Source organism: Micromys minutus, assembly GCF_963924665.1.
Source record: "Micromys minutus genome assembly, chromosome: 24".
Classification (NCBI taxonomy): Eukaryota; Metazoa; Chordata; class Mammalia; order Rodentia; family Muridae; genus Micromys; species Micromys minutus.
In genome coordinates this window covers 45676110-45746828 of record NC_137959.1, presented here as the reverse complement: position 1 = coordinate 45746828, position 70719 = coordinate 45676110, and the positions used below count along the sequence as shown (strand labels likewise).

The window sequence follows — 70719 nt, the reverse complement described above, 5'->3', positions numbered from 1 at the left end:
CAGAGGCCATTGGAGTGCTCCCATGGTAACAGTGTTGGCTGCCAAGCCTGGCAACCTATAGTCTATGCCTGGGACTCACATGGTAGAAAGGAAGAGCCATGTGACCTCCACACTTGTGGTATATGTGTATACATACACATCATACACACATACACACACACATACATACAGATAAAATGTCAGCCAATATAATTCCAGATTTTCACTAAGGTTCTTTATTTAAACAGGGTCTCATGTAGACCAGGCTATCCTTGAATGTCCTATAGAGCCAAGGATGACCTTGAACTTCTGATTCTCCCGCCTCTGCTTCCTGAGTGCTAATTTTGCGGGCTGTGCCATCATGCCAGGCTTGCGAGGTGCTGGTGGGATCAACCCAGACTGTGCATGTTAGGCAGGTGCTCTACCAACTGAGCCACACCCTCAGTTCTGCGCGGAGACGTGGCGGGATGGAGGGACTTCTTGCCATCTCTGTGAAAGAGCGTTAGTCAGACAGACCCACACCATGTCACAACTGGTTAAAGCTGTCCCTAGCCCTGTCCTGCTTTCTGGAGGCACCAAGTAGATCACTTTTGGTCATTGCAGAAGAAAGCTATGTTCCTCCTCAGATCCGGGAACTGTGCCCAACCCAAGGACACCGAGGGCCAGAGGGACGGGGAGGGGCCTCGAAGCATCTCATGGTAAGCATACTAAGCTAAGTTTAGTGCATTTGTACAATTTAAACTCTTTTATTAAAGAAAAATAGGGCTGGAGAGGTGGCTCAGTGGTTAAGGGCACTGACTTTTCTTCCAGAGGTCCTGAGTTCAAATCCCAGCAACCACATGGTGGCTCACAACCATCTGTAATGGGATCTGATGCCCTCTTCTGGTGTGTCTGCAGACTCTATACTCATATATAATAAATAAATAAATAAATAAATAAACCAATAAATAAATAAATCTTTTTAAAAAATAACAAATGCACTAGGGGACAGTGTCACTTCCTTTAATCTCAAAACTCTAGAGGCAGAGACAGATCTCCATGAGTTCCAAGGTATCATCGTCTAGTACCAAGTCAGCAAAGGCCACACAGCAAGACCCTGCGCAAACAGCCAAGAGAGCAGAACAAAACCACAGTAAATTCACACTACGTAAGGACATATCCTGATGCCCACGTGGGGGAAGTGTACGCTGTGGGGAGGGTAAGGGTGAGCTTAGGGCTGGCTCTTCAACTGTTCCCTCTTCACTAGAGAGAGGGACCTTATTTAATGGTCCTGTGAGCTCTCACATTCAAAGGAAATGGTTTGCTAATGGATGCCGGCTCCAAACAGGAGGCAGCAAAGAGGCATTAAGGGCCTGAAGGATGCAGTGCTTCATGCTGCTGCAGAGTTGGAAAGACAGTGGCCTCACCAGGTGAACCAAGTAACAGCACTCCGCCTCCATGGGTCAGGTACCAAGTAACAGCACTCCGCCTCCATGGGTCAGGTACCAAGTAACAGCACTCCGCCTCCATGGGTGGTACCAAGCACTCTGCTATGGAGTCACTTGTCTGTTTTAGTCAGCCTTACTCCTTAGTGAGATCCTCACAGCCCTTTGCTGGCTGCAGCCCTCCCAGTCTACCAGAAAGCGCTCTATTTTGAGGCAGATGCTACCTCCGCTCCTCCTCCAACCTCTGATCCTCTATTATTGATGTGTGCTTCCATTTTAAGAGGACAAGGGCTGTGCTGTTAGAGGAAAGGTCTAATGGCTGTTTCCTACAAGGTTTCCAACGGGGCAGCAGCGTGGGGCAGTGATGATGAGAGAATGCTGATGAGCTTACTGCAGTGACTTATGACAGAACTTGGAGGCAGTGGAAGAGGTAGGAGGGTCGCCATACATTTTAGACTAGACTAGCCTACGCAGTGAGATCTTGTCTCATGAGTAGGAAGAGGAGGAGGGGGAGGAGGGGGAGGAAGAGGAGGAAAAGGAAGAAGAGGAGGAGGCTGAGGAGAGGAGGTGGTAGTTGTGCTGGAGAGATGCCTCAGACATTAAGACCAAATACTGCTTTTGCAGAGGGCTGGGGTTCAGTTCCTAGCACCCACATAAGGCTGATCACAACTGCTTCTAACTCCACAGAACTCACACCCTCTTCTGGACTCCATGGGCAACTGCACTCACGTGTGAGAGTGTGAGAATGTATGTGTGTGTGTGAGTATGAGTGTGTGTGAGAATGTGTGTGTGTCAGTGTGTATGAGTGTGTGAGAGTGTGAGAATGTGTGTGTGAGTGTGTGTGTGTGTGAGTATGAGTATGAGTGTGTGTGAGAATGTGTGTGTCAGTGTGTATGAGTGTGTGAGAGTGTGAGAATGTGTGTGTGTGAGTATGAGTGTATGTGAGAATGTGTGTGTGTGTGTGAGTATGAGTGTATGTGAGAATGTGTGTGTGTGAGTATGAGTGTGTGTGAGAATGTGTGTGTGTGTGAGTATGAGTGTGTGTGAGAATGTGTGTGTGTCAGTGTGTATGAGTGTGTGAGAGTGTGAGAATGTGTGTGTGTGAGTATGAGTGTGTGTGAGAATGTGTGTGTGTGTGAGTATGAGTGTGTGTGAGAATGTGTGTGTGTGTCAGTGTGTATGAGTGTGTGAGAGTGTGAGAATGTGTGTGTGAGTGTGTGTGAGTATGAGTGTGTGTGAGAATGTGTGTGTGTCAGTGTGTATGAGTGTGTGAGAGTGTGAGAATGTGTGTGTGTGTGTGTGTGTGAATGTGCACATGAATGTGGCACTGCCTTCCCCACTCTGACCACTGGCCAGAGCCCACCCTCTCACCTACGCTTTTATCTCTTCCGGGCTGCTGACTGCAGCATGAGCTTTGAGTTATATGGAGAGCCAGAATCCTTCATTTTTGCCTCTGATATCCTAATACGAACACATTTTTCTCCTCAGATTATTTTCCTTACACAAATTCAAGCAGAGTATACCTATCTTTTTAGTTAATGTGTTTAGTTTTATGTGTCTCTGCATCTTGAGTGTATGTATGCCTGCCTGTCATCAAGTTCAGTGCCCCTGGAAGTCAGAAGAGGCCACCCACCTGGAACCGGAGAGTTGTAACTAACATGTGGGTGCTGGGAATCGAACCTGGGCCCTGTGGATGAGCATGTACCCAGTGATCTTAACTGCAGAGCCAACTCCTAAGCTCCTATTTTTGCTTTTCACTGGTGGAAGGTGATGGGACTGTCCCGAGCTCTGGATCACGCTAGGCAAGTGCCACACCTACAGCCACCTTCTCTGAGAAATATTTTCGTTTGACCTAATAAAAACCTCAGTTTCCTGTTAGACTATCAGTTTATTAAAGTAAACCAACAAGTCAAAGATCTATTTAACTCACGAGTGCATGGGCCAGCATATGGAAAGAGATGTGCTCTGAGATTCCTGGGGAAGTTTTGTACTGACTAAATCTTCAGTTGGAAAACATGATGCAGGCTGGAGAGATTCAGTGGTTAAGAGCAGTTGGCTGCTCTTCCAGAGGTCTTGAGTTTAATTCCCAGCAACCACATGGCGGCTCACTATTCAATGCCCTCTTCTGGTTTGCAGGCATACATGCAGAGAGAATGAGAGAGTGATCACGATGAAGTCTGCCTCACCCACTGAGTTCTGCTGCTTAGCAACAGGGAGCAGCAGCCTTACTTGGTCTCCCATCTCTGGCACTGGCTGCTGGGGAAGGGAAAAGGCCCCTTTTCTGTTGAACAACCTGTAGGTTCCAGTTATGATTGTGCCTGTGCCTGGATACAAGTAGAAAGCATCTGCATGGCGTGGTGGCACACGCAAGCCCCAAGGCTGGCCCAGGCTACAGTGTGAGTCTAGGTCAGCCAGAACAACTCCGTGAGACTCGGCCTCAAAATGAGAAATAGAAAAGGGATTGAGAGTTCTTGCCTAGCACGCACCAACCCAAGTCTGATCCCCCACAGCGTTATAGACTATGAGTGCTCACCTAAAATCCCAGCACCAAGGAGATGGAGGCAGGAGGATCGGAAATGTAATGTCATCTTCAGCTCAGGGAATCTGAGGCCCTGTCTCAAAAAATAAGCACACACACACACACACACACACACCAACAGTTGTGATTGTTCCTTGGGGCAGAAAGTAGGGAAAGCATCATTAATCTTGAGTGCCCCATTAAAGCAAAAGGACAGACAGACAGACAATCAGGAACTTTCCCTGAGAGGTAGAAAGGAAGTTAGTTTACTAATCAAGGGTGAAGATGAATGTCTTCTAAGCTTGTCACAAATGGGACCGTGGGCCAAGAATGATGGTTGCTTGTGGACTATATTTTTGGGACCCAGGTTCTAAATCTACGACAACTCAGCTATAACACCCCCTCTTGGCACCAGCTTTGGTTAAGGTTCAAGGGAAACCCACAGCCGCAGAGGCAGAGTAGTGAGTGTCCGTTAGCAATTCTTAAAAAGGATTCCTCTGCTCCCAGCCGCTCTGGAGGTCAACCTTCCGGGGGAACAGAGGAGTTGGGGTGTAGACACTGAGCTGTAGGCAGTAACAGGGCAGTGGGGTGCTTGTCTCATGGAAATTCGAGAACTCACCACCGCAAACGTGTAAGGAAGCAGTTTTCTCTAAGGAAGTGTCACAGGGAGCGTTAGCACACTCCAGGACGACCCCTGCCCACGAGTATCTGCCAACGAGCAGCAAACTCACTGCCATCATCATGGACTTGTTTCATTTTGCTTTGTTCTGACATTTTATATTTTATCTTATTGGTCTTTTGCTTATTTCTTTTGATTCTTATTTTTCTGTTTTGAGAAGATTTTGTTTCTTGTTTTTCTGTTTTTGTTTTTTTTTTTTTTTTGTGGAGGAGGAAACATGATCAAAATATGTTGTATTATGAAAAACAATTTTCAGTTAAAAATAATAAAGAAGAAAAAAAATGCAAGATAGTAGGAGCCTCGAGCTAAGCATCGGCGCCAGTACCGGCAGCATCAGTATCTTTAACATCAGCACCAGGATTATCAGCATCCGTCAGTGTCATCATCATCATCATCATCATCAGTACCGGCAGCATCAGTATCTTTAACATCAGCACCGGGATTATCAGCATCAGTACCGGCAGCAGCAACAACAACCTACATTATAGAAGACAGCAGTGAAACTTTATCTGGGCACATTCTCAAAGCAGGTGTTTCCAATGCAGCCAAATGAGGCTGCACATAGAATTGTGCGTTCTGATAAATTGCCATGGTAATCACACTGTTCTTCGTTTGACAGCTTATTATGTAGCAGTCAAAGTAATTGGGGAGATTTCTGTTTCTTTGTTATGTGGTTCTGGTTGGAGGGTAGCAGAGGTTTCATGTTTCAAGGCTTGGGAGGGAAGGAGGCAAAGGGAGAGGTAGAAATGGAGTGGGGGAGGAGAAAAGAAGGGGGGGACTAAGGGAGGGGAGGGCAGGAGGAGAGGAGGCTGGGCAGAAGACTGCAGAAGAGAGCCACGGGTGGTGATAAGAGACTGGAGGCCGTGGAGAGCAGAGGCTTAGGGTCTCTGGGAGCATCAGTCCCAGCTGGGGCTCCTCAGGTGAGAGGATGTGGAGTCTAATCAGAGCCTGAGTTTGGCAGGCTCCACACAGAACATCTGTGCTTCTCAGGCTGGGGGAATGAAGGTTGCTGGCAGTTCCCCTTCTGAGCCTCAAAAGCCCCTACTGGGTGCTGGGGAGCTGTACTTCAGTGTAGAGACAGCAGGCTGCTGTCGGATCTGGCTGTGGAATATCCAGGGCGTCCAGGTCATGCTGAAGCGGGGAGATTCAGAGTCTGACTTCCTCCATGCTTCAAGTTCAAAGCTTGATTTTTCCTGGAGAAATACGGGTAAGGTCATCAAGACGACCCAGAGCTACAGACACTGTCTGTCCTGAACTTCACTTTCCACACCGTGTTTCCACTGTGTCTGCTGTCGATGGTTGAGAAAGGGGCCAGCAAATCCTTTCTAAGCCATCATTGAGGACTTTAAAAATTCTTACTTTTTAAGATTCATTTATTTTATCATTTTATGTATATGAGTGCTTTGTCTGCAAGTATAGTACATATGTGTACTACATGCATGCCTGTTTGCGGTCAGGAGAGGATGTTGGATCCCCTGGGGTTGCAGTTACAGACAGGAGTGGGCTGCCTGCTGGGAATCTAGCCGTTAGGCCTCTGCAAGAGCAACAAGTGTTCTTAACCACTGAGTGAACTCCCCAGCCCCAAGGACATGCGTTAAGGATCTTTGCTTCATTCAGCTGCCTGGGTCAATTTGAGAGCCCTGTCACCTTTCTGGACCTCAGGCAGGAACTAGGAGACTCTGAGAATGCAATAGCTCGGTTGGGCCCAGCTGGGCTATCAGCCCTTCCTTTGGGTCTGTGCAATCAAGAAGGCTTGATGTTTGTGGCTACTATGTCCCAACTTGGCCCATCAGCTGCCAACTGCCACCAAGGTGATGAGGGACAAAGGGGGGATGGATATGGATGGTAGGACATTGTCCTGTAGATAGGATTGCTCTGCAAGGGTAGGGAGGAAGTCCATTTACACAGAGCAGAAAAGAAAGCCCTTGGCAGGGAAACAGAGTCCCAAGGACAGACTAAAATGCTGGGCCGAGCTCTCTTTGAACCAGAAAGCATTGGTTTGGATAGGAGGTCCCCCAACAGCTCACATGCTGAAGGCTTGGGCTGTCAGTGTTTAGAGGTAGAGTTCTGGGGGGTGAGTGCATCCCATGTGTTATCTACAGAAGGATTCATACACAGCTTGCTGAGTCACTGGGAAGTAATGAACACTTGGGAAGGTGGCTGGAGGTGGCTGATCACTGTGGGTGTGGCCTTGAACTTCTCTCTTGCTTCCTCTGCTAGTGGTCTACCACGAGGTGAAAAGCTTAGCTCTAACATGCACTCCCCACCATGATGGTATATCGTCACACACCCAGAAACAATGGAGCCAAGCATCCGTGGACTCAAACTTGTGAACCCGTGAGTTGAAGAAATCCTTCCCTCTTGGTTATTTTCTGTGTGTGTATGTGTGTGTGTGTGTGTGTTGACAGAGATGGCTCAGTTGTTAAGAGCACTGACTGCTCTGAGTTCAGTTCCTGCAACCACATGGTGGCTCACAACCATCTGTCATGTGATATGATGCCCTCTTCTGACATGCAGGTGTGCCTACAGATAGAGCACTCATATACATAAAATAAATGTTTAAAAACGGAGAGTACTGCCTGTTCTAGAGGCCCCAGGTTCTATTCCTGCACCCATGTGGTGGCTTACAAGGCTCCAGTTTCAGGGTCTCCGATGTCCACTTCTGAATTCTGCAGGCACCAGACATCCATGTGGTGCACAGATATCCATACAGAAAATGCCCATGCACATTAGACGTTTTTATATCTTAATAATATGTTTTCTGAGACAGGGTCTCTCTACGTAGTCCTGGATGTCCTCTCAAGTGCTGGGATTAAAGGTGTGTGCTAGTATGCCTCATTTAAACAATTATTTAAAATTAAAACATTTTGAATGAGTTCTGGGGAAGCAGCTTAGATGGTAGGGTGCTTGGCTAGCATGTGTGAGGCCATGGGATCAATTCTTAGCAATTCATAAGCTACATGAGGTGCGCATGCCTATGATCCTAGTACTTAGGAGACAGTAGGATTGCTCATCAGTTTGAGCCTTGACTCCACAGGGAGTTCCAAACCTGATCATGAACTGTTTGAAAAAAACAACAAAGAAATCCCCTCAAATAGTGAAAATCATACTTTTTGCTGTTGTTAACTTTGAAATAGGGTCTTGCTGGGTTTGCCAGGCTGGTTCAAGTTTACCAGCCTCTGCTTCCCAAGTGCTGAGAGAAATACAACTTAAGGATGGAAAATAGACACTAGTAAGGTTGGGAATGATTATTCTGATTTTTTTATATAAAATTTGATACCAAGCCTTAAAGTCTTCTCGAGAGTGCCTGCATGATTATCTCATACTGTAACCCACAGTCACAGCTTCTGCAGGGGCAGGTTGCCCTCCTGTTTGGGGTAATAGTCTGAATCAGAGGTAGATGGGATTTGTTCCTCCCTTGAATCTTCACATGGGGACTTATTTGGACATTAGAATGTAGAGAACAGTCTGATTTTTAGAAGGAAGTCTAGCTCACGAGACATGACCAGTGCAGCCAAATTTCTCTGTACCAACCTAGCCCCCTCTATCGAATGCTAAACAGCAGGGACAGCCCAGCTCACCTTCACAGGCCCATCAAAGTCATGTCGGTTGCTCTACAACATCCTGTAGTCATTGGTTCACTTTCTTTGTTCTTTTTCAGTGATGGAGCTCAGGGCCTTGCACACTTTAGGCAAGTGCTCTACCATGAGACTGCATCCTTAGTTTCTTCTCTTTTCCCATCCTTCCTTCCTTTCTTTTCTTCCAGGCAGGGTTTTATTTAGTATGGCCCTCAGGGTGGCTTAGAGCTCCCTATCCTCCTGCCTCTGCCCCCCCCCCCCCCCCCCCCCCGCTCTAGAGTATAGGCAGGCACCACGCATAACCCCATCCACTAACTTTTGCAATCAGGCAGCAAAAGCTGAAACACTCCAGCCCTGACCCTGATTTCTCAGGTAATGGTACATCACGTTTTTCACAGTATTCAGAGTCTATTTACCTAGTTTTTGAGACAAGGCCTTATGCGGCCTCAGAGGCCATGGAAGTGCTAGGATTACAGGTGTGCCTCCATTTCTAGTAACTAAATAGTTAGAAACTTCTTTCGATTGCTAAAATCATAGATCAACCCAGCAGCTTCAATAAACGGGACTGCAGTGAGGAGGTTCCTGAGGTTTGTTGAGGGGTAAGAAGGAGGAGCCTGGCATCCGTGGGAATCTCAGCAGCAGTTTCCACCATTTGTTTCCTGCAGAAAACAGCTCTGGACCATCCCATCAGACTAAGAAGTTAAGGTTCTCAGGATAGCCACCTAGGCTGTGAACCGCCCTTCAGCCTTAGCATCTTACGTTCAGATCTTTCAGCTAAGAAAGGGTCCAGGCATAGATGACACATGGGAATAGTTCAACTGAACTGCAGAAATCCAGAGTAATCTGCTTACTGGAAACATCCTGGCTTGGACCTGTGTTTCTTTTCTTTTCTTTTCTTTTCTTTCTTTTCTTTTCTCTCTCTCTCTCTCTCTCTTTCTTCTTTTTTTCATGTTTTCTTTCTTGAATGCCCTTCCTTTTAAATCTTTTTGCAGCTACTGCTTCAAGGCTTCTTTTTATAAAAGCAGTCTGTAGAGTAAGACTGCAACAGTAACAGCTCTGTACCATTGTACATTAGAGCAACAGTAACAACCCTGTAACATTGTACATTAGAGCAACAGAAACAGCCCTGTAACATTGTACATTAGAGCCACAGTAACAACCCTGTAACATTGTACATTAGAGCAACAGTAACAACCCTGTAACATTGTACATTAGAGCAACAGTAACAACCCTGTAACATTGTACATTAGAGCCACAGTAACAGCCCTGTAACACTGTACATTTGAGCCACAGTAACAGCCCTGTACCACTGTACATTAGAACAACAGTAACAACCCTGTAACATTGCACATTAGAGTAACAGTAACAACCCTGTACCACTGTACATTAGATAGAGACAACCCAAACATTTGCACCAGGTCCCCCTGGGTCTTATTTATTTATTTTTATAAAAGTTGGCCTGTAGATAATGAAGGGCAAGGGCAGGTGAGGCAGCTCATACCTGTTAATTTCAGCACTTGAGAAGCTGAAGGAGAATCAGGAGTTCAAGATCAGCTTGGGCCCCGGAATGAGTACTAGGCCTGCCTTGGTAAGGTGAGATTTGTCTCAAAAGGGGGGAAGGGGGAAAGGAGGGAAATGTATTCAAACAACAACAATAAAAAAACACGGAGGCCTGAGTACCCTGGCATTGTGAACAGGGAGGAAGGAATCGGGATACATATTTTGGCCCTGGTAGGTGTTGGCTGCTCACAGGCGCAGGTTGCACCTATAAGCTGAAGCCTGCTCCGGAGGCCCCCAGTAGCGAGTGGGCGAGCGAGCTGGGGGTTCACAGCAGCGCCCCAGGCGCGGGCGCAGGAGCGGGCGGGGGCCCGGCGGGAGCGCGGGGAGGTGCAGGCTTCAGGCTGGGGCGGCGCCTTCGCCTCCGGCTGCCGTAGGACCGCGGAGCCGCCGCTCTATCGGCGACATCTTGGTGGAGGACGCGCTAGGGGAAAACGCTGTAGCTGCTGCGCCACGATCTCTGCTGACCTCCGGAGAGAGAAGAGAGCACGCAGGAGGTAAGGCCGCTGCTCCCAGTGTCCCCGACTCCTCGCCCAGGACGGTGACTGGGGACCTGAGATCCCCGGTCCCGCCACCTTGAGTCCGGTAGTCTCCACCTCTACCGGGTGGAACAGACCCCAGGTGACCACCCACGAGTACCATTCGACCTTGCTAGGTCGCGTCGCCAGGAATCCCTCCTGGAACCCCGCCCCCGCTATTACCTGAAGTACAGGGCCTTCCCACCCCAGGGCTCCTCCCCCGCCAGGGCTCCGCCCCCTCTAGAGCTCCGCTCCCGCAAGGGCTCCGCCCTCTCCCAGAAACATCCGTCACAGACCCGCCCCCTCTCCGCCCCTCCTTGCCCCAGCCTCCGCCCTCAGGTCCGGGCGGGGCTCCGGGTTTGAACCGCGCGGCGGGCCGCGCCTCTGAGTCGGTCCGGGCCCATAGGCGGCAGCGCGGAGCAGGCAGTCGGCGGCGCGCGGCACCATGTCCCCGGGCAGCGGGGTGAAGAGCGAGTATATGAAGCGCTATCGGGAACCGCGCTGGGACGAATACGCGCCGTGCTACCGCGAGCTGCTGCGCTACCGCCTGGGCCGCCGGCTGCTGGAGCAGGCGCACGCGCCCTGGCTCTGGGACGCCTGGGGCCCGGACAGCCCCTCGGACAGCTCTGCTTCACCCAGTCCGGCGCCCAGGGGCGCGTTAGGGGAGCCCTCGGCGCCCTCCAGGCGGGAGGAGGAGCAGCCGGTGGGGGAGCGCGGCGCGGAGCTGCGGGACGCCGAGGAGCAGGACACAGTGCTACCAGGTACGGGCTCGGCGGGTCGCTCGGATGACCGAGCTGCGCGGTTCTCCGCTCTCTGGCTATGCGCTTCCTGTTTTGGTTTGGTTTGGTTGGGGTTGACAGAATCCGCTTGCTGAGCTAAGCCGGGAAGGTGCGGGCCGCATCTCCGCCTTCCCACCCCGGATTTCCCTAATTTGGTGACTCCTGGGGGAGCCCATTATGACCTCCAGGTGCCCCCTGGCTGGGGTCCTTGGTCGCAGGCAGTGGCCAGCTTCGTGAGCCCTCGATCCACCAGATGGCGGATCTGTTTGTTTCTGCGCATCTCTCTTGGCGAGAGACGCTTTTCATTCCAAAGATGACCGACTGAAGTTAAGAACACCCGAGCTGTCATAATGGGGTCATGGTTGTCTGTGTGAAGGCCTTGGCCTGGCCTCACAGTCTCTGAAGAATGGTGTGCGTGTATTTGTGAACGAACCCTCTTTGTACACTCTGGTCTAGCCGCACACCCTGGTTAGGCTGTCAGCCACTTTCCCGCCGTTGCCGAGTCGGGCTGTCAGCGGAGAGCCCTGGAGTTTGCCTGGACTCAGGGGCGTACTTCAGCACAACCGGAGATCACTGTGATTGCTAGCCACCTGGTTGAGATCTTCTGAGAGTCTGGTGATGAAAAGTTATTACCCAGTGACTGGTCTAGGAATACGTGTTTTCTCACTGGATCTTCAAACTCATACGATGGGGCCTTTGTTTTTAATATCAGTTTTGTAAACAAAGCCATGGGAGCTTGGGATCTGTGGTCAGAGCCTGAAAGGGTCGGATTGCTTTGCTCTTGGTTACCATGTTTGCCTGTTCTCGGTTCCCGGATGGCTGGGCTGTCGTTTTGTTATCTTGTTGCTTGTGACGACCATCCTGATGCTTCAGTGATGTGGTTAGAAATTAGAGTGGCAGAAGGCGGTGGGGGCGGGGAGCATGTCTCGCAGGTGTTACAGCACAAACTGAGCCCTTTATTTTATTGGGACGAATAAGCTGGCTTTTCCTTTTCCCACCGCGGTTTGAAGAGGGTTACCTGCTGTCTGTATGTGCTGTCTGAGAACCGTGGACAGCACTTTAGTGTGCTGCATGCCCGTGTTTGCCTAGTTAGGAGCACCCCGAGTTCATGATTATTTGGGTTTCCATGGAGATTCAGAGCCCTCCCCAAAGATTCGCAAAATCCCTGCTAAAATTTGAGGTGCGTAGGCAACAGGGAAAATAGATGTGTCCCGCTTTTTGCTGGCTCCTGCGCGCCGGTGTCAATGTGAAAAATGTTCCTGGCGGGTGCTTTATGATACTAGACTGGAGAACCACTGATTTGAATTACTCTAAAACACATTTGCCTTACTTTACTGTGAGGATTTTTTTTTTCTCAAGACAGAGTTTCCCTGTGTAGTCTTGGCCATTCTGGAACTCACTGTGTAGACCAGGCTGGCCCTGAACCCAGAGATCCTCCTTTGCCTCTGGAGTCCTGAGCTTAAAGGTGTTTGCCACCACTGCCCAGGTGCAAGGACTTTTACGTGAAGAATCTTGTCGCTCCGTGACGCTTTCCACGGTGCCCCCCGCAGCTGTTACTTGTCAGGTAACCTGCTTCCGGCTCCTCTGCTTTTTCCATTTTTCCTTTGGGGGTACTGAAGATTGAATTCAGGACCCTGGGTATGCTGGGCAAATGCTCTCCCACCACACCCATTCCCAGCTGGTTCTCTATCTTTTGTTTGGAGACAGGGTCTCACTAAGCACTCTTGAACTTTCTCCGTAGCTCAGGCTGGCCTCAAATGTATGGCCCTTCTTCTTCAGTCTCCTGAATGGGTAGCTGGCATTATAGGCCTGTGCTACCGAGTCCAGACACTTTTATTTGGATTCTTATTTCGGGATCAGGTCTTACTGTTTTGCCCAGGTTGGCCTCAAACTCCTGGGCTTGAGCCATCTGCCTGCTCCAGTTTCTTGAGGAGCTCAGCCCACAGCAAGCATTGGCTCACCGGTACACTTGGCTGGTATTTACTTCTATATAACTTTTTTGCTGTCCCCAACCCCAGCCCCCGTTTTTTACCTTGGCTCTTAACTTTATTTCTGCTCTCCTAATGCAGACATGCTCGTTTCCACCCAGTCTTCATAGCCTTCATATTCTGTGTGATATCGGGCCCATGGAAACTGGATGGGTGCTCACAGCTGGCCCACTTTGCTTCTCTGGGTCCTTTTTCTCTCTCTCACAATGTAGCCAAGTACAGTGGTTCGTCATCACACGCACCTTAACTCATCCCTCGGGGCCACTGACCTACTTCTGTCTGGCCTGCCTGCTGCCCTTGTGGCAGGCTTGACGTTGTTGCCCAGGGAGGGTCCTCGGTATTGCATCAGGCATGTCCAGCTTTTTGTCTCACAGGTGGGAGCAGCCACCATGTTCTGACTTACCCCCTTGTTGGTAGAGGTCATCTGTCGATCAGCCTAAGAAAGGATGAAAAGTTGAATTCTGAGGACAAACAATCCTCATAATTTTTGAGTTTGTGATGACAGCATTCCTCCATTGCCGTGAGTCCTGATCCTTGATCCGTACCTATAACTGCCCCAGGGGGACTGTTAGAATCTTTTGTCCATCCTGACTCTTAGGAATTGATATAGGTCACTTGCAGTCCCTGTACCAAACTCCTAATTTTTTTCCTTTTTAAAAAACTTTCTGTTTGGCTGTTTTGCTTGTATATCTCTCTATGTACCATGTTCATACAGTACTCCCAGAGACCAGAAGAGAGTCATATACCCTGGAACTGGAGGTTGTAAGACTCCATATGGTGCTTGGAACAGAACCTGGGTCCTCTGGAAGAGTAGCCTGTGTTTATAACTGATAGGCCATCTCTCCAGCCCCCCAAATATCTTTAATTCTGGGGAGTCTTCTTATTTTATTTTATTGATTTCTCTTTCTTGGGGTTGGGGGTGAGAGTTTTATGGAAACTTTCATTTATGGAAATAGAATTCAAGACTTTGTATATACTATGGAAGCAACTGACCCTCCAGTCTAGTCTTTTTTTAAAAAATTAAAGTTATTAAATAAAAGTATACATGTTTATAGTTTACCATGTGATGTGTGTGTATATAGTGTGTGATGCTGAAATCAAGTTAAGCATGGTGTGTCATCTCAAACACCTGGCAGCCCAGTGGGCCGAGGGCTTGTTCACATGTTCGAAGCCCTGGGTTCAATCCTCAGCACAAATGTGGTGCATGCTTGTAATTCCAGCAGTTAGGTTGAGTGAGGGTAGAGAGGCAGAAGTGAGTTACAGGTGGGCTGGATACAGGAGACCTTATTTCAAAAGGGGAAATGTATCTAGTTTATTGTCTGTGTACTTTCCCTATTTTGGAAACAGTTTTCTTAAGTAGCCCAAGCCCCACTCTGAATCCTCCACAGCTGGGATCACAGGAGGCACTACGACTGCTTGCAAAAAGTATCAGGTTCTTGCAGTGGGTACACTGTATCTTTTCTGGTAAGAGGTGTTATTAGAGGGTTTTGTTTCTCTTTGTGTGTTTAGGGTACTGTATCTCCTCCCCTTCCTTGTTTTGTTTCTTTCTGTTTATAATTTTGTATTGCTCTCCGGAAGCCGTTCCCCCCCCCCCAAATGAATGGGATCTGTTGGCTTCATTTTCTTATTTGAGAAATGGCTATGAAAAGTTCTTTGTTAGAGTCCCACCCTCCATGTTGGAGGTAGGAGTGCTATGTTTATAGGAACTCTGTACTTTTCTAGCTGTCTTGTGTTGGCGTATTTTTGGGGGGCTACTTTATTGGGTTCTATCATCTACCACCCTTTGGACCCTCATTCCATTCCAATCCCTTCCAATGCCCAAACAATAGGTAGGAGAGAAAGAAAGGGGAAAGGGGGTGTAGTCCTCTTTAAACTTCTTCCTGCTGATTAGGACATTCCTGCATCCTTGGACAAGTCCAGTCTTCATTGTCAGCCTATCTCCAGTGTTTCTTCTCATCTCTTTGCTCTTGACCACTTGACAACAGCAACTGGGAGCAGCGGCCACCCCAGGCTCTGAGGGGGCTCTCCCATTTATACCCTCCCGAGTCCCCAGAATTAAACTATCTGCAGCTGGGAAAATTACAGCTCCTTTAGCGCATGAGGCAAATCCTAATCGCCTGCTGTGAAGAAGTCCCTTATTCCACACCTGAGATTAAAGTAAAAACATAAAGAGGTCTACACCCCCCCCTTATAAAAGAAACCAAAACTCTCACTACAGTTTTGCTTTGAAAACTGGTGAAGACCACCTCCAGATTCATTTTTGTGATCCCGGGGAATCTCACCCAGCTTCTCAATGCCAGGCAACTGTGTCACTGCTGGTCTACAGCAGGTTAGATGCTGGGCTGCCGGCCTGTTAGCCTGTCTCCAGTCTCTTATTCCACAGTCGCACTTTTCAACGACATTTTACTTTTGGTAAAGGTTACATGTGCATTATTTTCAACAACCAATTGAGAAATGAGGAAAGCAGTCTTGCCCTACTTCCTACTCCTGCCTACTGCTTGTTCTTTCTACCCCTGGTCTCTGCATGCTTCCTTCATTCAGCGCACTGGGTTTTTTGAACATGTAAGCTTCTTGCAGGTCAAGCTTTCCTAATACCATGTAAAATCATTTCTTCTGCCTCACGGTTCACACTATCCTTTTCTTCTCTCCATTGAAACATGGCTTTTACTGTGGCCCAGACTGATTTCACACTATAGAAAATCTCCTGCCTCAGATTTCCGAGTACTAGGATTACAGATCTGCCCCACTGTATCCAGATTATTTTCTTTTTTTTATTGGCTGATAAGCCTCTTAGATCAAACGTCTAACATTTTAAAATTAAGAATTTTATTTTATTACCTGGTATAGTGGTGCAAGCCTTTCCTTCCAGCACCCAGGAGGCAAAAACAGGTGGAACTCTGAGTTTGAGGCCAGCCTGGTCTACAGAATGAGTTCCAGGATAGCCAGGGCTATGTAGTGAGACCCTGTCTGGGATATATACATACACATACACATACACATACATATACATATGTTGTATATGACTGCTTTGCCTGGGTAGACATGGTCCCAGGGGAAGCCAGAAGAGGGCATCAGATCTCCTGGAACTGGAGTTACAGACAGTTGTGAGTCACTCACTATGTGGCTGCTGGGAATGGAGCCTGGGTCCTTTGGAAGAACAGCCTCTCCTGTTGTTCTTCAGTGCTCCATTCACTTTAACCTGTGTAGCTGGCATTGCAGGTGTAAAATGCTGCATCCGTCCCCATGTCTTTTAATATGGCTAGTGAGATGGCTCAGGGGGGAAAGGTGATTGCTGCCAAGCCTGATAACTTGAGTTCGATTCCATGGTGGAAGGAATAAACCAACTTTTGCAAGTTTTGCTCTGATACCCACACATATACATGCACACACGCCCCCCACACACACACAATGGGAGGATGCATAGCCTGATGTCTATTTCTGACCTATTTGCTCATATTTAATGCTGAGGTCTGAAAGTGCTCTGAGGGACCCAGATATGGTGTCCTGAGGTTGTTTATTGGCTTGTCTATTGACCGTACAAGAGACTTAGGTGTTTCTCTGGGGCATTTAAAACTTACCCTCAGGGAGTCTCCTGGTGTCCTTCCCAGATGGTGCCTCTCATCTTGCCCCAGGGGAACCAGCCGGGCGCATGCTTGGAGCTGAGGGTGAAGGCTATAGAAGAGGGCTCTCTGTGTGTTAGGGAGGCATCACCCTGTTTTCTGCTCTGCTGGCATTCAGGGAAGAGAGGGTGAGGCGCTTTGAGTAAAATGCAGGAAAAGGCTAGACAGTGGTGTTGCATCCTTCGATCCCAACACTTGAGAGGCAGGTGGATCTCTGTGAGTTCTAAGCAAGCCTGATCTACATTGTGAGTTCCTGGACAACCAGATCTTGATGAAACCCAGGCAAAATTGGCACCACTCCTGAAGCATGGTAGGCTCTGTGGGCTAGACACAGGCCCTTTTCCAAGGCTGGCACACCTTGTCTGATAGGTATTATCCTTGACCTCTGCTGAGAGACCAGCTGAACTGTTGCTAGATCAACCCTTGCAAAGCTTCCTCCTATGCTGGGCCCTCCTCATGGAGTGTGGATGGTCCTTGGGACAGCCCTAAATAAAATCTCCTTGATGGAGGCCCCGCCTTTGCAGTTTCTCTGTGGGTTGGGCAGTGTCTTCCCTCTCAACTTGCTTTCCTTAGAAGTTACAGAAGTCTGCTCAAGTCTGGAGTTGGGGTGCCCTGACCCGGTTCTCAATGGAGATGTGTCTGTTGCTCTTCAGAAGGGTGTGGGTAGGGGCTGCTGGTGCAGGGCCTTTGGAGAGAAGTCTGCTGCCCTGGCCTTGTGGACCCTTTTTGGGCTCAGCTTTTGCCTTGGGCAGCTCTCCAGGCAGTGGTCCTCCTCTGACGATCTGAGTCTGTGTTTCTGTCTTGTCTGCTTCTCTCTATTTGCTTCGTGTGGTACCAATGCTCCTCCTGGCCTTTGTCATTGTGCCATCGTGCCTTCTGGCCTTTACCGATTGGGACTTTGGGGAGGAAGAGATTGGAGTGCTCATTTAAACAGAAGCTCCTGCTTTATTTTTATTATTTACTTAGGTGTATGTGTATGCGCATGTGCATGCAGCTGCTGTGGAGGACGGAAGAGGACATAGGGCTTCATGGAGATACAGTCACACAGTTGTGAGCTACCTAATTCGGTGGTGAAGACAGGTCCTCTGCAAGAGCAGAAAGTGCTCTTAACTGCTGAGCCATTTCTCTAGCCTCTGCTTCATTCATTCATTCATTCATTCATTCATCCATTCATTCATCTAGAAACGGGGTTTCACTATGTATCCCTAGCTAGAACTCTGTGTAGACCAGGCTAGCCTTGAGCTCACTGAGATCCACCTGCCTTTGAAATGCTAGGATTAAAAACAGACACCACAGTGTCTGGACCATTTCTTTCTTTCTTGATTAGGCTTGCCAGAAGTTTGTTAATATGTTTAGTTTTTTTGTTTTGTTTTTTACCGAACTAATTTTTGTCTATTCGTTTTGTTTTTTTGTTTTTTGTACCAAAAGAACTTTTATTTATGTGGATTCTTTTCTTGGGAGTCTCAGTATGAACCTGTGGATAGGTTGGAACTCACTGTGTGGTCAGGCTGGCCTCAAACTCATGGAGATCCTCTTGCTTCTGTCTCCCGAGTGCTTGGATTAAAGGCTTACCACCACCATGCCTGGCTGGCTGTGTTGTTTGCTTTTTTTCTCTTGGGTTTTTGAAACAGAGTCTCTACATATACCTGGCTGTCCTGGAACTCTCTCTGTAGACCAGGCTGGCTTTGAACTCTCAGAGGTCCCCTGCCTCTGTCTCCACTGATGGGGATTAAAGCCACCATACACAGATTTTGTTCTTAAGAGAGGCTCTTACCTCATAGCCCAAGCTGACCTTGAACTAAAGGTCCTGTATCAACCTCCCAGGGATCACAGGCACCTGCTACCTCATAGCCCAGGCTGGCCTCAGAGTTAGTATCCTCCTGGGGTAACCTTGAACTCGATTGCTTCCATCTCCCAAGTGACTCGTGGTAAAATACATAGAACACAAAGTTTACCATTTTAACCTTGAAATGCAGTTTCCAGCACTAAGTACTTGATGTGTTTTTTCCAACCACAATTCCACTGAACTTGGAGCTAGGCTGGTCCCCAGTGAGCTGCAGAGATCCTTTTCTTCACCATCCGCAGCCCCAGGGATGGAGTTACAGGCACACAGTTCTGCACAGTGCTGCACCTGGCTCCGCACGTGCTGGATCTGAACTCAGAGCTTCCACAGGACATGCTCTTACCCACCCCCAGACATTTCTTTCATCCTGATGGGTGTTTTTACATTTCAAAAACGGAAATTCTTATTGTTGCTGTTTTGAGGCTGGGCTTTTATTCCATAAATATTTGTTCAAATAGGATTTTAAAAACATATATGTGATTAACATGTACCAAGCTGGCCTAAAACTCAATTATATTTATAGTAATCCTCCTGTCTCAGCCTGCTAGTGCTGGGGTTATGAATGTCAGCTGCCACATTGGGCTCAAAAGTGAAAGGGATTTGAAAGTTATTTCTGTGTTTGTAGCTTCATTTTCCTAATGGTTGTGAGACTAGGTTCTGTGTAATTTCAGTTTATGTAAGTCCAGTTCTGTAAACGTGGGAAGAGTCTCTTATGGCTTTGGCTGTGAAAAGCCCATGTGTCTCACGTCTGCTCGATGGGACTGTGACAGCCACCTGAGTGCATTCAGCTTTCCCCTTACAGCTGGACACTTCAGAACAGCCCTGTGGCAGCAGGCATACTTTCTATAGCATGTACCATTGTCACCGTGCTGCTACTGGGTGGTGACCCACGTCTGACAGAGAAGCACAGCCACCTCGCTTTACTTGAGTTCATTTTTGAGAGCCACGTGTGGCTATTATGTTAGGCTGCCCCGTTCTAAAGCCTGTATTCATTGTTCTAGTTTGACTGCTCTCTCTATTGCTGAGACAGGCGTTAAATCCCCCCCTGCATCTTGTGGGGAGTACTGGTTTTTGTTTGCCTGAAAATATCCTCATTTTGAACATCATCCTTTCAAATAGGACCTTAAAAGCATATACTTAAATCTAATTACCACGTGCCAGGCATGGTTTTGTGAGTTTTATAAATATTAAGATTACAGTGATACGTTTTATCTCGTTTCTTCCGTTTCTGTCCGTCTTTTGTCTCCTGCTGGGACTAATTTTCAAGCATCATTTTTTCATTTATTTTTTTTCCCTTAAGCACAGAGTGTCAGCACCATTATATTACAGTAGGTGATAATTTAAGTTCTTCCGTCTATTGCTCCAGCTGCTGTGTCTGCATTGTTCTTGCTGGGCTGTCTTCTGTGACACTCTGGTGCACACTGTGGTAATGCTGTGTGAAAACTTATTAGCAGGGATCATTTGGACTCTGGAAGTCCTGCCTAGGTCCTTATGTCCTGTGGGCGGTGGCTTTCATACTTCACTGTGCTGTTTTGGGCCCTGTGGTAAGAAGGGTTGATTCACTGCTCTGCACTTGACTTGACCCCTGACCCTGTGTCCCCTCCTACACCAGAGCCTCCCTGGCAAACTGCAGGGCTTCGGTCCCCCACACACCTACTTTTCTGTGGAATGTGGTGCTTCCTCAGGTTTTCTTTCGGTCTCTTTTTACTTTCCTAGGCAGTCTTCCTTTGTCCTGCTCTTGGGTTCTCTCTGTAGATCCTTAAATAAGTGCCCTGGGGATCCAACTGTGTGTGCCCTTTTGGCTTCCTGTTGTACGTTTCTCCTGGGCAGTCCGTCCTGTGCACACTGACCCTCGTAGCTCAGTCTTATCTCTCAAGGTGCCTGTGGCGTCCACCAGCAGCCTCCCTGGCTGCTCCATCTTCCTTCATGCCTGGGATACCTTGGGTCCATAGATAGGAGGACCATCTGCTTAGAGCTTCTGTGGAGACCAATCAGGTTCTCCTGACTCCACCCCCAGCCCCATCCCATCCAGTGCCAGCTTGGTGCCAGTGAATCTGTCTACCCTGGTCTGCCGTCAGCTTTCCTGGCTGGCATTTGGCCCTAATCTTTTATCCAACCCATCTTAAAATATAGACAGGACCACTTTATTTCTAAGCTTATAATCCCCCATGATTTTTAAGGTATGATCACTCCCATCTCCAACCCAAGTTCAAAGCACAGAAAGGCTTTGTTTCCCTGGCACCTCCTGCCCCCTGTCACTCAGAGTACACACGTTCTTAGAGCTGCCCACTGTTCCCTCTTCCTTTTCAGTGGACATTCCCTCTCTGGGTCTCTCTCTCTGGTCAGCATAAGCCTCTCCCTCACAGAGGGCATTACTGTCATCTCCCGGCATGCTTTCCCCAGAGATCTGGAGGAGAGGAGGTGAAAAGATTCAAAACTCAGGTCGATACACACTTCCTCATTCTCCACAGGTTCTGCCACAGGCTACTTTCTCTTTGCTTTGACTTTGAGGTTTCCTCTTTTCCTCATACTCTTCTAAGGTGAGGAAGGGTTAGGGTACAAAAGTAAGTGGGACCTGGTGTTCCTTCACCCAGGAAGCTCCTCTGCTGGGACTGTAGTCTGACCCCAGGTGTGGCGTGTGTCATGTGATACTTAAGATGCTGAGTAAGATGGATGTGTCGTTAGAGCCCAGGCTGACACTAAGGCAGAAGTGAAGGTTTCCTGTAATCTGGCATGCTGTCTGGATCGCCCACGCAGGGAACGCTATCCTGTAAAGGAATATGAAGCATGCTCAACCAAGGGCATCAGGGCTGAGGGTCTGGCCTCTGAGGGGACCCAGCTTTGTTCTCTGTGGAGCTGTGAAGAAGAAGCAGCTCTGCAGCCGCTGATGGAGGAGGAAGTGTTTGTGACTCACATGGAGCTCAGATTCCAGTGTGTGTAGGAGGGAAGGGAACAGGCTCAGGAAGGATTTATGCAGAAATCATGTCTTATAAAGTATGGTGGCATTAAAATGTCAGAAGGTAGGTAAGGGAAATTGAGATGTTCTGGAATGTTCCTAAATACCTGATGTTTACCTTAGGTTGGGCAGCCACATATATCCCCTCCCCCCAATACCCTCTACTCCCCAGGTCTGCTGACCTAATTCATCACCCCCTCCCACCATACACACCATTTTCTCTCCCATCACCGTCACCAGATACCTGATAAGAAACATCTGAAGGGAGAAAGGGTCTCTGTCCTTGGAAAGGGTCTCTGTCCTTGGAAAGGGTCTGCTCCATCACGGTGGGGAAGGCATAGCAGAGTCTGAGCTGGCTGAGGTGAGGCTGCTTGCTTATATCTTGATGGTTCAGGGAACAGAAATCGGGTCAAAACTGGGATTAGGCTACAGCCCATAATACTCATTCTGTGGTGACTCATCTCTTCCATCCAGACTCCACCTCCCAGATCCTCAACCTCCTGAAGCAGCCAGCACTCCCAGCGGGGGTCAGGTGTTCAAACCCATGGCCTGCGAGGATAGTACCCAAGAACAACACTGTGGCCCTGGCTCATGAGGTCACTCCTGTCTCACTGTCTCTTGCTTTTGCACTGGGGATTCTGTAAAGGGTACACTCCAGAGGCTGTGGTGACCAAATCCTGTTGTGACAAGAGTCCTTGGACTCAGTTGACCAACCATCACCCGGTAGACACAGATAAGGAGGTTTTCCTCAATCAATGTACATCAGAAAGGAAGCAGAATATCAAACTCTGGGGAGTGACTTAGAAGCCAATGTTCAGCAGCTGCTCAGTGAGAGGTGCACTCAGAGCTGTGGGCGGAGCCTGTGGGCGGAGCTCCTTCTCGTCCATGCTCATGCGCATTGGTGACTCCTGTGGATGGCCATCAAGGTTGCTTTGGAGTTACTTGGTTTAATGTTGGTAATTTGTTTCCACAGCTGGCTTTAAGTAAAACCTGGAGAGTTAAGTTAACCATGTAACTGACTTGATGCAATTTTTATTATTTTCTCAACTTAAGTTACAGTTTTTCCATCTTGTTTCATCTCTTCCCCCCCCCAAAGCCCCACCAAGAAAGGATACAGAAGAAAAACCTGAAGAACACAGGACAAAAGAGACTGACGGGGCGCCCAGTGGACACGGACCTCGACAACAGCCCAGTGCCTTATGTGCCAGAGGGAGTAAGAAAACCACTAGAAGCCCGCAAAGAGCAACAAGCAAAATCAAAGAGAACAAGCACCCGTTTGCTCTTTATGGCTGGGGAGAGAAACAGATGGACACAGGGAGCCAGAGGACACACAATGTCTGCGCATCAGCCTCTGTGCATGAGGTGTGCCTTGAACAGGGCCAGTCTAGCCATGAGCTGCCTCGGGGCATTTCTCCTATGGCTACAGTGCTCTGTGCCATGGGAGGTCCTTGGGTCATGTGGGGTCCGTGAAAGCAGAAAGAAGGGGGCTCTGGTCCTAGGAAGATGGAGTGGACTTTGGTTGACTTGGGCTACAGCCCGGGCTAAGGTCTGATGTCACTGTGGTGTGTGAGTTCTGTGGTCGGGGCCTCAGGGATAATGGGAGCTGGAGTTATCATCCCCTGAGAGGCTTCAGTTTTCCCCAGCTTTGCCAACCTGGTGTCCTTAACCAAGGCTTTCTCCTTGGCTCGTCTGACTACTTGACATCTACTAGGGACCTCTGCTGTCCCTTCTGGTGAGATTCAGCTTACTGGTTTCCTGTTTGTCTGCCATAGTGTTTTCTTCCCATGAGCTCCAATTATCTGGCTCAGCCTTGGTGTGTCATTCTTCCAAGTTCTGAGACATTTTAGACATGAGGACCCTTGTTGTAGCCGTGGAACAATCGCTGTGTTAGCACCAGCTGAATGCCAGGGACACCTTAAGAACAGGCAGGAAGAGGAACCCACACTCGGTTTCCCTGTGATGCCAGGCAAGTTCCCAGAGCAGCGTGTAGGTGGCAGATGCTGTTTATCTGAGGTGAAATCTGAGACAAGGGGGCTGTTAACAGGATTCTCACAAGTCCCAACTAATAAACTCCCCTGACATTTTACACACACACACACACACACACACACACACACACACACACACGACAAGATCTCATTTAGCCCAAACTGGCCTGAAACAGTATGTAGCTGAGGGTGACCTTGAACTCCTGATCCTCTTGCCATATTCAGGGATTCTACAGGCTCGAGTGCCCGCATCTGGCTGCCCTCCACATCTTTTGTGCAGTATTTTAAAGTGTGCTACATAACAAGTCCTTGACCTGCTCGACGTGGAGGGGTGCCCATAGTTTTCTAGAGTTCGGTGTGGTGGTGTCCGTATGATCTCTGTGCTCTGGAGGCAGAGCAGAAGGGTCCCTGATGTTTATAGCCAGTCTGATCTATGTAGTGAGTTCCAGGCCAGACAGAGCTACATGCAAGATCCTGTCTCAATAAATAAAAATCAAACCAACCCTAAAAGCATCAGTTTTCCCAAGCTGGTCCTAGACTGGATGCAAATTAGCTGGTTACCATTTCTATCTGAACTTTTTATCTTTTAAACATATTTTTTTATCTTTAGTCACGTGTATGTGTGGGTTTGCGTCTGTGAGTGCTGGTGCCCTTGGAGGCCAGAGGCATCAGATCCCCTTGGAGCTAGACTCAGACAGTTGTGAGCCGCCCAGCTCGGGTTCTGGGACTGAACTCAGGTCCTTTGCAAGAGCAGAACTTGTTCTTGCCTCTGAGCCATCTCTCCGCCCTAAAATTTAATTCTCTGTTGCTCATCTTTGCTGTCCTTGGTCACGGGGTAGTGACAGGACAGCTTTCTCTGTGCAGTTGATGCCGTAGACTGGTAGGGCTTGACCACTTACTTCAGGGACTCAGACTAGTAACATAAGACAAGGTCTTGTGTACCTCAGGCTGGCACTGAGCCTTCTATATAGCCAAGTCTGGCTTTGAACTTACGATCTTCTTGGATCTACCTCCCAAGTGCTGGGGTTCCAGGTGTGTACCACCATGCCTGGGGTTAGAATCCAGGACTTTGTGTATGCTAGGACTGCACCAGGCCAGATCCCCAGACTTTTAGTTAGATCTTGTTAAAAATCATCTCTAACCCACTTAGCTACTACCTTTACTTTTGACCTTTCTGTAGATCCATGAATCAGCACTTCGAGCCAAGAATAGAAGGCAGGTGGAGAAAAGGAAGCTAGCCGCCCAGCGGCAGCGGGCTCACTCCGTGGATGTGGAAAAGAACCAGAGGGTAAAGCCGTCGTCCGCAGAGAACCCGTGGCTGACAGAGTATATGCGGTGCTACTCAGCGAGGGCATAGGCCCTGGGGCATCCTCTGCCGAGTGTTCGTGCAAGAAAAGAAAAACAAAAACTGGCAAATGAGACCACGCACGAGTGGAAAATACTGACTGGTCCTACAAGGCTCTCCTTAGGAGATTCCAAGAGATGGTTTTGCTTTCATGATGGTTGCCTCTCCTAGCAGTGGGACAGACCATGGAAGCCATAGATGCTGGCTTGTTTATGAAGACAAGTCCTCAAGTCTTGATATTCTTGTAAGAGTTTTATTTTAAAGATTTTAATCTTTGGAGATACCCACACCGAGTGCCTTTAACCGGCTCTAGGCGCTTCCCACACACCCTCCTCTAGTCCAGTCAGAGCTGCGCTTTCTGATCAGCACCCCATTCCCCAGTTGGCAGGGCATCCTGTCCACTGTTGAGGACTCACAGAGCAGTTCCCCACGCACGGAGCCGACACCCAGGAAGGCAGGCACGGAGATCTGTGCTGTTCCTGTCGAGTCAGATCTTCCGCGACTGCGGGGCGATTACGCTTGTTAGATTTCATTTCACCTTGTCTTCACGTAGATTGTGATATTTAAGAATTTTCTGGCCAGAACGAGGGTCACCTTTCCTCCCTGAAGTCACTGCTTAGACATTTAATGCACAGTTTAATATTTCTGGTACATTCCAGTGAGCGGCGTGCAGAGCATGTTTCAAGCAATGACATTTCTTTTGAGTCACATTCCCTTAACTGCAGTCTGCCCCTTAAGTCTGACCTGCCATGTCCTCTTCTGAGACAGTGGATGAAGATATTGAGGACCTGTGATCTGCAGTGACATTTAATGAACTGGGCTTATTTGGCCTGTGGGGACGGGGCCAGCAAGCACGTTAGTGTATCTTTACCTGAGTTATGCTTTTCCTCCTACACAACTTAATGACGGCTTTGTGCACAGTGCTGATAGTCTAGGTGGGGATCCTGACCGCTTGATCTCTGGCCTGATGATCTTTGCTGCCACACTGAGGGAGAATAGTGCTGGCCTGAGGGTGACATGCCTCCTTTAACAGGGGCCACTGTCAGGGTTTTAAAGAACATGCTTTCCCATGAGATGGGTGCCTTCACCACCCTGCAGAAGAGACTCCCAGGAGGAGCACCGTGTTCTTCCTGAGAGACAGGGAAATCTGCCTGCACCCACTCAGCATATGAGCCTGCTGGGTAAAACCCAGTGTTGGGCGTGTGGCTGAGCCGTTCCAGGATATTTTTACTTTGGGCTTTTGAATATGATAATCTCTAGAATGCAGACTGATATCATTCCACGTGAGATTGTCACACGATGTCATCTGAAAACTGTATCACACTTTGAAAATGCATACTAAAGAATCGTGAGTTTTTTTTTTAAAAAAACTTTTAAAATGTTTGCCAATTTTTGTATAGTCCCTTGTGTACAGAACCCTTCCTCTGAGGTGTATATTTAATTAAAGAGTAAGTTCTACACGTTGTCCAAATACAACCTTGCTAGTAATAACTGTGTTAACTACGTAGTCCCCAAATGTCACATAATCAGGCTGATCGGCACTATAGCCCAGGTTGTTGAGAATTGCTCTTTGGAAAGCCATACCTTGAAAAGCCTACATCATCAAACTGCGCCTGACAATCTCAGACAGGTGGGGGAGAGACAGAGGACCCTGACTCTGGCCTTCAGACTTGCTCAGAAAACGTGCATCTTTTCACGTACCTCTGCAGAAGTACAGGCTGAGAGGCCTGCTGGTGTCTTTACCAAATTCTTTTTTTTTTTTTTTTCCTTGAGACAGGGTTTTTCTGTGCAGCCCTGGCTGTCCTGGAACTCTGTAGACCAGGCTGGCCTCGAACTCAAGAGATCTGCCTGCTTCTGCCTCCTGAGTGCTGGGATTAGAGATTTGCCACATTCTTTTTACACAGAGCACAAATGATCAGGACTTTAGAGAGCACTTAATGTTCATACACCACAAATAAGTCAGTGTGAATTAGGGGTGACCCCCACACCCGAGTCCCAAATGTTTAGGGTTCATTTTTTCTCCTTTAAAAATGTTGATTACCTTTTGAATCTATGAAAGTTTTAACGAATTGATCTTAACATTTTCCTATTTTAGGAGCAGTGAGATAATTTAAAACCAATTACCTTCTATGCTGGAAGCATCTGAAAATGTTTGAGAATCCAGTCGTATTTAAGATAAATGACATACAAGTCTTTTTAAAACACCTGACTTTAAGGTCTTGATTAAAACAGTTTTCCGTAAGTGTTTGATTTCTGTACTACCTTACTTTAGGATTAAACAGAATATTGAAGTAAGTATGCTCAGCTCGGCTGTGATGAGAAGAAGAAAATAACGCATTCTTAAACTGTGTGGTTTGAAGATGTCTGAACACTCAGGTTATGTGTCTGCTCCTTCTCTGCCCCACAGGATTCCTAACACGTTCCTACACTTTTGCAGGTCACTGTAGGCGTCTTACCTGCCCACAGTGCACAGCACATGCCTGTGTCAGCTACTAGGCTCCATCTTTGCAGTTGTGTCTCACGGAGGGTTGCCTGTTAATTCAAAGGTCTGTGCTCACCTCACAAGAGTTACACTAAATCCCAAGGAGCGCGAGCAAGGGACTTGTTGAAGGCTTCATTTCCAGGCTGGGGGTGTAGCTGGTGTTTGCTGGGTGCGCAGGAGGCACTGGTGTCTCCACGTGGCAGGAAACAGAGGAGCGCACACATAGTTCTGCAAAGCTTTCAGGTTGAACACATCTTTAGAAGACTTTGCAAATGGAATGAGATTCCCTGACAGAGAGGACGCTGGAAACGTTATCAGAGACGAGCAGGGAGAGGCCAGCGTGGGTGACCATGAGGCTCACTTTCCTGGTAAGTTCACTGCTCAAGAAAAACAGGATAGCTGCATGGTCTACCTTCTGGATTCAACCAGTGTGATGCTTTGGCCAATTCTGCAGCTCCTGGCCCAGGTAAGGTCTTTCTATATACTCTGTGGCCAATATAAATGCAACCTTTCCAACGTGACCTGGGTCATTTCAAAACACTTGCATGCAAATTGGAAGTGGATTGGGATGCAGTCTTTCTGTGTAGCCCTGACTGTCCTGGAACTCACTGTGTAGATTCATTTACCCCCAAGTACATTGCCACTGTGACGGCTGCTGCCGCTTCCTCCTCCTCCTCCCTCTCCTCCTCCTCCTCCCTCTCCTCCTCCTCCCTCTCCTCCTCCTCCGACAGGGATTCACATAGTCCAGACCGGCTTTGGAACTAAATGGGCAAGGATAACCTTGACCGTCCTGCTCTTCCTGTTTCTGCATCTGAACTGCTGGGTTAACAGGTGTGCACCTCCTAGTTACTGTAGGTCTGGGAATGCAAGAACCCAGGGCTTCATGGGTGTTAGGTGGTTACTTTGCCAACTGAGATACATTTCCAGTCCTCCGAATAGGCTTGATTGGCAGCAGCTACATATATTTTGCTGCAGGCTTCCACAGAGGTGTTATGGTTTATTAAGGTCTGTATACTGGTCCACCCATCATTTGTCATTATGAGCTTCACCCCTCCTCATCCAGGCTTGTACAAGGCACAGTTACATCCAGCATAGCACCCGTATTAAGAGATGGATGTTCAGCTTCTGGGACGATCCCTGCAGAGCCACATGGAGACCAGCATCCAGGTCAGCACCGTGGACAGTACCCCAGGAACACAGTAATTATTCATCCTGAGTACCTTTGTATAAAGATCTGAAGATCTGTGGGACCTGACCAAAGCTTTTAAGTAACTGAAAGTATCTGAAGGTTTTAAAAAAAACATCTCTACAAGAAGCAGTTTTGTTTGTCCTGTTTGGGCTTTTCTAACTTCATGGACCTTTGGTGGGGGTCTTTAGGCAGTGGGAGTTGGGGGTGTCCGAGATGTTAGCTGAAAGTTTATCAGCCCTGTTTCCTGCAGTATATCCACTATCCTGGATTTCTTTAGTAACACTGTGTCCAGGGAAAGATTCTACTGTTGCTCTAAGCTTATTCTTGAGGGCCACATTTACTTCAGAATACCGGAACCACCTCGGCTGGGTGTATCGACCTGCTGCCCACCTGGGTCACATGGCCTTAGCTAGCATTCCAAAGGAAACTAAGCCAGTGGGGGCCTCTGGGTCACAGGCGGGGCCTGTCCAAATTGCAGCCAGGCTCCTAGGAATGGATGCTAAACTGGGACCATGCTGACAGAAAGCAGGGTTCAAACAGTTCCACAGGGTTGACCATGACAGCCACAGTGAGCAACAAGACCAAGCCACTCAGTTTCTGAGCCGGGAGGTGTGAGGGGAAAGTCAGACAATTCAGGCATCAAAGTAACTCCAATGAGCGACCAAAGCACTCAAAAGACTGTGTGGTCAGTAAGGAAACATGTTATAAAGAACCAAGGGGACAGGCAAGTTGCTGTACATCTTAACCCCAGAACTGCGGAGGCAGAGGCAGGAGCATTACTGAGTAGGAAGCCAGTCTGGGTCCATAAGGGGTTACAGAGCAAGCTTGTACACACACACAACCGTGAACCCTAAATGGAAACCGAACTGTGAGTGGGCACAGTTGGGTGGACTCAGTAGGTGGAGGGAGACACACACCAGTATGAACAAAGAGATCCTGAGAAGAGCATTCTCAAGGGGACCCGTGACATGGGAGGTGACAAAGACCACAGCAAAGGCGTTAAAGCGTCTGAACGAATGATCACTGGAAGCTCCCATTCTGACGAGAAGTTGAGTGAACCATATGTGGGACAGACCCAGAGAAAGGCTCTGAGCACCTGTGATCCTGGGTGAGGCAGAGGCAGGATTCGAGGCCACATTAGGACACATCGTCATCAAACTGCTAAGAACCAAAAAGACACCATGAGGTGCTCAAAGAAAAACCATGTGCTGCCCTGACAGTCTGATGGTGAATTCCTTACAGAGACTAGAGAAGCCAGAGGAGGCAGATCATTAGTGGGGAAAAGATGTCAGCTGGGAATTCTATGTCCCGAGCATGTGGGCACACACCATAATCTCAGCATAAGGAAGGCTGAGGCAGGATTATTTTGAGTATGGGGCTAGCCTGGGGTAGAATAAGACCCTCTCTTAAAGAGGGGGGGAGCTCTGGAAAGACTAAAATGATTCAGAAAATTTATAATGAGATATATGATACTAAAAATGTTTAACCTTAAAGAACGCAGGTTCAGAGTCTGAGCAGCATTTTAAAAAATGCAAAAGAAACCAAACATATCAGCGTAGACTGTGTCTCATTGTTTCCTAGCCAACAATGCCATAAAGGTGCGGAGACTTCCTGGGACCCACCTGACTCTGCAGAACGTGTGAGCTTCATGCCCACAGACTGATACAGGTAAGACGTCCTGTAGCAGCTGCTGTGTGGCCAGGTCCAGCTGGGACTGTGGAGTTGTGTGAGTCAGCTACAGCTTGGGATTCTGACAGGGAGGACCAGCGAGCTCAGAGTAGGAGCTGAAGACTTGCACCTCCCATGAGCACTAGAGATAACAGGTGACTATCAGCCCTGATGCAGGAGAGCCTGGTGACAAAAGGCTCCTGCTCCACCCTCCCCCCAGCATAGCAGTGCAAGTCCTTCTGGGACCCCAGTCCTATTGTATAAACAGACCTGGCTAGTCAAAGCATGTAAGATATCACGCATGCATTTATGTTTTTGACTGGGGTGGAATTGAACTAGAAATTGGTGGCAGGAAACCTGAGGTGAGGTGGGCACTAAACAGCACATACATAAATCGCCAGAAAGTCTCGCAATTGGACAACGTTCTCAATAGACAAGGTTTCGGCAAGGCAGTGTCCAGGAAAACCTTTACCACCAGAACTCATAAGGCACAGGCAGGTAGATTTTGAGTTTGAGATCATCCTGGTCTACACAGCATGTTCCAGGGCTACATAGTGAGACCCTGCCTGGAAACAAAACCAGGTCAACTTAGCTCAAGCTGGTCTTGAACTCATGACAGTTTCCTGTTGTCTCAGTTTGAGCGCTGGGTGTGCACCACCACGCCGGCCATATGCTAATGTGTGTGCTGTGGAGGTGTTTGCTGGGGATCAAGCCCAGGGCCTTGCACATGCAAACTGAAGCTCTTTAACCTAGCCCAAGATTTCTTAATAAGCAGTGTCCTTTGCTAGAGGTAGTGAGTTTCCTGAAAATGACCACAAAGACGTTAAGACGTGAAAAGAGTCAGCAGAGCCCTTATGCTGAACTTTGGGAAAAGCATGCGGTCACCAGTGGGTCTTCTGGCGGGGAGGCGGTGGGGGTGACATGGAAGCCGAGCAGGACGGGCAGGCTGACCTGAGCCCACAGAGCAGGACGGTTTACCGTGCATGAGAAACTCGGTTCCACTTTATTTCCAGGTGTTAATGAGTCCTGTGGGCTTAGCATTTCAGGTGTGGGTCACAGAAACAGTGTGAAAGTGGGTAAGAGGGATTAAATAAGAAACTCACTGGCTGTTCACACCAGCGTCCTTTCATACTGAGTCATACATGTAACAACACAACGAGAAAAGCACACTCATGTTCACACTGCATCTCCTGCGAGTGAACCAACCCAGTGAGGAGACCACGCTCCCGTTCACAACTGCATTTCCTGTGAGTTTTAAAAAAGCCCGGATACAGGGTTCTACTGTGTCACGCTGGCCCTGTGCTGTGGGAACGTGCCGGGCTGTGAGCACAGTTGGACGTAACGGAACATGGAGGGTACGAGTGGGGCAGGGATCTGCATACATGCGGCATCTAAAGGTGCTGTCCGCTGAGTTAGTTTGCAGAATGGCTGCTGAGCCCCGGCTGCCAGTGTGCGCCGCGCCCCGTGAAGATCTACTTCTGTGCTGAGTAGAAAAGATGGGAGTAAAAACTCCAGGCTCTTCGGGCTCCAGCAGATGTGCTCCAGAAACCACCACCTGAGGAACATTAAGTGTGATTCAGACACTTTCGTTAAGGCCAAGCAGCTCAGAGCCCGACAGACATGACAGTTTCACCTTTGGATCAACACTGGTTCACATGGCTAGCCAGCACCACTGTGAGCTGAGCATGTAGATTCATAATCCCAGGATTTGGGAGGGAGGCCGAGGCAGGAGGATTGTCCTAAGGTGGAGGCCCATGCGGGCTTAGAGTAAGCTCCTGCCTCAACTTCCTCGACGTAAATGCCCGCTGTGGTAAATGGGAGAGGGAGCTACCAGAAGTTTAATGGAGAGCTTGCTGGTCTGGAGATGCTTCAGTTAGGTCAAGGGACCTCCACGGTTTGAGCAGGATCACTGGGCTCTCCCTGCCTGCCCTGCCTTTAGAAGGAGTCCCTGCAGCAGTCCTGCTGGGCTGACCGTTATTCCTCAAGGCCTCTCTCTCCTTCCTTCCCCTCCCGAATGCTGGGCTGACCTCTATTCCTCAAGGCCTCTCTCTCCTTCCTTCCCCTTCCCCTCCTTTCTGCCCAGGATGCAGGGCCCCCAACACCTACCTGTGCTGGGGTGCCTAGCAGCCACACTCCTGTGCACTTGGAGCCTGTGTACGTCGGGGTGACCGTAGCTGTCTCAGGGCAGCATCTCCATATTGGATGCCAGAGCCCATCCTCTCGGGGTCCAGCTCACCTGAGGACCAGGACAACACCTATGACTCTGTGTTCCCAAACATGGTAAAGTGGAAAAGGGCAGAGTGACATCCTGTGCATTTGTATCTTCATTGTGAAGAGCAAAAATATATCTACTAAAAATAGTTTTGTTTTTTAAAACAGGGTCTCACTATGTAGCCTTGGTTGGTCTTTTGCTTGCTATGTAGACCAGGTTGGCCTTGAATGCAGAGATTTGTCTGTCTCTACCTCCTGAGTGCTGGGATCAAAGGTGTGCACCACCACACTGGGCTGGAAAAGAAATGCCTTAATTTTAAAATGTATGTGTGTAACACATGTGCAGGTGTGTAACACATGGATTGTCAGAGCTCAACTTGCATGCTTTCTACTTGTTTTGAGACATGGGTTCTCTGAGACGTGGGGTTCTGGTGAGTGAACCTCAGGGGTCTTCCTGACTTTGCCGTACCACTGCCGTGGTTACTGGGCACGCACCACACCCAGGTTATTACACAGACGGTAGGGATAAGCCTCAGGTCTTCATATTTATATGTCGTCTGGAAAAGCTATATTCATTTGAGTACTTGGCATTAAATAATATTCCTAGGGGGATCAAGAGCCCATGAAAATGGCTGACTAAAGGGACTTTTGGATTTTTCAAAAAATGCATTTAAAGTGTGTGTGTGCACTTATGTGTGTAGGTGCCCAAGAAGGCCACAAGAGGGCAGTGGGTCCCTTGGAATTAGAGACAGTTATGAGCTGTCCAGTGTAGGTTCAAGGAGCTGAATTTGGGTCTTCTGCAAGAGCAGTGTATGCTTTTCACCTCTGAGCACCTGGAGCCTGAGGTTTGGATGTTTGGTCAGAACTATGTGATTATATGTATATTTTATGCATAAAAATCAATTTAAAACTAAGCAATAACAATGTTCACTTACTAGTTTGTAATAACCCAAATTTAATAGCACCCTGTGCACACCTGCCCTTGAGCAGAGAGACTCCTGGGAGCTTGCTTCCCCAGGCAAGTGTGGCTGACTTGCTGTACAGCAGTGTTTTACAGCCTTGTGTATCCTGGCCAGCAGGGGGCACTGTTGAGCTACGGGGCAAAACCCACAGACAGGTCGGGAAAAGGCTGGTACCTGATTCGATTTTGTTAAGTATTTTCCTCGCGCACTGCACAAAAGCCTCTTCGATGTTCTCTCCAGTCAGTGCACTGGTCTCCAGGAACACCAGTTCTACAGATGGTATCAAAGAGGAAAGCAGGAGAGTGGTCTTTAAAATCTCATTCGTTTCTCCTTGATTTCGGAGGGGGTGCCTGCTATGGTCAGAGGACAGTTCGCCGTAGGTCAGACTTTTCTTCCTTCTACTATGTGGACCACAGGGATGGAACTCGGGTCCCTCTTGCTGGCCCAATGACGGTGACTTTTAACTACGGACAGCCTGTTCAGGATTCTCATGTAGTAATAAGCAAAGTCCAGCACCTGAACCTTCTCTTTCTATAAATATAAAACCTATACACGTAAATATATATTTTTGTTGTCTGTTTTTATGAGAAAAGGTTTCACGTAATTCACGTAGCTGAGGCTTGAATTCTTGACCCTCTTGTCCCTGCCTCTGAAGTGCTGGGATCACAGGCACCTCTACCTAGGTATGCGGATGTGTTAAGTTGTGGGAGCCCAACAGTTTCTGAAGAATGAACTTTGTTGTGCCCTGATTCCTGAAAGGACGGGATGAAGGAAGCCGAGAACTGTGTCAGTCACTGCGTAAGTGCAGGTGGGTTGGCTGGAATTGTGACTTAGAGCCTCACTTTCTTCAAGTGATCTGCATGCTGATAAATAACTGCATTGCATACACATGAGCAGGATCCACGTCCATCCCAGCCAGACACAGCCCCACTGTCCAAGAAAAGCCATTTATGTTCAGTTTTAAAATGTGTACATTTGGGCACAGTTTTTACTAATTTAGCTCTCCTCTAATCATTAATAATAATTGGGGAGGTTGGGTAGTCCCACTCGATTTATTTTTATTATTTTGTGCGAGCGTTTTGCCTGAACTGAGGTTTATGCACCACATGGGTACCTGGTGCCCAAGAAGAAGGTGGTAAGCTGGGAATCCAACTTGAGTCCTTTGAAAGAACAGTGCTCTTAGCCCCGCTGTATTACTTGGATTCACGCTCCTTTATCTCCAGAGCAGGGAAAGCAGCAGAAAGCCTGCTGTTAGATGCACCACAGCCATTAGCCTCTACTAACAGGTCTGTACTAATGGACTTTCCTGATCATGTTAAACAGCTCTAAACTGCCAGGGTCGGGGGAGCAGGGGTGCCAGGGTGGAGGTGGTGGCGCACACCTTTAATCCCAGCACTCAGGAGGCAGAGGCAGGTGGATATGAGTTTGAGGCCAGCCTTCTATAGAGAGCGAATCCCAGAACAGCCAAGGCTATAAATATATACAGAGAGGTCCTCACTTGAAAAATGAAAACCATATAAACCAATAGCTAACGCTAAAACAATGGTTCTCAACCTGTGGGTTGTGACCCTAGGGTTGTGTAAGATTCACAATAGTAACAAAATTACAGTGTGAAATAGGAATGAAAATAGTTTTCTGGCCGGGTCACCACAGCATGAAGAACTGTGAGTTATTACAGGGTCAGCATTAGGAAGGCTGAGACCACACATCTCAGAGTGTAGACATGACCAGTTCTCTTTCCTTTTTCTTTCATCCTACCTTCTCCCCCCACCCCCTTGAAACAGAGTTTCACTGTATAGCTCTGGCTATCTTCAAGCTTTCAGTAATCCTGCCTCTTAAGTACAAGGATTGCAGGCCCTAAACACCAAGCCTGGGTCATGTTTAGTTCTTAGTAAATACCCATCAAGCGGGGAGAGCAGGTCTCTTGTCTTTGACTTCAACCAGATGTGTATGTAAGGATGGACTAGTCTCAGCCAGCTCTCAGAATTAAGGCTCTTCCTGAATGTTTATAATGCTGTTATCTCTACAAGCAACTGCTAATTTTGCAATGCAGTTTTGACATTGCTACATTTGTTACCCAGCCTGGTCTACAGAGGGAGCTTCAAGACAGCCAAGACAACATAAAAAGACTGTCTCAAAAAAACCAAACAAGATAGTTTGTTACCATTGACTGAATGACTTAATGTAAGAAAAGAAAGCCAGCTGGCTGTTTCTTCTGCTTCCCTTCTGTGTAGGACAATGACTGTACCCATTATGCTTCAAGTTACATTAAAAAGGGTGCCACCTAAGACAGCTAACATACCAGCGACATAAAAGCCCCAGATATGGTAAACACCTGGCTTTCCTCGGCCCATTGACTTTTGTCAGCAGAATGGGACAGACTAAGCTACTCTGAACTAGCCTAAATTGATAGTGGAGACTCCACAATTTCATAAAATAGTTTAATCTCAAAACCCCACCAGGTAGTTTAAGCCCCCCCCCATGTCACCGTGCCCAGACCACCCTGAGAAGTTCTTTAAGAGGAAAAAGTCACTTGCCATTCTCTTGTGCGAACCTGGAAGCTTCAAGGAAGGTGACTTCACGGTCAGCATCCAGGTCCTTCTTGTTCCCACAGAGAATGATGACAATGTTCTGGCTCGCCAGCATTCTGGCATCTGTTAACCAATTAGTAAGCGCATTGTAGGTTTCTCGGCTGTGTAACATAAGATTGTGGAAATGATACATGTATTTTATAAACTAGCAACTGTTTCCAGTCATCCTCACCATGCACACTGCTTATCAACACTTCAGGCAACAGCACCTCACAGTGATGTGGGAACCTGAAGGCTTGGTGATACATAGACTCGTGGGGTATGTTTAGCTTTTGTTACAATGAAACCCATGAGTCAGGCACTTTGGGTTCAAAAAAGGACTTTCCCTCACTCCACAAATGCACCTGAACCCTGAGGACGTTCAAGGCAAGTGCCTGGCTTGCAACACTAATCATGGCCTCTTGTAGATCTGTGGACATCTTGACCCACAGGAATCCACCACAACTTTTGCAAGGGCCTCCTGCCTCTAGGAAGGAGCTGGGTCTCAGGGATATTAATTACACAGGGCTTCCTGGCTTTGTCTACCTAGGACCAGCTCAGACCTTCAGGTTGGCTCCTTGGATCACGTGTTTCCAGGGCCATGCTGCTAACTCGGAGATCAGTGGATTGATGAGGTTTTCTTCAAGACAGGGATGTGCTGCAAGCTGCATTGGCCAGTCCTGAGGTTACCAACCATATGTGGTATGGAACATTTGAAATGTGTCCAGAACAGCCCAGGAAAAAACTAAGTTGTTACACGTAGCCAGTAACTGCAAGAGTATTTTATTAGTTGATTTAACCACCTCCATAGCTTTCTAAGGACCCAAGAATTTTACCCTAATAAATGAGGAAACCAAGACGGAAATAGGGAGGTCCAGGCCTGTAGAAATGGGAAAGCCACTGGCTGGAGCTGGGCTCTGAGCCCACTGATCTGAGTCTGATCTTTGGCCTCTTGATTACTTCTGAGAAGGCACAGAGCCCTGCAGACCTTGAGGAACGTGTCCTGCATGGTGTGAAGAATGAGGGAAAGGCTTTGTTTCAGTCCCAACAGCTCTCACACTAAAGACCTTTATGATTCCCCAGGCAAGGGCCCAGAAGCCTCCTGGGTGCACCACACTGCCTAACGGGACCAAACCAAGTCATACATCTCACCAACACAGGGATGCAGAAAACCAAGTAGCCTGAGTAACAGGGAGGTGACATTACCTGGTGATGTCATAGACAAGGAGTGCCCCAGCTGCACCTCTGTAGTAGCTTCTTGTCACAGACCTGAAGGAATGACAGGGGTTTCTAACAATCAAGGCCCTTTACTTCTCCCCATAAAAACCATGCTTCTTTCTGAACTGTAACATAGGCCTGGACAAACGGGGTGCTCTCTCCAAAGCAGGGAGAGCTCTGCTGAGCAGCTCAGTAGAAGGTTCATGGGTCTGCATGTGGTCCAAATGTTCTATGTGGGCAGCAGAAGACCCTCACATCTGTCTTCCCCCTCCAGGTGCCCTGTGAGGTTCCCTCCCTTCTTCCCAGGAAAAGAGGGAACAGCCTAGATTCCTGCAGGGGTCACATTGACTTTGAGCCACACATCCTTCTTCCCCTTGCTCTACTGAGGACTGGGTCTTTGCCGCCTCACGTTCTCAATGATCTGTTTCTCAGTAAGATATCTCTCCCTGTAATGTGTATGATGTTTGGGTGGTACGTATTAGTGCCACAGCAGGAAATGGGAGTCAGGAGTCAGACAACCTTGTGGCATCATTTCTTTACTTCCACCTTCCAATGGGTTCTGGAGATGGAATTTAGCCTGTCTGGCTTGCCCAGCAAGAGCCTTTAGCTGCTGAGCCGTCTTGTTAGGTTTTTATGCTAGCAAAATAATATTTGCTCTGGCACCTCCTGTGTCTTACACTGTGCTGCCCCAGGCTGGCTTTGGTCCTCTGGTCTCAGGTAATGCTCCTGCCTCAACCCCCAGAGTAGCTAGGACTATGGGTACCACCATACTCTATCCCCAAGCTTATTGAAAAGGTGAAAAGCCCGTGGTGAGGGCATTGCTTCTACGCTGCACCTTGACTGTGACTGGGTGTACTATGTAGGAAACGTGACTAAGGTGCTCACACGCTGTGCACTCACTGTTATGGGATGCTGAATACACAACCTGATTAGCAGGGACCTGGAGTTAGTCTTTCCGAGTACCAGTTGTGCAAGCGTGTCCTGCAGGACTCGTGGCAATTGCCACAGCATGCTCCAGTTAGTGGAAAGGTAAACACCTTCCATGTGTGTCTAAAATTTCCTCACAGAAGTGTAATATGGAAAAAGCCATTTGTCTTGTTGCTTTGCCCGGTGCTGCACACCCGTCCTCCTGGCTTTCAGCAGCCTGATACGAGGTCGTGGGCTTGAGGTCTGCCTAGACCGCACAGTTAGAGCCCGGCTCAAAACACCAAGCAGACTGAAACAGACTGAAACCAAAACCCAAATGCATGGATGCCCAGCGCCACATTCTCCCCACTGCGTTGCCACAAAAGTCTAGTCATCTTTTGTGTTGGTATCTGGGGTCCAGTCAGGGCTCTCTCAGCACTGAGAGCATTAAGACTGAGCTAGAGCTTTGAATCCAGTGTGCGTGCTGGTGTGAGACCATACACAGCGAAGGAGTCTAACTAAATAGTCCAAGTTCCAGTATTCTTAGTAAATCAGAAGGAAAGCTACCTGAACCGCTCCTGTCCGGCCGTGTCCCAAATCTGTAACTTTACATATTTACCACCAACATTTATTATCTTTGATCCAAATTCCACTCCTATGGTATGATTGGAGTCATCTTTGACTAAAAAGAAAAACAAAGGACACATAGTTACATTTTAGAACATGAACGCAACAGTTCAAGACTTAAACAGTAAAGATAGAGCAAGGGCTGGAGAACTGATAGTAAAAAGGGAGGTGGGGGAGACCAAAGGCTCGGCAGGTGGGAAGGTGGATTGCTTCGGCTGCCCGTCCTCTGTCAGCTGACGGAGGGCACTAAGCACACGGGATTCCTGTTCTCACAGAGACAGAGTTCTGGCTCCTAAGGTGTAGTTACTGATAGAGGCTGCCCTGAAATACCAGACTGTCCAATGAGAAGACTCACACCAGCAACCAGCAACCTTCTGATGGTGACCGTCCACCGTGTGGTGGTGTGTGTGCCTGGTAACCAGCTGGACACTTGATCAGCATTGTGATGCTCAAGTGTTATTCCGGAGCAGAGGAGACCGCAGAGATAACCTGACCACAGAACTCTGGTTGGGGTCTGTCTGGGAAAAACATTTTTTTCCTTCCTTTTGGTCTTTTCCTATGAGCATCACTGCCAAGCGTCCGTTAGTTCTAGCGAACTGAAGCACAGCAAACGTTTGCATGAGTTTGCTGGAGAAGCCAGTCCCAGCTCCCTAGACTCGTCTGGGACACGCCATCAGTATAGGATGGCTGTGAGGAAGCGATGACCTCAAGCAAATGCTGCTCCTCATTGGCTGGCTCTCAGCTCATTCCCGGGTGCCTGGACACAGCTTTGGCTGTCAGGGTACCGCTTGGTAATGCATATATATATATATATATTTTTTTTTTTTTTTTTTTTGGGATGGATAAAAGGTTAGTTAATCCAGCCTGTACCAGAAAGGGTAAAGTGTGTTATCAGGTAGGACCTTTCCCCCCAACCCCAGCAAACTGTAGGGGGGCCTAAGCAGTAATCCAGGTGGAGGCGTGCTATAGTGTCTACTAAGGTGAATGTGCTTCTTCTGAGGCTCTGGGGACAGGCAGGAATGGCTGCACAACCTGCCTGGCTGTGAACTGTTCTCAGAGATGGAGCAGTGCAGTGTGGTAAGTCTGAAAGGGCCATGAGCGGCACTGTGAACATGGAAGGATGCCATTGGCCCGTGCCCGCAAGCCCAGCAGCTAGAGGGCCGAGGCAAGAAGATTGTGAGTTTGGCTAGCTTCTAAGTTCCTGGCCAGCCAGAGAGCAAAAAGATGAAAGATGATCCATTTCCAAAAACCAAAAATAAGTGAACCTTCAGAGGACGCTCTGTTGGTAAGCCCTGCCTTAGCCCATGGGGGAGCTGACGGAATAAATTCCAGAAATGTCTTCTTTCATTCTCTGCCAAGATGCTCTGGACTCTTTCCCTTCCTGAAACCTGAGGGGTATCGCAGAGGGATTCACCTCCTTAGGCGTACTTTATTAAGCCAGTTCTGCGTTGAGCCTGCCTCTGACTGCCCTATATGAGTAGCTCATGTTCCGCAATTCCTCACACTATGACGACAGTTTCACTTTCTGAACTTACAGGCTCTGCAGTCAAACTGGAAGATCACATCTCCCTTTCCTAAATGCTGCTGAGATAGGCATGTGAGGCTGGTCCACAGTCCTCTGTAACAGACTTTCCCTGCTACCTGGGCCATCTCCATTCTTCTTCCTGACCTGCAGACCAGGATGGGGGACAAAGGGCCTCAGAGGCACTAAAGGCACCCAAGGCAATGGAAGGCTATAACCCACCCAACTGTACTCCTGGCTACTCCGCCAGGAAGCAGGGTCCTGTTGGAGAACACTCTGCTGGGCTCACCATCTTGTCATCTCTTAGGATAAGAAAACAATATACACCAGCCACTACTGAACTGAAACACTAACTTAGGAAAAACTCCATCACACAAAGGTTTAAGAATACAACCTATCTGGATATGGTGGAAAAAACCTTTAAAATCCTAGCAGTCAGAAAGCAGAGGCATTGGGTGAATCTCCGAGTTCAGGGCCCATCTGGTTTGTGTAGTGAGTTTCAGGGCAGCCAAGGTACATAACATGACCTTGTATTTAAAACCAAAACCGAAGAACAGAACCTTGTAGTGCTTCCTAAAAGTGCTCTTGCCCAGCAGTAGACCCTGCTGCTGTGATGTTGACCCACCAGGCCGGATGTGCCCACAGGTACAACAGTAACTCAGCACTCAGACTGGATTTGAGGCCTGCTCCATGGGAGATAATTCATAATGGTTCGGCAATTCTGGTCAAGAGCCCATGCTCAGGAGGTGATAGGGCTTAGTGGAGCACTCACTACAGTTGTGTTGCTAAATGGACAGGTTGTCAAACAGCCTTCTAAATGTTTACATTTGTCCCCTTAGGTTAGGGCTGTTCTCAGCCTTGGGCAGAGAAGCTTCCTTCTGGGGTGGAAAGAAGTTAATGCGGAGACTCACAGCTGCTCAAGGTGCCGACAATACGAGCTGAGTGTTGCTCACAGAGAAGTGTGGGGATGGTGCAGGTGAAAGATGGAAGTCCGTGGGCAGGGAGGAGCGCTGTGAGCTGCACATGATGTGGCCACCGCACTCACGAGCTCACAGCAACTGTGCCACACTGCCTGTGTGTGACCTGCACAAAATCGAGTTCAGCAACGTCTCCGCATAAAAGGGTGAAGGACTTATTAGGCAAGGCCCCACCAGCTGAGGAGACATTACCAGTTAACGGCTACTAAGGGAGGGGGAGTGGTTTAAATTCAGGGGTGTAGCCATTGGTAAGCTGCCTGTTGCCTATGATCCTGTAAATAACCCCACATACATATGCAAGCGACCTTAAAGTTAGTGATATGACAGGAAAGTAAGGGTGGGGGCATGTTAGGAAGAGGGCTCCAAGGGGAAGTTCTGGAAGGAGAGCCTGTGTTAGGAAGAGGGCTCCAAGGGGAAGTTCTGGAAGGAGAGGCTGTGTTAGGAAGACAGCTCTAGGGGGAGGTTCTAGAGGATGTGGTGCATTAGGAAGAGGGTTCTAGGGGAGGTTTTTTCTAGAGGGAAGTTCTAGAGGGTGGGGCTAGTTAGGAAGAGGTTTCTAGAGAAAGGGGAGAGATAAGAAAATGGGAGAGGAGATGATCAAAGTTTATATGTATGAAAATTTCAAATAATTTTTAAGAGAGAAGTCCTGGGGCTAGAAAGATGGCTCACAGGTTAAGGGCCATGGCTCCTCTTCCAGAGGACCCTGGAACAATCCCAGCACCCACATGGCAGTTCACAGCTTTCTATAGCTCTGGTTCCAGGGGACCTGACAGCATCACACAGACAAACGTGCAGGCAAAACACCAATGCACATACATTTGGAAAGGAATTTTAGAGAAGTGAAGTTCTTTGAAACTGGTTTTCCGTCTGAAAGCTCAGCTTTCCCAGAAGCACGTGCGTGAGGGGATTCACGTGCTGCCGAGGTGGCTGCTGTTACTTACATTTCTTTTCAATGAACTGATGAAGCAGGCAAGATTTGCCAGTTCCCGCATTTCCGATGACCAAGAACTTAAACAAGAAATCTGAAAGTCAAAGAATAAGAAAACTTTAAAGGGAGCCATAAACGCATTCTCGACTCTGGTCATAACTCTAGTGAAGTGTCAGCTGCTGATCTGATACAAGAGGATATACAGCTGCCTTTTCTTATTTACCCATTTCATGTCCGTGTATTTCTAATAAACTCAGCTTCTTCAAACTGTTCCTTCGACAGCTTCTTCATAAATGTGATGGTTGAAAATTAACGGTGACAATAAAACTTGTCCCTGCTAGCCGCTACACACGCTCAGCTGCAAACAAAATTAACCCAGAGACAAAGCCTGCTTTTTCTCTACACGAGTAGTTCCCAGACACGTGGCTGTCACTTCTCAGCCCTTGGCTGTAGTTCCTGGAAAGCAGCTGAGGTCAAGTTCAGGCTGCATGTCTACTGTCTGACTCAGTGCAGACAGAGTCATTTATCTGGGATATTCCCTTTCATTTAAAAAAAAAAAATTATTTGATGTTTAGTGGTCTGCTTGAATGTTTGTGGACCATGTGTATGTAATACCTGTAGAAGTCAGAAGAGGGCATACAGCTCCTCCTGTTGTGAGGACCCCAACCATAAAACTACTTTCATTGCTACTTTATAACTGGTTTGCTACTGTTATGAACAGTAATGTGTGTGTGTGTGTGTATATATATATATATATATATATATATATATATATATATATATATATACATAATTTATATATATTATAAATATATTATTATAAATATATTACATATTTAAATATATATATTTATGTTATATATTACTTATATATGTATTTACAATAAATATATATTTACAGTAAATATATATATATTCTGTAGCTGTCTTCAGACACACCAGATAAGGGCATCAGATACCATTACAGATGGTTGCTGGGAATTGAACTCAGGACCTTCAGAAGAGCACCCAGTGCTCTTAACAGTTGAGCCATCGCTCCAGCTCCTGGGACATTCTTTTTACATGACTGGAATAAAAATTTTCCAAGATGGAATTTGTTAATTAATATGAAGTAACTTCAGAAAGTCAGGGTTGGAAACTTTCAGTGTGGCAGAGGCTGGCCTTGAACTCTTGATTCTCCTGCCTCTGCCTCTTAAGTGCACCATTACAAGTGTGCCAACATACCCAGAACTTCAACTGCTCCCTTCCTCTCTCCCTCCATTTCTCCCTTTCTATCCATCCATGTCCCTACATGGACTTCGAAATGTAAACCAGACTGGCATCAAACTCCCAACAGTCTGCCTGCCTCCACCTCCCAAGTACTGAGATTAAAGACATGCTAGCTAGCTTGTTTTGTTTTTGACAGAGAATCTCACCTTGTAGTTCTGGCTGGCCTGGACTTTGCTCTGTAGACTGTGTTGGCTTCAACTCAGAGATTTGCCTGCCCACATGAGACCTGGTATTAAAGGCACCACCTCACCCAAACAGTTGCTCTCTCTAGTAAGAACTCTAGTCCTGCATAGCTGGGAGCTGCACAGCGTTGGCTCCTTGTTCCAGAAGTTACCCTATCTGCTGCAAGCCCCACCCTGCACAGCACTGTTCTGTATCCCTCTCTCCAGACCACATCCTCTTCCAGATGAGACTGTGCTGATGACCCTAGCCACTCCTGCTCTCCCTAAACTAGGCTAAGACAGATGTTAGTTTTTGACATGGCCCTGCCACCAGTTTCTGGAACTATAACCATCGCTCAGAGATTAAGCCTATTTGGTCTCCAATGATGTTCAAATGGTTGCAGAAAAATCACAGGACAGTGCATTAGAATTGTGTCAGCATTTGAATAGCAACAACTTCAGCTTCTCACGGTGTTTTAAAGCATGACATAGAGACTCCACTCTTCTTTCTTTCCGAGTGCTTCTCTTTCTCTTAATAATTATGAACTTCAATTTTGGTTCAAAAACAAGTTATAATAAGGGCTGGAGAAATGACTTATTGGTTAAGAGCACTGGTTGCATTTGCAGAGGACCTTGGTTTGTTTCCCAGCATGCACATGGCTTTACAGCCATCTGTAACTCCATTCCAGGGGATCCAGCATCCTCATCTGGCCTCTGAGGCATCAGGTGCACACACAGGCAAAACACACACATAAAAAATAATTAAGCTTACAGCGTATCCATACACTATGTCCACACAATGTGTCCACACAGTGTGACTATACAATGTGTCTATGAGTCTATACAGTGTGTCTATACAATGTGCCCATACAATGGAATGGAACTTTGCCTGAAGAAGGAAAGTGTTTCCAATACTTGCTATACCAGATGACTTTTAAGGACATTAATGACATAAACCGGTCATACACTGCTACACTCAGCTTTTACATGGGTTTGGAGAAATTACACTTGGGTTCTCCTGGAGGTAGGGGTGGAAGGAGGGAGGGAGGGAGAGAGGGAGGGAGAGAGAGAGAGAGAGAGAGAGAGAGAGAGAGAGAGAGAGAGACTGTACATCCACATCCACAGGAAAACCAAGCCTAATCATTCACACTAAACAGCTTTTTCACCCCAAGAAACAGAAGGTGAGGTGGTTAGGATTCCAGGCTAAGGGAATGTCTCAGCCTTGTTCAGTATTCTCTTCTGTTAGGAAATAACGTTATATAAGATGTAAAGAGAAGATTTAAAGAAAAAAAAGAATGAAATATTGGGTCTCTTATTGCCTTGAGTGTGGGGGGAGAAGGAACAGGCTGGTGACACACAGGCAGGAGAGTGGCTGTGACACTGTGGACCCTGGATTCACGCAGCTGAGCATGGACTTCAGTTCAGACTTGCTGAACTATCCTCCATAAACAGCTGACTGTACTGTTGCCACGCCTGGCCAGCGGGTGACATATCAGTGTGCCATGACGGAGAAAGGACAGAAAAGATACACGATCTCTGTGCAAAAACACGGAAGCTCAGAAAGCTGAGAGATTCTAAACAGAAGACATTTTGATTAAAATCACTTTGGCCAAGTATCCAAGAATGCTAGAGTGTTTAGGAAACCAGGAGTAAGAATCCTGGCTGGAATAAGGCAGGAGCAGCCGGGGTGGGGGTCTGGAGTACCTGGCCAACGGCAAAGACCCCCTCCTCAAGAGGATGGCAACAGTCCCTTTGGAACATGAATTATGAGCCTATACAGTAATTATTCCAGACAATAAAACCTGAGTCAGGAAGTCAACAATAAAAATCCCAGAAAGTAATGCAGATGCAGAGACACAGAGGTCCCCTCCGCAAACACACACACAGCCCTCTGAAGTTTACAACCAAAAACTACAAAACCCTCCTGAGGACATTATGCTAAGTGACATAGCCAAACGGTGATCCCATGGGTGTGGAGTTCCTGGAGCACTGGGGTGGAGATGTACCTCAGCGCCTCACTGCACGCAGACCCTGCCTTCAGGACGTGCCAATGAGCAGCCTGGTAAGGGAACAATGAATAACATGTGGTTAACAATGAAGGAGCAGGAGGCTGGAGGGGATGGGTAGAGAATAGAGAGCCTAGGAAGAAAAATGACCTCCTTTCAACGTAAGTTCTCACAGAGCCTGGTGAGAGAATGAGGCAAGAGGATCACAAGTTCAAATCCAGCCTGGACAACTTAGTTTGTTTCATAATAGAAAGCGAAAGCAGAGGGCTGGGCACATTATCAAGGCCTAGGTGGTAGCGTGTGCCTGTGGGTTCGGTCCCCAGTGCTGAAAAACCAACAAAACCGGTACTCAATGCAGATTGAGGGACAGACAGACACGGAAGAGAGGATGAATGGAATGGAAACTGTAGAAAAATTACCAGCAGGCAACAGTGTTCACACACACTCTAAACCACCACCAACAAAACACAGGGGGACCCTGAAAGGCAAGAAGAACAGAAAGAAACCTAGTACTTGTAAAAGAGGGTCAACACCAAAAGGCACAGTGATTGGGGGCTTTATAACACTCACATTAAATAACACTAACATTAAAGGAACGAGCTGAGTGTGCCAACTCACACCTGGGCTCCCACCCAGGACTTGGGAGGCAGAGGCAAGAGGCTAAGAGTTACTAAGCTACAGTGTGAGACCCTGCTTCAAAACAAGGGCCAGCATGGTGAATCAGCAGAGAAAGGTACTTCCTGTCGAAGCCTGATGGCCTGGAGTCCAGTCCCCGGAGCTCAGGTAAAGGTTCGAACACAGAAACTATAATGTGCCCCTCCCTCGTGCCCATACATGCAAGGATAGTAAATAAACAGCAGCAACCACAGAAACGGTCAGGATGAAAACAGTCTCGGACCACGGAGTTACAAGCACGCTTAGCTGGGTGCGAGGCGGGCAGGAAGCATGGCGCGCTCAGCAGGAAGGAAGACTCCCTCAGAGACGTGGGAATATCCCAACTGCAAGGGCAGAGTGCTAGGTGCAGCTGCCCGGCATCCCTCTTGCTTTAACATGAGACGTTTTCAGAGTCTGATGACACTGGAGCAAGTGCAGCAGGTCTTCTTTCTCCTGGGCTCTAGGCTACACATGGATGCAATGAGAAATTGGGGGGGGGGAGGGGTTAAGGAGATACAAAGTGAGGCCTAGAGAGATGGCTCCACAGTTAACAGCACTTGCTACTTTCTGCAGAGAACCAGTGTTCCGTTCTTAGAATTCATAAGGCAGGCAACAACCTTCTGGGGAATCCGATGCCCTCTTCTGGCCTCCATGGGTACTACACACGTGTGCTGCACAGACGGATCTGCAGGTTAGGCACACATACACGTAAAAATTTAAGAGCAGGGGAAGGTAGGCACAAAGGAAGGCAGAGGTTCTACCGTTCACCTAGTAAGACAGCAGCGGCCAATGACACGGTGCAGAGGATGACGCTGTACAGCCGACAGTGACACCGTGACGCTGTGCCCCGAGCAATCACCCAGAAACTGTAAAGAGAACTGTGTGGGACAGCAATCGGCACGTGGAGGTGGATGCAGCAGAACCAGGAATTTAAGAACACTTCAGTTATTTAAGGATTTAGAAGCTAACCATGGGTCTGTAAGACCCTAACCCAACAACACCACAGGAAACACCCCTTCCACCCATCCAACAGCCAATCAAGGGAAAGGAGGCTCTCCCTCCCTACCCCCCGCCCATCCACCAGCCAATCAACGGAAAGGAGGCGGAGGGAGAAGTTAGCTAACTGGCGAGGGGCTGTGGAAGGAAAAACATGGGGATTCTGAGCTGAGAAATTCTATAGTTTATAAATATTTATTACATGGCTGGTTGTGTGTGTGTGTGTGTGTGTGTGAGAGAGAGAGAGAGAGAAAGAGAGAGAGAGGAAGAGAGGGGGGGGCTCTTGAAAACCCCTTGGCTATCACACTCAAAAAGGTAATGGTTTCTTCAGGAAGGAATTAGCTCGAAGGCAGGGAAGAGTCTGTATCCCAAAATAGGAATGCTAAAATGGGACGATATGCCAGTGTACTTTTAACTTTTCCTATGATAAATGTCAGATGAGATGATGGGAAAGCTACCGAGCAGCAGCGGGTGGACACAGCCAACCTTCCACAGAGGCATCACAGAGCAGAAAAGGTCCCAGCAGCCAGAGGACATGACCCTCAATGCCCTGCCTCCTCCCCAGACCCCAGCAGACTCACAGCAGGATGGTGAACCATGGCACAGAACAGGGTGTGCAGTAGGGGGCGAGGCGAAATGGCGAAACAGCATTGCACACTGTGCCCAACGGCTGGTGCCCATGACCTCAGGCTTGTTGGCCAACAGTGCCCCTGCTCGAGTGGTTCTGCCTGCTCTGACCCTGTTGCTTTAACTCTGGTCTTGTTCTCAGACTCGGATCATGTCTCCACTCTGTACCATGGGATCCTGTCTTTTTTTTCCTCTGAGCTCATGGGGAACTGTCAAGATAAAACTTATCTGAAACTGGATATCTAACCCCCAAGACAAAAGAATGTTACAATGCACGTGTGCACGTGAGTGACTTCAGGAGACGATAACCTGATCCTCCCAAGAATGCTGCCCACTTCTCCAAGGAAGGAGAAAGTGATAAGGAGACACAAACATGGTGACCCCCTTCCAGGACACCCACCCTCGCCTGCTACTACCCTCATGGTGGAGAGCTTTGAACACAAGTTCTGTGATGCCTTCTTAGTTTTCCCTTCACGTTACCACTTTGAAGTTGAGGTTGCCACAGGCCACAGAGGGATGGAGGCTCTTAAACTGCACATGCTCCGGGGTCCCTCTTCCTGGTCAAAGAGGAGCTTGGCTTTGGGTAGGTAGGATGGAAGATTTGGGGCTTCCTTGCTTTCATGCTTACAGTTTGTGATGTGAGGACCAGTGGAAAGGATGTCAAAGGATGCAAGAAGAATCTATTTTGAGATAATGAATGGCAGTCAGCTAGAAAATCCTGTGAGCCAACAAGGCCGAGGCCATGGAAGCATCCCTCAAACAGGTTGACCATGAAAGGTCCCCGGTGAAGTCTGTGCCCTTGAGGTGGGGCAGAATCCTGACCATCTTTCCTGCAAAGCTCATTGTTCTAGAGCAGCAGATCTGGCAGAAGACTGGGCCAGGATGTTGCAAAGCACGTGTTCTCTTCACACAGAGAAGCAGAGGCAGAATGCAGACGCTGAAGCTGAGGATGAAGGGCAGGGTATCTGGGAAGGGCACAGGCCATGGCTTATCAAAGAGGCAGGATTGATGTAGTCAGTGATGGGAACTGGGTAGAAGGCGCCCAGGGTAAACCCAGGGAACTGAAACCTGAGGCAGAAGAGAAGATGGCCAGAAGTGACCCTGCAGAGCCGTGAAGCTGAGGTACCGACCAGTCTTCTCTACAGACGCATCAGCCACCATGTTAGTCAGGAACTGAGGATGGCCAGCAGATGACCATGCTGACGGCTAGCCCAAGTATCTGCTGACAACATCCACAGCCTAAAGAGCTGGCAGGGCTCAACACAAAGTCAACACAAAGGACATGTGTATGGCAGAACATGCAGAGTCTGGTGCCCTCCTGAGGGAAAGGCAGTCCAGAATGAGAGGCCAGCGCCAGTGCAGGACAGTGAGATAAAGATGTCGATTAGGACAGACACCCTTAATTAGGAACACATTTTAAGTGTATTAAGAAGTAGACTGTTGAATTTGATTTGATTAAAAGAAGGATGAAGTCTGGCAAACACTATGAAGAAACAAGGGCAAATCTGTCAAGATGATTTTCAGAATATTTCATTTAAGAGAGACAGAGAGGAGAGAAGGGGAGGAGAGCTGAATATCTTTTCCTTTTTAGACAGGTCTTACTATGCAGCCTGGGGTTCTTGCCTCTGACCCCCAAGTGCTGGGATCACAGGTATGGGTGACCGCACCCAGTGTGAACAGCTAACTTGATTGGTGGCTGATTCAAAAGGCCCTCCTGATGTCCCTTGACCTACTGTCAGGGCAGGTAAGCATGCTAGACAGAGAATGGTCATCTGTCAGGGCAGGTAAGCGTGCTAGACAGAGAGCCGCCATCTGGCTCTCAGCTCTGCCTTCATGGGACTTGCGGTCTCATCGTCTTTGAAAGTCTGACCTCCTGTTGTGAGTTCTGCGATCTGGCTACCACAGGTACACACAGAAAGCATGGGTCCTCCAAACTGTGTACTGTACAGAGAGGCAGACGGTGTCCATGTTCTAGAGACCTCCTAGGTCTGAGGGGGGACCACTGCACACTCCTGCCTTTTAGCCGAAGTAGCCCTGGGTCCACAGACACAGATTTTGCTCTATATGGATAATAAGTGACAGAATCTGGTCACATCGGTAGGGGAGATGGACACCAGCCTCTTGGTCATCTCCAGCTGCATGTGGGACCTAGGCAAACTTCATATTGGGTCTGAGTTCTGGGCATGAAGTGAATGGCTTCACTTCCACCAGCAGATAAACTAACCACTAAGGCACACACCTGTTTCGGGGGGGGTGCCCCCAGTGTAGCAGTGGGCAGAGCCATTAGTGTCAGAAGAGTTTCAGAAAACTGAGGCCTGGCGACATTTAGAAACAGTCTGTCCGTGAGCACGTGCAACTAAGGAGCAGGAATTGTGTTCCTGAGAAATGAACCAGAACATTTGTGATGTTTTTATGACTGTAGCAAGTCTGCTCGATACACAAATCACCGGCTTTGATACCTGGTGTCTATGAACTGGGCGTGTGGTGCACACCTATAATCTCTCAGAGGGTGGAGGCAGGAGCATCAGAAGCTGAAGGTCATGTTTACCTACATAGGGCGTTGGAGACCCACCAGGTAGTCAGGAGCTGGAACAAAGGGGAGTCATCACGTAAACAGTAACAATGAAGTCGGACATTTGAATGCACTGGGGCTCCGCACTGAGAATGCGCCACTGGAGTTCTGAGCCGTGTCCAGAGCACAAATGTGCCCTACAGCATCTGGGTAGGTACCTGAGGCCTTGCTTGGCTGCCCCTCCCCCATCTGTCCCTCACATTCTCTCCAGGAGCACCCCTGAAGCTGGTGGCTGCAGAACCAGGTCATCCCACGCTCTGCTCTGAGGCTTGGCAGGGCCTTAGCTCCAGAGATCTGTGCCCTCGGCAGGGAGGCTTGTTTTGCCTATTTTCAGACTACATGAGGTGCCCACGTGATCTTGTCAGTCCAGGAAACTCAATCCACAGAACAGGTTTTATGAGAGTTCCGTTTCCACCACCACAATGGGACTGCCTGACTTCTGTCACAAACAAAATAAAACCAGGTCTCCACAGCAAGTGTCTATTTAGGCTTTTTGTTTCATCTCCCCTGAGAGCAAAATCACTGTTTCTCAAATGGATTCACATCAAAGCCTGTTTTGGCAGGCTGTCCTTGGATCGCACAGAGGACCGACACAGGACATCTGGACCCTCGGATCCCAAAGACAGTTTACTTTCTAATATTGAAAGAAGGTTTGATTTGATCATGAGCGAGTGCAGAAGGACTCACGGACTACGCTCAGATTTATGCTTCCTTCCTGGACATCTAACAGCCACTATGGCGGGCACACCAGAAGCCGGTGGGGCTGCTGAATGCACACTCTACATATTCGCCAGTTAGGACAAAATGCTTTGTTTTTAGACCTCTCCTTGCTTTTCTGCATGATTAAAAATTTATGTTTGAAAAAAATGATAAACATCTCTCTAAAATAGACCTCCCATTCATAATTTATTAGCACTTTATGAATAGTGTCTTTTTTTTTTCTCTATCTAAATATCACGGAGTCCTTAAGGTTTAAATGCCAAAGCATACGCGCCTTTGGAGGTGGAGCCACGTATGGGGCTCAGTCTTGTACTGTCTCAGGTGGAGGCAGAAGGATCAGGATCAAGTCTAGCCTGGGCTACAGAGCAAGTTTGAGGCCTGCCTGGGCTATATGAAACCCTGTCTTATTCTTTTTTTTAAATCGTGTGCACGCACATGCGTGAGTGCATGCGTGAGTGCATGTGTGTGTGTGTGTGTTGTGGGGTGGTACATGCACATGAATGCAGGTGCATGCAGAGGCCAGATTTGTTGGGTCCCCCCTAGAGCCGGACTTAGAGGGGGTTGTGAGCTACATGATATGGGTGCTGGGAATTGAACTTGGGTTATCTGGAAGACAGAAAGTATTCTTAACCACTGAGCCATTTCTCCAGTGTGAAGCCATGTCTTAAAACAACAAAACAGAAACAAACAAAGAAAAATCAGACAAAGGAAGCAGGAGCAGCCACAGGACTCAGCCAGTGGACGCTGGGACATGCTGTTGGGGGCGGGACTTGTTTTGGTGCAGCAGTACATGCCAAAATCACCGTCATCACACACTAGTTTGTATTGACCAGGTCTTTCACAACATAAACTACCTTTGGACTCTTGGTTTTGAAACAAGGTCTTACTTTGAAGCCCTGGCTGGCCTGGAGTCTTTATGTAGATCAGGCTAGATCTGCTTGCTTCTGCTCTGAGAGTTCGAGGATTAAAGGCTGTGCCAACACACCCAGCTCCTTAGAACTCTTACACGAGCTTCAAACAACCAACCAACCAAATAAAACAACAACAACAAAAAAAAAATCAAAACCAAACGAACTCTAAGTACATAGTCTTCCTTTCCTTATGTTCTATGGCATAATGTGGTTCCTTTTCTTTTATCTTTTAGAGACAGGGTTTCACGTAGCCCAGGTTACCCCCTTGGTCTACTTCAGAAGTATTGGGGTTACTGGCATGGCCATGGCACTCAGTTCTACCCTGTAATATGTGTCTTGTGTCATTTTATGTTGTACTGCACAGGTGCAGTCACTGAGGTGGGTGCTGGCTTCAACCCATTTCAGGATCCCCTCTGACTCCAGTTCCAGGGAATGCGGTGCGGTCCTCTGAGATCTGCGGGCATCGGGCACACCTGGAATATTCACAGACATCCAGGCAAACACTCAGACACATAAAAGGGAACTAATCCTTTAAAAAACAAACTGTCCCCTCTCAGAAATTCCGTCACAGCAATGGGGCTTAAGGCGTAGGCCAGGACTCAGGCTCGCAGAGGCTTCCAACAAACCACTTTAGCTGGGCAATGCTCTCCTAGAATTACTAAGAATGATCAAAACACACCAGCTCAGTCTGACCACATCCCTGAGGAGAGCTTACAAAACAAACCTTTTGTTCTCATTTCGAAGAAATGTTCAGCTGGAGAGATGGCTCAATAGTTAAGAACACTTCCTGCTCTTTCAGAGAACCTGAGTTAAATCCCAGCACCCAGCTCACAACTGCCTGGAACTCCAGATCCAAATCAGATGGCCTCTTCTGGCCTGTGGGCACCAATACATGTGGCATATTCATACACACACACACACGCACACGCACACACACACAGTAAATAAATAAATAAATGAAAATAATTTTTTTTTTTCCTGATGTCTGCTTGAACTGTTTAAGTGAGTTGTCAACTGTGACTTAAGGCAATTGGGTGATTCTTCTAACAGAAAATTAATTTTACCTTATTAATAAAGGGTGTTTGGAAGAAAATTCATTTTTAAAATTTGGGACATCCTTGTCCTTGTTAATCCAAATTGCCTAATCAAGCCCACACATCTTCAGTGATCATCTATGAGGTCTATATTCTGTGAGTTAGTGTCCGAGGGTTTGCGTCTCAAAGTGCCCCAGGCCGGTGGGCTTGCACTGCAGACATTTGCTGCCTGAGAGCACCCAGGCCTCCCGTGGGGTGTGGCAGGGATGGAGCCCCTGCAGACAAGGATACTCCCTGCCTGTTCCTCTTTCCGGTGGTTGTCAGCTAAGCTGGGATGCCAGAATTTGGGACACACTACTCCATCACAACTCTACCTTCAATAAATATCAGCAAAGATTTTATGCCAAGTAAGGTCACACACATGGGTCCAGAGCTAGGATTTAAGTGTGACTTTGAGGACACAATTCTAACCTCACGCACACACAAATAAGAATGAGAAGTCAGCAGAAAAACGCTAAGTGTGTGGCATAGATCGAGGTATGAAGACACCTGTCTCAATTCTTCCTGAATGCCAGTCTTTTCTAGCACTGGAGGTTTTTTAAAAAGTCCCCTGGTGTTTTCCCACTGCTTAGCGATTTCTGTGACCAGCCATTTAGTGTCCGTCTGGAAATACCCTGGTGTGTCCGCACCAGCCCCAACACTAGGAACGTAAAGGTTTAACTTAGGGATAGTCTTCAAGCTCTGGGCTCTCAGGCTGCTGACACTGGGGTTAGCACTGGGGTGACCCAGCTAGTGCTCACTGAACACAGGGTGCTGTATCTCTAACAATAACTAGGAGAACCTCCCTTCAGATCAGGGGGGCTGAGGTTGAGGATTCAGGTCACGTTGTTTGCTGGGGCCAAGAGAGCTGAAGGAAGGAGGATTTGTTTTGCTTAGTCTCACAGGGGTTATCCCACCGGGGCTGGGAAGATGGACATAGAGACCAGGAAGCAGAGTGGAGGGTGTACAAGAGGAGATGGGCTGTCAAGAATAATGTCAGGTCATGAATCTATCACGGAATTAGTCAGTTCATTAGTATGGACCCCCCCCCAAAACCCACCAAAGGCATGCCTATGTTTTACTAATATACTAGGTAGATAATTAACCAAGTAGACCAGGGTAACCACTGCACAGTTCAATCAGAAGCCTACTGGTTTAACTTTTCAACTTGCATCATGGTGTTATGTGATCTAAAGCAGTGGTCATGGAGTTAGGGGCTTCGGGCCAGGAGATGCTGGACGTCACTCAGGCAGTGTGAGGTGTAGCAGAGGCAGGGCCCGCCAGTGTTCATCAATTTCCACCACGCTGCTCAGAGCCTCTGTCACAGGAGAAAGAAAACCAGCCCCACAAGACACAAGGAACTTAAAGGTTAGGCAAACATTCCTTGGCCAGCCAACAGGCATCCGGAAGGAGAGGACCTGGTTGTTTGAATTTGGGAAACAATGCTTTGTAAACACGGCCAATGATAAGGGAAAGTAACAGCTTTTGTCTTGGTTTTGGGTTACTTTTCTTTTATGGTAGCAGCCTTAGGGACCACTTGTCCCTCTTTCTAAAGATAAACTTCCACTTATTAATATATATACTATATAATACATTACATATATTTTATATTTATATATATATATATATATATATATATATATATATATATATATAAAACCTACATGATATATATACACATGTTTCCTCCATTGAAAGAAATAATAAATTTAGACTTAGTTAAAAAGTAAAACCCAGACTGGAGAGATGGCTCAGTGGTTAAGAGCACTGACTGCTCTCCCAGAGGTCCTGAGTTCAAATTCCAGGAACCACATGGTGGCTCACAACCATCTGTAATGGGATCTGATGCCCTCTTCTGGTGTGTCTGAAGACAGCTACAGTGTAGTCATGTATAATAAATGAATACATCTTTAAAAGAAAGAAAAACCCTGGAAATAGAAACACATATCTATAATCCTAGAGACAGGGGTATTGCCATACATGTGAAGCCAACCTGGGCTACACAGTTAATTCTAAGCCATCCACAACTATAGAGAAAGAACCTGTCTCAAAACAAACAAATAAAACTAAAGGCATATTTGGAAGATACCTTGAAATAAGGTAAAACACTCATGGGGCTGCAGAGATGGCTCAGCAGTTAAGAGCACTGACCGCTCTTCCTGAGGACCTGGGTTCAATTCCAGGCACCCACATGGCAGCTTGAAACTGTTGGTGACTCCAAGATCACCCTCACACAAGCATACATACAGGCAAACACCAATGTACATAAGATAAAAAATTAATTAATAAGCAGACGCACATTGTGTGTGACTCCTGGTGTCTTGCACATGCTAGATAAGCTCTCTGCCATTGAGTTTTATCTCCAGCCCCTGAAAGAAATACTAACAGTCACAGCTTCGAGATAAGAGTTTAATCAGGAGGCTATGGTGAGCAAACCCCAATTAACTGTATCTGAGGCGAGGCAGGGGGTGTGCTGTGATGTTTATCTTACACCCATCATTTCCTTAGAGAACCAAGGGACAAAGCTGCCTCCCATGCTGTCCCCTCCTGCCTCACTTGGCCAGGACCCCAGGAGGCTTTTTAAGGACTACACCTCCCAGGAGCTCCTTACCCAACACCAACTCAAAGAAAAGGGTGACAATCAGCTAAAGAACATATTTTGCTGGAGGCATTTCTTGCTGTGGCTCTTCAAACAAGAGCCACATCACACAGAGGGATATGTGGGCCACCTGTGGACCTGACAAAGCCAGTCACCCCCCTATAGTGCCTTAAGCTTATAGGGACAGGCATTATGCCACTCCCACAGGAAGAGGCCACGCTGGTGCCTGGAGACAGCGGATCAGGCTGCAGTGTGCCTCATGACACCCTTTCCAGGGTCCCACCCTCTCAAAGTCCAAACCTCCAAAGTCCTTCAATGGTGTCCTCACCCTTCTCAAGGTGAGGTGCCCAAACCACACTCCCAGACCGGAACCTCAGGTCTGCTGTCCACTTGCCCGTCTCTGACCCATCTAGGTCAGCTCTTTCTCACACAGCAGTTGATCCATCAGAACTGCTGCCTGGGTCTTAATTGTTCATCCATTAAGGTCACAGCTGACTTAAAAATCTCCCTCCTGGGCTGCAAACTCTTGGGGAAGTCTCCATGGCACTCATACAATGAGTAGAGCCTTCTTGGCCTGACCCCGACCCCACCCTGTGGCAGGAAGAAAGCAGGGGACACATATTGGGGTGACCTGACAGATCACCAGGCTTTTCCATGGGAGTCCCTCCCTGGAACCAACCGAGTCAAAGTTTCAAGTCTCAGTTAGGGACTGGCAGGCATGGGCCAACAAGGCATTGTAGTGGTTGTTTATTTGTACCGCGGTTGGGGGAGGGGGAGCACCCAGCACGTGCACTGAGAATGGCTGAAAGGCTGTAGGAGAAAAAAAGATGAAGGAAAAAACACACACACACATACACAAACCCCACAGCTCCATATCCAAGGCCTCTGGTCATAAAGAGGAAATGTGTTTATAAATCGCTATAATGCAAACATATGCTGAAGGAAGGGAGAGAGGGAAAGATACAAGAGGCCAGGGGTCTCCAGAAAAGAGGTGCATTCAATTCACTTAAAACTCATTATAATCTCAGTGCAAAGGAATTCCAAACCTTGAGAGGCCCACAGCCATGCCCCCAGGGACACTGAAAGCAGGCGTGGCCCTGAGCTTTCATCCCTGCGGTTGGTGCTGCAGTGAGGAGGGGGAGAATCGACCACAAATTGGCTCCTCCAACCATGAGCGATTTAAATAATCCGAGGAGGAAAATGTAGGGTGAAACCAGGGTCAAGGCAGGAGTGAGCTTGGCAGAGTCTCGGCAGCTCTGCACAGCTGGGGGCACCTGCTGGCCCGAGAGTCCAGCCCAGAGCCCGACACCCCTAGATCCTTAAGATTTCAGCCCAGCCTGAAACACCCAGACATTCTCAAGTTTCAGCTCGACCTTGACAACCCAAGAATCTCAGGATCCCGGCCGCTCACACTTCAGGATTCTCAGTATCTCCACCTGGTCCCTAACACCCAGATTCTTAGGATCCCAGCTGCGGACATTCCTAGGATCCCTAAACAACCCAAGGTTCTCAACATCTCCACCTGGTCCCGGACCCCGCGAGCTTTGCAGGATACCTCGACATTGTAGACACCGGCTCTGGAGACCCTGACCCCAGTCCCCAACATTCCCGGACCCCAAGGCCTGCCCCTCTGCACACGTACGCAAACCCGCGCGTCTTACCGTAAGTCTCGGACATGGCCGTCTGCGCCATCCTGCCGCCACAGCTCCGCGGGGTCCGTCCTCCAGTCTCCGCAGAGAGAGAGAGAGAGGAAGCGAGCGTGGAGAGCCGGGTACGGGCCCACGGCGAGCCAGCCACCGGCTGCGGCCCAGCGGGACTCGGCTCCGCGCCTGCGCACCGCCGCCTGGGGAAAAAGCAGCACGGCGGAGGGGGAGGGGCGGGGTCGCTGGAGGAAGGAGGAGCGGGGCTGGGGAAGGGGAGGAGGGAAGGGGAGGGGGGAGGGCAAGAGAAATGGTTTGAGGCTCCTTGTCGGAGGAGGCAAAGGCCGCAAGAGAGGATGAAGGAGGGGACCTGGAAGGAGGGAGGGCGGGGCTCGGGAGGGGACGCCTGCGCCCGGTTGGTCCTCCCAGATGGCTTAGCTGTGCAGACTCAGTCTTTCTTAAGTGTGAACTACCAGGCTAGGGTGGACAGGAGGCCACCCGAGGGCTTGTTCTGACGGGAGGGGTCACTAGCAGAAAGCCGAGCTCAAACTCAGGCGGGTGTGCTTGGTCACCAGAACTCTCGTGCCCACCACTTTAGTGGACAGTACAGTGTTGCGTGGCCATAATTTCAAAGGTGTGTTCGGTTTGTGAAACAATGCGGGTCCGAGCCGATTCCTTCTTCCAAAGAAAAGGGGTCGGGACATTTATTGAAGGGCAATTTGGGGTCCGGAATTTGGCCCACCCGAGCAAAGCGGGACCTAAGATTCTGCCTTCTTCACGGCAGCAGAGGCCTGTCTGTGGAAAGGTTACTGTGTGCCTTTTACCCTAGGCCATCTGTCACTACCGCGGGTCAGACGTTCCCTCCTGCCTCAGCTCAACATTTCATTAGCGTGTTTTGTGACAGAAAATTAAGGAGATGGGAGGGAAAGGACCCCCCCTCATCCTGGAGTCTTCGAGTTGCTGTTGAGATTGCCTGGCATGGTGTCCGTTTCCTGGAATCCCAGCATTTGGGAGGCATAGACAGGATTGTTTCACATTGAAAGCCTACCTGGGCTACACAGCAAGGAGGAAAACGATAAGAGACACAACTCAAAAATAAGTACATTTAAAAGAGCAAAATGAGTGCCTGCATAATTCGTTTAATATAGAGATATTTCCTATAAGGATGTTAAAATAGCCCAGCTGAACAGGGACCCATGTGGCCTGCTGCTCAGCTATTCTTGAAGAATCGGTAACCTTCAGATTTAGAGAGAAACTACCTCAGGAAAGAAGGTAGTGCTAGAACTACCCAGTATCAACATCGGGCCTCTATACACATGTGCACACATGTACATGTACACCTGTACTTTCATGCACACACCCACACACAACCAGGACTGGCAGTGAGTAAAGGTACTTGGACCCATGTGACAGAAGGTTCATCCTCTGACCCTAACACTCACTCATGCACAAACACGATAAACTGTGCCTGTGATGTATGCTCATACTCAATAAATGTAAAAAAGTTAAAACAAAAACCACACTCATGCGAGTGTTAAGACACTGGATCTGCCCTCCCCGAAAAGTGTCTCCTGCAACTCAGTCTGGTCTCCAACTTGCTGTGAAGCTAAGGCTGACCTTGAACTTCTGACTTCCCTGCTTCTGCCCAAATGCTGAGATCAGAGCTTTGCACGGCAGAGCCAGGTGTATGCTGCTCTGAAGTGGAGTTTCATACATGCTCACTTTACCAGCTGAACCCCATCTTCAGTCAGGACTCTTCTCTCTTGAGAATACCCCCTCACAAAATTGTGGTGGTTTGAATAGGTATGGCCCTCCTAGACTCACGTGTGTGAATGCTTGGTCCATAGGGAGTGGCACTATTAAGAGGTGTGGCCTTCTTGGAGTGGGAGTGGACTTGCTGGAGGAAGTGGGCCGCTGTGGAGGTGCGCTTTGAGGTCTCCTGTGCTTGAGCTCTCTACAGTGTAGCACAGTACCTCTCACTGTGGATCATGAGTAGAACAGAACTCTCAGCTCCTCCAGCACCACATCTGTCTGCCTGCACGCCACCAAGCTTCTTGCCATGGTAACGTACTAAACCTCTGAAACTAAGTCAGCCCAGTTAAATGTTTTCCTTTATAAATGGTCGTGGTGTCTCTTCACAGCAATAGAAACCCTAACTAAAACACAGTGTTCTTTTCTCTTTCTTCCTCCTGTGATTAGATCTTTATTAAAACTCCAGGAGAGCCGGAGAGATAGCTTAGCTCCACCAACTACACTGGCTACTCTTCCAGAGGATGCAATCTAATTCCCTGAATCCACACAACAGCTAACAACTTTCTGAAACTCCAGTCCCAGGGGGCTCCATCTTCCTCTTCTGGCCTCCACGGGCATAGTACGTACACGGTTCACAGCACTTATGCAGTCAAATACCTACACATGGAAGAGAAACTTAAACAAGCCTTTAGAAAAGATTCATTCTTTTAAACTTCCACGTGTATGTGTGTGGAGCTGAATACATATGTGAGCATCACGTGCATGCAAGTGACCTTGGAGGTCAGAAGAGGGCATCAGATCCCCTGGAACTGGAGTTATAGAAGGTGGTGAGCCTCCTGATGTGGGTGCTGAGAACCAAACCCTGGTCTTCTGCAAGAGCATCAAGTGCTCTAACCACTGAACCATCTCCCCAGTCCTCCATTTTCTTAATAAACCCCAACTTTGCTTCATACTAACCTGTTCTAAATTTATTTTCTGTTGTGCAGCCAAGAATCCTAGTTTCATCTGTGTATGGTGCCTCGTGCCTTTATCTCAGCACTGGAGAGGCAGAGGCAGGTGGATATCTCTGAGTTCAAGGCCAACATGGTCTACATAGTGAGGGCCAGGGTAGCCAGGGCAGCCAAGACTATGTAGATAGACCCTGTTTTAAACAAACAAACAAACAAAGCCTGCATCACTCGATGAAAGGTCTCTGAAAAGACTCAGGCTGCTGCTACGCAGAGCTGTGTCTTACCTCCAACAGTTGCTGATCCTAGTAGCAAATGAGTAAGGGACCTCTTGGCTGAAATACTCCAACAGCCATAATGTTATTTTGTATCTAGTTCTGTCCGGGCTCAGGTGCTTCCTTCCTTGTTTTCTTTCTGTTGTTATTGGTTTTATTTTTGATACAAGGTTTTACTTTGTAGTTGAGGCTGGCTCCCAACTTACTATACAGTTCTGACAGGCCTTGAACAGGGTTCAACCTTGCATCTTGGTCTTGTAGTGCTGGGATCCGGGCACCAGCCGGTGCTTGCTCTGCCGGCTCCAGCCGCTTCCCATTAAAGAAGTCAGAAGACCTGTGGTTCCCACACCTGGAAGAGGGCAGGAGGAAGTCTCTGGGCATGGTGCTAATCTGTGTGTTGGGAGAAACTGGACACAGATGTCTCAGAAACCTACTCAGGGTGGCAGAGACAAAAGGGGAGGACACTTTGGGCTGGCAAGAAGGTTGTGAATTATCTCAACTGTTTGCAGGTGGCTATGGGCTGGACTTTTCTGCTCTAATACTTTCCTTCTCACTGCTGCACCTGAAGAGTCTTTATAAAATAGTGCTTTCCTCTAAAGCTGTATTTTTGTGTTGTGTGAGAAATGTGAAGACGGAAAGACGCTGGGAACGGATCCTGTTTAGTGGGACAAGTGAGACAAAACCCAGAGAGATCCTTCTGTTCTTACCAGTAAAATTTGGAGGGAAACTGGAACAGGAAGCGCAGATGCGTTTTGACAGAGCCAGAACTCTTTACGGTGTGAGAGGTCTCTGAATCTGGGCAGTTCGGGGCCAGGAGGAAGTGTTCCTAGAGGCTGCTGTTGCATGTAGATTTTGCCAACATACAAATTTACATTTCTTGTTAATTGTCTTCTTTCTCTTCTCAGGAGGTTTGCGGCAGACTAGAAGTAGGCCCAGGTGCAGCAGTACTTACCTAAGGGGAGAGGCAGGGGAAAGGATTCTCCCAAAGAAACCAGAACCCTTCCTTTCTAGGTTGGTGGCCTCCCCACACAGCTGGAACTTTGTTTCTGCTTCTAGACTCTGCCAGACGGTGTGACAGGACTTTGTATTTAAACAGTTTGAGGCTTAGGACTGGTGACACGAGTCCTTGGGGCCAGGCTTGGCAAAGGCCCTCCATAGCCTGAGGTCTTCACAGCTAGAATTGGGAAATATGAGGCAACTTTGTACACGCTTAGGAGCATCTGGCGTTACCTCGGGAGGAGCCACATGTTGCACTTATGTGTAGAAGCTTAAAATGTGAATTTAGTTTAAACCCAGGCCAGTGGGATTTAATGAAAGAAAAATGAATGAATGAATGTCATCAAGTAGGAAGATATCTGGGGGGGATGGCCTTCCAACACCAAAACAAATAAACAGCCCCAAAACATCTGTGGCACATCTGTTCTCAGAACTATTTGGCCTGAATGAGCTGCAAGGGCAGAACCATCCCAAAGACTAACACCATGGAGTCCAGGGCCTGCTCAGACTCGGCACTTCTGGGCTGGGTGATGTGGTTCACTGTGGCCCTTGTAGCCTCAAGCTGAGCAGGTGCATCAGAACGCACCCCCAAAACACTGGGGGCAGGAAATGAAACAACACGTATTCCCCAGAGAAGAGGTCCCCAGGAGCTGACAGAGAAATCCTGTAACTATAGCTAACTTTCTAGAGGACAGATAAGTGAGCTATGTCCCCAGGGGAAAGAAAGGATGCATGGGAAGCTCTTCCAACCACACTGACTTTCTACTCCAGGTGATTCGTTGTTTCCTTAGAACAGCTTCCCTGACTATGATGGACACTGTGAGGTAACACGTTGATTGTTTTTGCGCTTTAGAGAACGCTTGCTGCTTCAGGGCCAGCTTCTTATCAGGTTGGGGAGGAAAGGGTTAATCAGCTTACACTTCCACATTGCTGTTCATCACCAAAGGAAGTCAGGACTGGAACCCAAGCAGGTCAGGAAGCAGGAGCTGATGCAGAGGCCATGGAGGGATGTTACTTACTGGCTTGCTTCCCCTGCCTTGCTCAACCTGCTTTCTGATAACTCAGGTCTACCAGCCCAGGGATGGCACCACCCACAATGGGCTGGGCCAGGGATGGCTCCACCCACAATGGGCTGGGCCCTCCCTTGATCACTAGTTGAGAAAATGCCTTACAGCTGGATCTCATGGAGGCATTTCCTCAAGGGAGGCTCCTTTCTCTGTGATAACTCCAGCTGTGTCAAGTTGACACAAAACCAGCCAGTACAAGCGGCCACATCTGTGTCTTGTGATCATGGTGGTTTCTTTGGGTGCATCTCTATAATAATGTCTTGTGAGGTTCATCGACTGGTGGCTTTGGGGTGCTAGCATAGGCCTCTGTATCATCGCAGCCCACCTCGAGTCTGCAGCACACACTTCCTGTGGCGTGTAAGAGCTTTATGATAGTTAGCACCCATCTGGGGATGCTGATTCTGCCCATGTAGTGCAGCAGTGTGTGTACCTTCTACTTTATCAATGTCTGTGTGAGCAGCCAATTCTCCCCTGACACACACTGTTTGTGGTGTGTGCGTAAAACCATTCTTAACAAAAGTTGTATCTCCACCATCAAATCTCATACAGCAAAACTCCATCTCACAAACCTTTATCCTGTCCTCTTCTCCAGCATCTACAACCCAGCCTTTACTTTCTGTTGGATAAACCTGACCACTCTGGGAACATCACAAGAATAACATCGGACAGTAAGTACTGTTTCGTGTCTGTTGACACAGCTTGGAGGCCCACTGCAGCCTGATTAGCCCCGTGCTTTGAGATCTGCACTCAGACGGAGCGGGCCTTTGGCTGGACGCAGTAACAAAGAGGGTCAGGTCCGACTGTAGCACTCGGGAGGTCAAGCAGGAAGATGAAGAGACCAAAGTCTTCTTCAGCTACATTGTAGGGAGACCAGCTTTGGCTACATGAGATCCTGCCTCAAAAGAAAGAAAGGAGATAGAGGTTATTCAGTAGAGAAAGACATGGTATGTGCTTTACTTTCAAATATGAAAGCCGACTAATAGAAAACCTTCAGAGTCTTAACAATATCTATATATGTGCGTGTGTGGTTTTTAGAGTTTCGTGGTTTAAAAGACACAATGTAAAACTAGGGTCAAAAGATAAGCAAAGTTTAAAGATCAGGTAAAAACAAAACCGCTGGTTTAGCTGTTGGCTGAAAGAATTTCCTTTGCTCACTGAACAGACGGGTGGCTTAGGAGTCACGTTGTTTTCGAGTCGGGATAAGAGGGAGCTCTGATAGGTGAAGCTCAAAGGTCACCTCTGGCCCTGAGCAAGCAGGAGTCACTCGCTGTAGGTGATCTAGTTTAGTTGTGTTGAAGTTTCTTGACTCTGGCTCTACAGGAAATGTAATCAGATTGAAAGAGGAGGTGTTGCTTTCCTGCCCACATCCCCTGAACTTCGCTGTTTCCCCTCCTGCTTCTAAAAAGCAATGTCTGAGCCACGTCTGCTGGTGTACGCCTCTAACCCCCTCATTAGGGAGGCCGGGGCAGGGTTTCTGCAGTTCCAGAACAGCCTGGGATAACGGGTAGTATGTTATTTCAAAGAATCAAAACAACAGTAACAATGAAAGAGTTTAAGTTCTTTCTCTTCTTTTTTAAAGCAGAAGATGTCCCATGTAGCCCAGGCTGGCCTTAAATTCAGTGACCTTGAACTTCTGATTTGCCTGCTTCTACCTGCCCAGTGCTGGAGTCACAGGCTCTGGTCACCACCGCAGGGCTCTGTGCATGATAGTTAAGTCTCTACCAACTGAGCCACACCCCAGCATAATTTTCTTTCATTGGCCAAACAGTACTGAATATGCCATATACATATATTCAGATAGTCTGGCCTGGCCTCAAACCTGCTATGCAGCTGAAAACAGTGGGTAAAACAAAGGCCCTTGTTCTTCGATCCCCAAACCCTATTTGTTTGGAAGGAGAGAACTGACTCCCAAGATGTCTTCTGAGTGGCAGGTGTGTATCCACGTGCACAGATGGTAAGTCAATGGGAAAAAATCGACTAAGCCCTACACGGGGTTGTGCTTCCTGTTGCCGTTTCCTCCTGCACAGACGATATCTCGTAACAGATCCGAAGCCAGTGTGCCAATAGTGAGTCCCTTCGGCACCACTGTGGCCCTGAGCGCTGTTCCTGAATGTTCTCCATTTCAAGTGCAGGAAGGAGCTCAGGCACATCTCAGGGCAGGAGCATGTATTTACAAGGTTAAGACACCGAGCAGGAATGCCTCTGGGCGTGCTCAGCTTGCACACAGGTTTAGCTAAAAATAAAGGGCACTTTGGGGGTGTATTACACCGTCTGTCCCCAGAGTGTCAGCTCACGTATGGGCTGACAGTTTCCTAGTCTACTGCTTTGTAGATTTGTTTCCAATGGGCCATCAGATGCCATTGCTTATCTTCATTTCTCTATGTGAAATGAGTTACCTCTCTCAGCCTCTGTGATCTCATCCCTCTGGGTTTGAGCAACTTGATCTTGATGTGCTATGAGTGTGTCTCTCCGTGGAGCTTGCCCTTGAGTTTATTAGGGCTTCTTTGTTCTGAGTTTGGAGTTTTTAATCGCACTTGGAATGCTCTCAACCATTGTCTTTCCAGCTGTTTCCCTCCCAGTGCTTTGAGGCTTGTGGGATGCCTGCCTTTGCCTTTCTCCTGAATCCCCTGCCCTTGCATCTTGCATATTTCCTTGTCTCCGTGTCTCTAACTTCAGGAACCTTTCAGTGGTCTCTGCTGCGGGCCATGGGTACATTGCCTGCCCCACCCACCCCACCTAGCATGAGACTGTGGGCTCTGCGATTGCTCCATAGTTCCCATCTCTGCTCCAGCTTCTTGATTGCACAGTCTTTATTTTACTTTATATCTGTGTGTGTGTGTGTGGAGTGTGTGTGTGGAGTGTGTGAGTGTGTGTGGAGTGTGTGAGTGTGTGAGTGTGTGTGGAGTGTGTGAGTGTATGGAGGGTGTGTGTGTGGAGTGTGTGAGTGTATATAGAGTGTGTGAGTGTGAGTGGAGTGTGTGAGTGTGTGTGGAGTGTGTGAGTGTGTGTGGAGTGTGTGAGTATGTGTGGAGTGTGTGAGTGTGTATGGAGTGTGTGTGTGTGTGTGTGTGTGGAGTGTGTGAGTGTGTGTGGAGTGTGTGTGGAGTGTGTAAATGTGTATGGAGTATGTGTATGTGGAGTGTGTGAGTGTGTGTGTAGTGTGTGTGTGTACTGTGTGTAGTGTATATGTGTATATAGTGGGTGTATGTATGTGCATTTGTGTGTGTATATGTATGTGTGTGTTGCAGTAAATATTAAAAAATATTTTAAAAAAAGAAAAAAATTTAATGCATACTATAGAACCTTTAAAAAATCAAGTACTGACAAAAATATATATATTCTTATAGTTTTATGCAAACATGCTTTTAAAATCTATATGTTTCTCTCTTTTAAAATAAAGATGTTTAATTTTAAGAAATACTAGAAAAATATTGAAAGCTTATTTCTATATCGACTCTGTGGTCTCACTCCGAGGGCCCGCTTCTAGTCCAGAGCCACGAGCATCTCTGTAGCTCAGTTCGATCCGCCACCACAGTCTCACTCCGTCTGCACGACTCCCTTCCCCATGCCTCCGTCCAGGTGTTTACCCCATATCCCAACACAAACACAATTCTATGGCCTGATAGATTTTCATACAGGTTTATATTTTCAATTCTTAATCTACAAACCCTCTACACAACAAGATGAAATCAAATAGACAAAGATACAAGCTACCCTTCTATATGAGATACTAGACCTATAAAATCCTTAATGTTCATAGCTACTTAATGTCAATAAGGCCCACCTGGATCTAATTCATCCTTGGCATGGTCCATCTTGGCTGTCCTCTCTCCGCCCCTGTCCTCTGACCTCTGACCCTCCTCTACCTCCTTTCCCTGTCCAATCACCAGCTCTCGCCTTTATTTTACTAATTAAAATGGGAAGGTTCAGATGAAGTCACCTCAAGAGTACAGTGACTAGGCATCCCTTCTTGGGGAAGTGAATTAGCATCAAAATACGAACAGCTTTAGGACAATCTACATGTGCGCATGAAATTCTGTTCATGTGTTTGTGAAGGCCAGAGAGAAATTTCAGGTTTTATATTTTATTTCTTAGGTGTTTCTTCCTGGCCTGCTGCTTGTCCACTAAGCTAGACAGCTAGTCAGTGAGCCCCACAGAGCCATACACAACAAATTGGTCTGTCTTCTACCCAACATTAGAATTACAAGCATGTACCACCAAGCATAAATTTGTCCATTTGTTTGTTTATGTGGGTTCTGGGCTCACACTAAAACCCTTGTACTTATTAGGTAAGCACTTGGCCGCCTAAGCCATCTCTCCAGCCCAGACTGGAGTTCCAAGGATGGTTCTAGTCTTGCTTCCCACTGAGTACCATGTGAGTGATTTGTGAGGTTGTTTCTGGTGGCTGACTTTTCTCTTCCTCATGGGCAGTGTTTGACCATTCACATCCGGGGTGATTTGTCACTGACTGTCAGACATGGGGATGTTTACTCACAGATGATGCAATGTGCTTGTGCCTTCTTCTGAAATGCAGATAAATCACTTAGAAGAAACTTAATGCCCCTGCCACATCCTGAGAGCATTCTGTCCAACACAGCACACTTGAATTATGAGATGTTTTTGTTATAAATAGTGGGACTAGGAACTTCTTCCTTTGGTACTGGGGATTGAATAGCAGCCATGTACTCTAATACTGAGCTAAACTCATGACTTTTTATTTTTTTAATTAAGGTAATTTTGTGTGTGTGTGTGTGTGTGTGTGTGTGTGTGTGTGTGTGTGTGTGATTGGAGACAGGGTCTTACTATGTAGCCCAGGCTAGCCTTGAAGTCCTGGCCCTTCACCCTTCAGCTTCTGTCTCTTGAGTGTTGGGATGGTATAGCATGGTGCTGGGCTTTTCTCTCTCAACCCCCCCACACTACACACACACACACACACACACACACACACACACACACACACAATCTTGTTGCAAGCACCTGGGCTGGCGGGATCCTCTGGCCTCCTGTCCCTCAGCAGTTGGCCATGCTATGTTCTCCCATTCATGTTCTTTATTTGGACCCAGCTGGTTTGGCCCAGTAGCCAACACCACACACACCCCACACCAGCCTGGCGAATCACACATCTTTGCCCAATGCTGAAGTTTAACTTAGGCTTCATGACAGCAGAGAGAACTAGCCAGGGTCACCGAGTTCCTTCCTCCTTTGCTGAACACATGTGGACCGGCTGCCAGCCGACATGGCTCCGTGAAGCGCCATGTTGCTCCTCAATGCTGGTCACTCTAACCACCCTCACAGAGCTGCTTCCGACCATGCCATCTGGAGGCTCGGACACTGAAGTCAGGTGTCACATGGCCAGTTTCTTCCAGTATAGTCAGAGCTCTATCCGCTCCTGTTTTCTGAGGTGTAGCAGCTGTGTGTGGTGTTCCCATGTGGCTGTAATTTTCCCCATTCTCATATGACATTTTTCCTGTGTGCCTGCGACTTGGTATGAGTGTATGTGTGCCTGTGTGCTCAGACACACTTGTTTGTGGGCCAGAGGACACCTGGGTGGCTGGTTGTTTGTTTGGCAAAGATAATAGGGTCTCACTATGTAGCCTTCGCTGTCCTGGAACTAGGTAGGCCAGGCTGTCCTTTATCCCATAGATATAGGTCCCCTGCCTCTGTGTCCTGGGTGCTAAAATTAAAAGTGTGCACCACCACACCCAGTTGTTTCAAGTTACGTTATCTGTGTGTGTGTGTGAGCGTGAATCTGTGTGGGTGCGCATGCTCTGATACTCATGTGGAGGTCAGAGGACAATTTGGAGGAACTCAGTCCTGAGGATCGAACTCGTGTTGGCCGGCCTAGTGGCAAATGCCTTTACCTGCTGAGCCAGCTTGCTGGACTGGACATTGCTCCTTAGAATGCTATCAACCTTGGGGTTTGTTGTTTTTGGAGACAGGGTCTCTTCCTGGTCCTTGCCAAGTAAGCTGTACTGGCTGGGCACTGAGCCCCAGGGATCTGTTTGTCTCCATCTTTGCAGTACTGGATTGCAGATTTGGGCAGCCACGCCTATCCATTTCCGATGGGTTCTGGGAACTGAACTCAGGTCCTCATGCTTGTCAGATGACTGGGCTATCTTCCTAGGTCCTCACATGCCTCATCTGTGCAGATGTCAGTCATGCAGATGGGGGTCTAGCACCATAGTTTCACCTTGGTTATTTCATCTGAAAAGCCCCCAATTCCACAGACAGCCCTGTTCCAAGGCACTGAGGGTCAGCACTCTGTTGTAATGACTGGGGCACAGTTCCGTAGCATTCAGCACCACTGATGCTCTGCGAATCTGAATCACAGGACTTCAGGGTCTCCTCAAACCGAAGTTAAAAAGCGGATGCCTCCAGGTGTCGTCTCCCTTTATGTGGGGCAGGACCACAGAGCATTCGTTCCGGTGTGTCTTCCTTTCTGGACAACACTGCTCCCTGTCTCTGACAAAGGCAGCGACTGTTAGTTTTACAACTTAATTTAAAAAACAGTGAAGTAGACTGAGTGTCTAGATATGGATAAATTCAAAAGAAATGGAGAAATTCAAGATACAACTCCTTGGGTAGCTAGGGATGAGGCTAGGACCCCACACAGCCTCTGACTGATGGAAAAATCAACCAAAGCACAGCACACCTTGGTCAATGTTACTGTGATGGGTTTGACTCCCATGCGGATGGAAGAAGCCCCACCTCTAATCCAGTTCTGCCACACCTGGATGTTTTTGATATTGCATCTAAAATAATGTTTAGACTTATTATTTTGTGTGTGTGAGTCTTTTGCCTGCCTGTATGTCTGTGTGCCTGGTGCCTGAGGAGGTGGTGAGCCTCCATGTGGGTACTGGGAATCAAACCCAGATCCTTTGTAAGAACAAACAAGTGCTGTTAACCACTGGACCAGCTCTCCAGCCCTGTGTCTGAATGTTTGAGCCACCCTATAACCATCTCTACTCTTTTCGATAAGCATCCTTTTCTTTGGTTATACATGGTGCAAAGTATAAACATTTTTGTTTATACAATGTATAAACATAACTTTTACTTTGGTTTGCTTTGGTGCCTTAGGCAAGTTAGGTACTTGCTGTAACAATGTGATGTATCCCCGGCCCTTGCTACTTTGTTTCTCTTAGATAGGGTCTTGCTATATAGCCCAGGTTTGTCTAAGTCACCGGAGTTTTGTGATTATGGGTATGACCCGCCATCCCCAACAGGGAGGTCATTTAGAAGAAAGGCCTTGCACATATTTCTAGGCAAACTCAAGGCAAATAGCGGAAGTGCGTTGGCTATTAGTAAACTTCAGCAAGCCAATATCTGATGGTCTCTGCAGGCTAGAGCTAGACCACTAGGCCATACTACCCATGTCTACCTGACAGGGCCACTGATGGCTGGTTCTGAGCAGCTGGCCATCTCTGTGGAACCCTGGCCCTTTAGGGTCCAGGTCTAGCATCCCAGGCCAGGCCCCTGGGTAGCCCAGGGAGCGATTCTGCCCCTGGGGACGCTGATTTACAGTCCCCCCTGTGGAGAACAGAGTGGAGAGGCTGATGCTGATGCCTGCCAATAGTGCAGACAGCTGTGTGTCTGTCAGTGAGGACATCTTCAGAGAACCTCCTGGGCAAATCGTTCGGAAGAAGACGCATTATTAGAAACGTACATGTGTGGGCTGGAGAGATGGCTCAGAGGTTATGAGTACTGACTGCTCTTCAGAGGTCCTGAGTTCAAATTCTGACAACCACATGATTGCTCACAACCATCTGTAATGAGATCTGGTGCCCTCTTCTGGCCCTACACGCATACATTTAGGCAGAATACTGTATGCATAATAAAGTGAAAAAATCTTAAAAAAGAAACATACATGTGCTAATGTTCAAGCTTTGCCACATCCATGTTGTGCTGGCAGCTTCCTTCCAATGGCAAGGATTCCTTTCCATGTATTCCTTTCTGCCCAGAGCAGCTTCAGGACCCAGGCCTAGAAGATGCTCCAGAATGTGGGGAGGGCTATGATTGTCCAGAATCCTCCCTTCTGTGCTCCTTGTGATCCCCAGGGAGGGTGTTGGTTGGGAGCTCTCCTCCATGTCCCCTCCACCACGGCGATCGCTGGTCTCCATACTGCCGAACCTCTTCTCATTTCCTTCCCCCCTTTAGCCTCTCTCCTCCAGGACAATTCTGTGCTATTCTGTCAGAGTTTGAAGCCGCTGACCCAGATGCAAGCCGAGGCCGGAGCCTGGTCTTTGTTCTTAGTTTTCTCTCCTCTAGCACCTTCTCCAGACCTGGGTACAGTTTAGGTCCCGAGCAAATATATATATTTCAAAATACATGGAGTAGAACCAGAGAGCACTGTCTGTCACAGCCCTAAGCAGGCAGAAAGGACAGAAAGGGAGTGGTGAAGCTGTGTGAACCTCAGTGAAGGCAC

General features: G+C 48.0%; 2 protein-coding genes across 4 annotated transcripts; one reads left to right on the top strand and one right to left on the bottom strand.

Annotated features, from left to right (window-relative positions):
* Window positions 1-10123: 10123 nt before the first annotated feature.
* Window positions 10124-26930, top strand: CCSAP (centriole, cilia and spindle associated protein). Of its 2 annotated transcripts, none has more exons than XM_080937227.1 (4): window positions 10124-10232; window positions 10580-11014; window positions 22536-22801; window positions 24608-26930. In XM_080937227.1, the coding sequence occupies exons 2-4, from the start codon at window positions 10699-10701 to the stop codon at window positions 24782-24784; spliced, it is 759 nt and encodes a 252-aa protein (XP_080793353.1). In that variant the 5' UTR covers window positions 10124-10232; window positions 10580-10698; the 3' UTR covers window positions 24785-26930. The 2 variants fall into 2 exon arrangements, with proteins under 2 accessions (XP_080793353.1, XP_080793354.1); XM_080937228.1 differs by having other exon boundaries at window positions 10153-10232; window positions 10660-11014.
* A 4178-nt stretch (window positions 26931-31108) lies between these two features.
* On the bottom strand, window positions 31109-57529 carry RAB4A (RAB4A, member RAS oncogene family). 2 transcript variants are annotated; one of them, XM_080936836.1, is made up of 8 exons: window positions 57282-57529; window positions 42046-42126; window positions 38546-38660; window positions 37061-37123; window positions 35822-35976; window positions 33459-33554; window positions 32218-32347; window positions 31109-31666 (listed from the first exon to the last, which is right to left on the bottom strand). In XM_080936836.1, exons 1-7 carry the CDS (start codon window positions 57310-57312, stop codon window positions 32232-32234), a joined length of 657 nt encoding a protein of 218 aa, XP_080792962.1. In that variant the 5' UTR covers window positions 57313-57529; the 3' UTR covers window positions 31109-31666; window positions 32218-32231. The 2 variants fall into 2 exon arrangements, with proteins under 2 accessions (XP_080792962.1, XP_080792963.1); XM_080936837.1 differs by lacking the exons at window positions 42046-42126; window positions 57282-57529 and having other exon boundaries at window positions 35822-35938.
* Window positions 57530-70719: the final 13190 nt, after the last annotated feature.

What these genes read in the sequence shown, in the direction of transcription:
- RAB4A (XM_080936836.1), bottom strand. Translation starts at nt 57,312, where the DNA reads ATGGCGCAGACGGCCATGTCCGAGACTTACG. An exon ending in TCAGTTCATTGAAAAGAAAT is followed by an intron (nt 38,661 to 42,045) that starts GTAAGTAACAGC and finishes TTTTCTTTTTAG; the next exon opens with TCAAAGATGACTCCAATCAT. An exon ending in CAGGTTCGCACAAGAGAATG is followed by an intron (nt 33,555 to 35,821) that starts GCAAGTGACTTT and finishes TACCATCTGTAG; the next exon opens with AACTGGTGTTCCTGGAGACC.
- CCSAP (XM_080937227.1), top strand. Translation starts at nt 10,699, where the DNA reads ATGTCCCCGGGCAGCGGGGTGAAGAGCGAGTATATGAAGCGCTATCGG. An exon ending in GCAGGACACAGTGCTACCAG is followed by an intron (nt 11,015 to 22,535) that starts GTACGGGCTCGG and finishes CCCCCCCCAAAG; the next exon opens with CCCCACCAAGAAAGGATACA. An exon ending in CATCAGCCTCTGTGCATGAG is followed by an intron (nt 22,802 to 24,607) that starts GTGTGCCTTGAA and finishes ACCTTTCTGTAG; the next exon opens with ATCCATGAATCAGCACTTCG.